We start from the raw sequence: 72,089 nt of genomic DNA on the forward strand, positions 1-72,089 counted from the left end.
TTATTTGTAGATGATCATATGAGCTGAATAAGTTTGTTTGTTTCACATTATTCCATAATGTAACCAATGCAGTTTCTCTCTCAAAGCATTGCATGGATACTATCAAGATTTTTTTTTTTTTTTTTTTTTGGGGGGTCTCGATGAAGAACTGTAGCTTTTGATTCTTTGGAGGTGGTGATTCACTAAATAATTCTATAGACTTGACACAAACTTTTTACTTTTATTTTTACTAGCTTTATTAGTAGAAAGGCAACAAGTTTGGTACATACACAAGTTTTTTATCCTAGATTTTTTTCCTAATTGTTCATGGATCAGCATGTTACATTATTAACAAACCTATGTTTTTTTTAGATGGTTAAGATAAAGGAGACTTCAAATCCAAACCCTAAACCATCCAAAAATAGCTCAAGTGTTAGAGCTATTTGGACATCAAGACAAACAACAATCTTTTGTGAAGCCTGTGTGGATGAGGTATTTAAGGGTAATTGACCTAGTACTTGCTTTAATAAAAAGGGTTGGAATAACATTATAGAAGCTTTTGAGATAAGTTTAAGCATAAGTGGGATGGATTGAAGAAAGAATGGATACTTTGGAATAAGTTAATAGGAAGTGAAACTGGATTGAGATGGGATGCAGCCAAAGGAACAATATCTGCAACTGATGAGTGGTGGGAGAGGAAGCTAATGGTATGTTTGACATAACCCACTATATTACTGTTGTATTAGTATATAAAAAAAATGCTAATTTGAGTTATTAACGAAAATAGTTGAACTTGTAGGAGGTACCTGACGCTGCAAAATTTCGAGAGAAGGGTTTGGAGAATGTAGAGTTATTAGACATCATGTTTAAGGATATTGTAGCCACTGGAGAATTAGCATGGGCCCCCACTTCAGGTGTGCTACCTGATGATATTGAGACACGTAAGGAGGGGTTAGGTGAAATGTCTACTGACTCATCTTCTCCAGATAATAATGATGATGATGATCCTACGAAGTTGAGACTCCCAACCCTACACAGCCACTTAACCCTATACAACCAACACAAGACAAAGGAAAGAAGCTAGCTTTGCCATCATTCACAGAGGGCAAAGGGAAGAAAGGAGGAGCAGCATTGAAGATGACTCAACAACTTAGTCGTATGTGTGATGTTGTGGAGTCAAGGAACTTAGTTATTTCAGTTGAGCCGGGTATTACTATTCATAATGTCATGGAACGTGTATGCACTTTGGATGGCATTGAGAAGGGATCTGAACTCTACTTCATGACAGCACGTATTTTTCAAAAACGAGAGAAAAGAGAGATGTTTGTCATGATGGGAGAACCACATTTACAGCTTCAGTTTCTACAAGATGAAGCAAGATTGTTAGGGGGGCACTACTTTAGCAATTAACTAGAATTTGGAAAAGTTTATAATAAGATAATTGCTTGAAATTGTGTTCTTAGGTTTTTCATAGTTTATTGTTTTTTCCTTTGAATAATGTGTTTGTTACGGTGGTTTGAACTTGTTTAGATGTTTTAACAATGTTTTTAATAATTATATGAATTTATTCATTTGAGCAACTTCTTTTTAGTAATTTTTCAAAGTGTTTGTTATCATTTTTTAGGTGTCATTCATATGGATTACAATGATTATATTGATAATAGTGATGATGATCATTCTTATGATGTGGAAGATGATGATGAATTATATGATCTTGTTGTTGCTGGATGTCATGTAGCAGTGACATATTATATAAAATACATTGATAAACAATCTTGTAGAGATTCTAATCAAACTGGTTATAAGTGGTTGATGGATTGTTTGACTGGTAATGAAGCAAAATTTCATGAGATGTTTAGAATGAAGCCTCATGTTTTCCTTCAATTGTGCAATGATTTGCAACATAGATATAGACTTCGGCACACAAGGCACATTAGGCTTGAAGAGTCAGTAGGTATATGTTTGATGATACTTGGACAAGGAACATGTAACAGATTGGTTCAAGAAAGATTCCAACATTTTGGTGAGACTATTCATAGACATTTTCATAGGGTTCTTAAACGTCTTAACATAATGTCAATGGATATCATTAAACCTTCTGACTGTACATTTAGTGAAGTTCCAAGATATATACAACAAAATCCATTATACATGCCACATTTTCAGGTATTATTTCATTCATTCTAATTTGCTTCTAATTTTTGTTGTGATTATTTCTTTAATAACTTTGTATTGTATTTTAGGACTGTATTGGTGCCATTGATGGTACACATATCCAAGTTGTTATTGGAGGGGACAAGAAAACTCCATATTATAATAGAAAATGTGTGACAAGTTTTAATGTGATGGCGGCATGTGACTTTGATTTACTCTTCACATATGTTATGGCTGGATGGGAAGGTGCTGCACATGATACACGCATTTTCTTAGATTCTATCCATCGACAATTTGTCAATTTTCCAAAACCACACTAGGTATATACTATATTTATATATTAAATATGTATAAGGATGTTATTTATGCACATCTCATATGTTTTAATTTTGTTAGAAAAATATTATTTAGTTGATGCTGGATACCCCTTGAGGAATGGAATTTGCCACCTCATAAGGGACAAAGATACCATCTTGTAGATTTTCGACGAGCTGGTAGAGGAAATCACCTAAAAGAGAGGTTTAACTATGTTCACTCATCACTTAGAAGTGTGATTGAGCGAACTTTTGGAGTGTGGAAGAATAGATGGAAAATTTTGAAGCAAATGCCATCCTATGACATTAAGGACCAAAGAAACATTATAGTTGCTACTTGTGTCTTGCATAATTATATTAGAAAACATGATAGGGAGGATAAGGGATTTAAATGGGATAAGCATAACTTGGACAAACCAGAGAGCAATAGTAGTGAAGAAGGTAGTAGCAGTCAGGCAAACATTGAAAATATGCATGATAAGGAGATGAAGGTTATTCGTGATAGGATTGCTCGGTCCATTTGTGGGTTGTAGCCAATGTATTTTCATTATTTCTATTTTGGACAAATTCTTATGTTTCTATGGTGCAACACCTTATTCATCTGGATAAGACTTAATGCTTTATTGTATCAGCTTTGTAGTTATTCTGTGTTTCAGCTCTGTTCTAGCTTTGTATTTGGACTTTGTTGTCTTCCATTTTCAATTGAATGAATGCAGACTGTTTCAATCCAAAAAAAAAAATCATTAAGTTTTGTTATCTCATTTGATGCATCATGATTAATTTGAGGTAGCTGATGGTACTAGAATAAAATTTTGGTTGGATGTTTGGTGTGGCTGCAGTTTCTAATTATGCCTTCTTCTTCTTTTTATTTTATTTTATTTTTTATATTTCCTGCTAGAAGAGTTCCCAATTATAGTATCTGATTATACAGAGTGTTTGAATGTCTAGTCCATTTCTCTCTTAATCGAATGAACCCATGTATCTTTGGGATTCTAGCTGTTCTGTTTACTTTGGCTGCATTTGTATATCACGTGTTGCCAGTTTGGTGTTGACAATCTATATCAAGCTATAGGATGCAGAAATTGGAGAATGCAATCAATAATGATTACAATGGTATCTAAAAAGTGGGCAGTGGTATCATGGGGGATTTGGAATGCACGAAATAGAGTATACTCTGAGAGAGTTCAAGCTTACCCCAAATCCATTTTGGAGGGGGCAATTGGATTCTTGCAGGAATATTACAATCTCACCAACGCACAAAGAAGCAATGGATAAGCTTCTTAGCTTTGCAGATGAAAGTAATAGAGGACCCACACAGCAACACTCTTTCAGCTTTGGAATTGTCTAGATATTTTTTTTAGGCATGTATTTGGAAGTTGTTTAGAAGTCTTCTTTTTCCCCTGTTTCGGTGTGTTTGAATAGGGTTCATACACTCTCTTGTACGTGGTTTTTCTCTATTCAATAAATATTTCTATCTTTTATCTCAAAAAAAAAAAAAAAAACTCTTTAACTCTTAGGCTTTTCTACTAGGGGATCTTTTACTAAACTTCCAATTGAGTCTTTGTAATTAGTACAGTTTACAGAGTCTTGGTAGTTTGCTGGATTTTTCATTCTTATGATATGCTCCCATTAACTCAGCTGCACAACTTATTAATATTTTACCAAGCAGCTAAGTTATTTGGTATTGTTTTAATATAATTTTTTGGTGTGAAAGTAGCTATTAAAGTCCTCAAGCCTGAGCGTGTAAATTCAGATATGCAGAGAGAGTTTAGGGAGGCGGTCTTTATAATGACAAAATAACCTTAACAAAATAATTAAGTCATTTTTTGAAATTTACACTTAAAACAGCCATTTTTAAAACAGCATATCCAACCACTTAATGTAACTTTAAAAATAAAAAACACATATTTTCATATTTTTACCAAACACTTATCTATGGTTTTTAAAATGATGTTTTCAAAACGCACGTTTTAAAAACGCTCATTTTTAAAACGCACCTTTGTGAACAGCCTATCCAAACGGACCCTTAAGCTATCCATCACCGCGTTCCAAAAACACGACTTTTTGTCGTTTTCAAAAAACGCAGAGCCAAACGCATGGCTTTATCCTTTACGGCTTTTTAATCCAAAAACGTGGGGCCAAACGTACAAGATGGTCTTTTGCGTTTAGATGGAAAGTTTATCTATTCTATCCATGCACGGCAATTCTGGTCAACTTAACTTATTGACTTTTAATACAATGCATTTATCCTTGGGTGTAGCTTGTGTCCAGTGAAAGTTTCCACTCGACATGTTAAATGGTGGACACGTGTCCGAATCTGGACGTGTCTAGTCCATGTGATGTGTTCATGAACCAAATCAATTCATGTAAATTACATGGCAGGACACTTGAACGTTTTCGTAGGTGTAATTTTTGTATTGATTGAGTACTCTACTGAGTACATGTGTTTGTGTGGTAATGTGCTATGGTGGATGATATGACAAACATGTTTGATCTTGATTTTTGTATAATTTTCAATTGTGAATTTAGCATACTTTGAAGACCATTTTTAGTGGATCTATATATCTGTATGCTTTAAAAACCATGAAATTTTACTATATAAAAATTATAGAGAAGAATCATGATATATTTTTACTGCATCTCTGTGGTAAAATTTTCAAAGAATTTGGGAGAATTTTGATCCAGCTAAATTTTAGTTGATATATCTCCTTAAATGAAAAATTTTCCTTTTCATAAATTGAGAATTCAAGTGTGTTAATTTTATTATTTTGTAATTATGAGAATTATTGGATTATATGACACTATTCGTTTAAGATTTACATTATAGACTAAATAAGTGTATACAGTATTGTACATATTTGCATAAAATGTACAATGTTGTACACATTTTCATAAAAGCGTACAATGTTATACACATTTGTTTACTCATTGAGGTATTTAATAAAATTTCTGATAATTTTAAATTCTATAAAATTGACCATAACATATTATCAGTGAACATTGACCACCATAAAAGCATTATTTTAAAGGTCGTAACAGGTTACACAGCAGAGAGCACAATTGCACAAGAGCATAATTCATCAAGTGTGACTAGAAACCAAGTTTTCCCTAGTTCTTGAGAAGTTGTTGTGTTTGTACACCATAGGGTTTTGTAACCAAGCAACTTCAAGATCTTCATGTGTTGAAGAGCAGAAGAACTTTGCAGTCAACCTTCTTCTCTAGTTGGTGATTGAAGTCACGGACTGGGATCCACGCAGTTGGTTAGTCACGTACTGGGAGCTATGCATTCAAGTGAGAGATTGTCACTACAAAACAAGTCCAATTGGGTATTAGGATAAGGGTTCAACTGTAGGTTGGTATAAGATACTAGGATTCCTTTACTTGTAACCGCTTGTTTTGATAATTGTGGATTCTCGGGAGTGGTGACCTTAAAATCACCCGGTGGGGATTTTGCAGTGTTGGTTTTTCCCATTCATAAACAAATCACCATGTCTATTTATTTTCCCCTGCATACTTTAGTTAATTGGTGATTTGTTTGTGATACCACGCATTTGCATGTTAATTTGATTAATTAATAAACTTGGCTAATTAATCGATTAATTCGTCACAATGGGTCAATACATTCTTGGCCTATCAGAATGGACCAATAGTTAATAACTTTTAGCCCCTACCTAAAACTCTTAGGTTACTCTAGAACCCAAATTCATCAATGGCTTGTTATCCGATAGAATTACAAAAATAACAAAAAACTTCTACGAAATCCTACTTATACCTTCTCTTGGACAGCTATTTGATTTGAAGAAAAACAACCAAAGCAACTCTATACAAACACCAAGACAGCTATAGAAACTATCTGCAACTATCTAATCTAATCCTATGTGGCAAGCTCTACAAACTTCACCTGTTACTAGATGCTGTCTATTCAGACATATTTTCACTTAATGAAGATTATTGTTTATTATTTAACAATGCCTATGGGCATATCCTCACCCTGAACAAATTCCTGCTCTTTTACTATAGATTAGTGTACCCTGCATTGCTTCAATTTTATTTGTTTGCTTCAAATTGGTTATTTGACCTATATTTTGTTTCATATAAATTTGCTATTGTAATTAGGTCAAAGCCCATGAATGCCAAAATTTGCAGAAGGCTTCCCAGTGTTTGGGTAGCAACAACTTTGCTTTGATGTCCTCATTTCCCGCCACTTCCTGCATCTTGTTTCACTGATGTTATTTGGGGTAATGTTCTAGATTCATCTAAATAACAATAGTAATAGATTTATTTTCTGTCTGTTCCAAAATTTTTAGGTTCCATCACATTTAAAAAAAAAAAAAAATTTCCCCCTTTTGATATTCTCGTTTTTAGGTTGAAACTAAGATTGCATATTTGAAGGCATGATGTGTACAGCAGCATACATTGAAAGATTGTGCTCATGAGGTTTTCTAATCTATGAAACTCTTAGGTTACTCCATTATTTTTTTAGTAACTCTGTACAAACACCAAGGCAGCTATAGTAACTATTTGCAACTATCTAATCCAATACATTACAATTAAAACCCTAAGTGGGTTTGAAAGAACACAGAGGCAGATGCTAACAGATGTTTAATTTGAACAACCTATGTAAACAGATTAAATGGTTAGGACTGCCCATAGATTAATCATAAAAATAAACTAATCAAGAAATTCAAAAACCTAAAACCAAAACCCTAAGTAGGAGTGGAAAAATTTAAGAAGCAATTTGAATCTATATATCTACCAAAATTGAAAACCCAAAGAGTGAGAGAGAAAAACCTGAATTGCCAGTGTTCCAAAGAGAGAGAGAGAGAGAGAGAGAGAGAAAAGCTTCGAGCAAACTCATCCGTGCAAATGGGTGGAAGTGGAGAGTTGTCTCTTGGGTCAATCTGCCACAGATCTCAATGGTATTGTGGAGCCTCTCTCCCAAGTGCATTGTGTAGTCGTTGTTCTCATGTTTGTGAAACAATGGAGAAGAAAGTCATTATCGGGTTTTTTGTTATGAAGAGAAACATAGGTTTTTTATGACAGAGAAGTGGAACGGGGAAGGAGAAAGGGAATGGGAGAAATAGAAACTTATAATTTAGTTTTTTGTATTATTGGGTTTTATGTATTACCGGGTTTTAAAAAAAAAACTCAGAATTTTTTTTTTGTTTTTGTTTTTGTTTTTGTTGTAAATAATGCTGATGTGGAAAAGTGTGAGAGTTTCAAAAGCTTCAGTTTTTTATATATATAGATAGATAATAGGAAAGCAAAGAGAAAATCCAATTAAATTTCAAATTGGAATTCAATTAGAGTCTAATTTTGCGTCATATGTTTCATCTCATTTAAATTTTAGAATTTTGTACCAAGTGAGTTAATTTAGTGTAAAAATTAAATTTCAATTTAAGTTTAATTTTGCGCCACGTGTTCAATCTAATCTAAATTTTTAAATTTTTGTGCCAAATTAGTTAATTTAGTGTAGAAAACGAGGAGTTCAATATAATAAACCATAAAAAACATAAACATATAACTAAAAAAAATTCAAATTTATAAGTCATCTATCTATATTATATATATATATATATATATATATATATATATATATTAATAGGTAAAGTTTAGAGAAAACTTAATTAGAATTTGAAATTATAATCCAATTTTGAGTCATTTGTCTAAATTTATGTAGGAACTACACCATAATTATCCACTTAAGCTTGTGCTATGTGTCTACTTAAGTTTTTTAATCTTTCTGTCAAGTGAGTTAATGAGTGCAAAATACTAAGAATCTAATATTAATAAATTGTAAATTTAAATATAAAAAGCAATCGCATATACTCAATAAAAATTATCACATGTTTCTCAATAAATAAATAAAATAAAAATCACCACATAACAAAAATCACCACACGTTCTATCTTATCAAAAATTAGAAAAAAAAAATGATCATAAGTAGTATTAAATTTAGGTAGGAATTTTAAAAGTGACTAATTACGTCTACTTAAAAAAAATTTACTAATTATCTATATTTTATGATAAAAATTGTGTTTAATTTTAAATGCATCTATATATATGCGTGAATGCATGTGTTACATACTTTAAAAAAAAATTATTTTGACTAATTATTTATATTTTTATATTAAAAATTTTGTTTAATCTTAAATGTATCCATGCGTTTGCATGGAGTTACATGCTAGTATGGATAATAATGAGTTTTGAATTTTACAACAATGTGGCCTTTTTTAAAAATAAATAGAAATTCTACTCTAGTCTAATTTAAATGTATATGTGTGTGAAGTTTCTTTCTAAAGACTCGAATCTCGGCCCTTACTGTTGCGGGGGTAAAATAGATAAAATGTTTATTTGGGCCTTGGGCCTGATTTGGTGGTGTAAGTCTGTCCGAGCAGAGCTTTTAAGACCCACAAGTCAGTGCACACTACGAGAGGTGGAGGAGTCGTCCGAGGAAGAGTACCTCTTCGGATGGGCCCAGTAAAGGTCACGGGACATACCAAGGGATTTAGAGACAAAATTCCGAAAGATCTATTGGGTAAAGGCGTGATCCACGCAGTGGTTAGAGGGAAGAACGTGTGAGAAATATCAGAGGAGAAAAAGCTACTACCACCGCATTAAAGACCCTGCACCTACTTCCCTAACCGCATTAATGGGGAAATAACCTCTGAGTAGTGAGGTTTAGCTTTCTAGCTGGTATTTGGAGGTTTAAAGAAGGTGTTGGATGGGACAAGTATCTAGGGAGGAGATTGGTGATACACGTGGAAGAAAGAAGGAAGAAGAAGATGGATACAAGGGAAGAAGAAAGAGATAAAAGGGGGGTGATGGCAGAAGGAAGGGGGGATCGAATACTTGAATTGTAATTGTAATATTGTTCTTAAAAGAAATAAAGGCAATACAAATTATCCTCGGCTTACGTTCGAGGAGAGATTCTTTACTGTTCTCATCTATTGAACACGCGGATAGCGGCAATCTAGCCTGTTTTTCCCTTGTCCAACATCCATAGTCTAGGTTTCAAGCCCACACTCTACAAATTTTTATTGTATAAGGCTCTTTGGGCCTGAGTCCACCTAGTGATTGGACAGGGTACAAATTGTGCACCTACAATTGGCATCGTTTGTGGGAAACCTAGTGCTAAAGGAATTAGGACGTTATGGCAGGCTTGGATTCACATCGTGCAGAGTCTCAGGGGTCCCAGCGTGAAGATCACTTTGAGCGTCTTGAGTCGTTAAAGGGATCTAGAGGGAAGTGTGCATATGGTACACCCCGGTGCAAGCTATTCGAGTGGTGGAAGTAGAGCCACCCGTGAGGATGACGCCAAGGCCATGTAGAAGGAGATTGACCACCTTAAGAAAAAATTACGCCGTGTCAGACAAAGGCGAGCCTCACCTCTTTCCGATCCTTCCTCTAGGGGCTCCCAGGGAAGCAGTTACAGTCCAAGGTCCAGGACTCCTTCTAGCGAAACCTTCTCTTACGAGAAGGATGAGCTTCTAGGTTATAGGCATAAAAAGTTTCCTTCCAGGGGCTTAGGAAATGATTCTATGAGCAGGGCGTTGCATCAGATCTCCAAGTCCTCTTTCTCATGTAAGATCGAGAAGGGAAAACTCCCACGACGGTTCACCCAGCCCACCTTCACCATCTATAATGGCGGGACGGACCTAGTTGAGCATGTGAGTCATTTTAATCAGAGGATGGCGGTACACTCTCAGAACGAGACCTTGATGTGCAAAGTCTTTCCCTCTAGCTTGGGACCTGTTGCTATGAGATGTTTTAATGGACTGAAGGCGGGTTCTGTTGATTCTTTCATGGAACTCACTAGGGCATTCGCGTCTCGATTCATTACATGCAGCAAAGTTTCTCGGCCTTTGGACTCATTGTTATCTATGCCCATGAGGGAGGGTGAGACCTTGAAAATGTATTCTGACAGATACCGGGAGATGTTTAATGAAATCGACGACAATTTTGACGAAGTGGCGATTAACACTTTCAAGGTGGGCCTCCCAACTGATCATGATTTAAGGAAATCTTTGACCAAGAAGCCCGTGTGGAGTGTACGTCGGCTTATGGATCGTATTGACGAGTATAAAAGGGTTGAGGAAGACCAACAACAAGGTAAGGGTAAGGCGAAGGCTATCCCTCAAGAGAGAAGGGATTTCAGGTCGGATAGGTACAGTAACAACAGGACGAGGAGAGATTTCTCTGGGCAATCTGGTTCAGCCACTCCTCAAGTAGTTAACACTGTATTCCGAGAACCAGTGCACCAATTGTTGGAGAAAGTCTGCAAGGAGCCCTATTTCAAGTGGCCTAGTAAGATGGTAGGGGACCCTGCGAAGCGAAATCAGAACCTTGTTTACCAATACCATCAGGATGTAGGCTATTCTACCAAGAACTACCAGACACTTTGGAATCATTTGGAACAGCTGGTCAGTGAAGGAAAGTTGAAGCAACATTTATATCAGCCCAGTGGGCAAGGAAGCAATTCGGGTTCCATTAACCAGAGGAATAATTCATCTCGGCCCCCCTTGGGAATGATTAATGTCATCCTTGCGACCCTAAGCAGGACCAGTTCCTATCCTACTAGGGTGATGTCCGTATCACATATTCTCACTGAGGAATCTGGCTCCAGGCCGAAAAGAATTAAAGGTGCTTTTCTGCCTATCTTGGGCTTCTCGGACGAAGATAAAGTTGGGACCATCCAACCGCATGATAACGCCCTGGTGGGTACTCTAAGGATAGGGAACTATGATGTAAAAAGGGTGATGGTCAATCAGGGTAGTGGTGCGGATATTATGTACCTTGATTTGTTTAGGGGGCTCAATTTGAAGCTCGAGGATCTTACGGCTTACGATTCACCACTGATAAGTTTCGAAGGGAAGGCCGTCATACCAAAGGGACAAATTTGTTTGCTGGTACACTCAGGTCCGAAAATAGTTGATGTGGATTTCATTGTGGTTAATGCTTATTTCCCATATACAGCTATCAGGTCCGGAAACAGTTGATGTGGATTTCATCGTTTGCATGTTCTGGGTGCCGTTTCCTCAACTTTACATGTCAAAGTAAAGTTCCCGTCGGGAGGACAAATAGAGGAGATTCTTGGGAGTCAACCAGTAGCAAGGCAATGCATATCGGCTGCAATACTGCGTCAGGCCAACCAGAATCCTTGGCCTCGGCTGCGGAAGACTTATAGCAATTAACGACTCCGGATGTCCTGGTGCGGTGACAGCAGAGGAGGCAACGTGTGAAGAGTTGGAAAATTTTCTTATTAATGATGACCCTGAAAGGTTCTTTTAGGTTAGGATACGACTACCACATCAAGAGAAGATGAAATTAGTGATGTTTTTGAAAAGCAATATTGATGTATTTGCATGGGATCCCTACAAGACTCCAGGGGTTGACCCAAGCTTCATTTTCCATTATTTGAATGTCAATCCTGTCGTTGTTCCCAAGAGGCAACCACCTCGGCGTTCTTCCAAAGAACATGCCGAGGCCGTCAAGGAAGAGGTGCTCAAGCTCAAAAGGGCTGGGGGTTATTAAAGAAGTTTTCTATCCAGAATGGTTGGCGTATATTGTTGTGGTAAAAAAGAAGAGCGAGAAGTGGAGAGTATGTGTGGACTTCACAAACCTGAACAAAGCTTGTCCCAAAGACTCATTTCCAATGCCTCGCATCGATCAGCTAGTGGATGCCACGGTTGGACATCCTCAGATGAGTTTTTTGGATGCCTTCCAAGGCTATCACCAAATACCTTTGGCGTTAGATGACCAGGAGAAAATCGCCTTCATTGCTCCTACGGGAAATTATCATTATAAAGTGATACCGTTCGGTTTGAAAAATGCAGGGGCTACTTACCAAAGGATGATGACCAGGATGTTCGAGTCGCAGCTTGGAAAGACTATTAAGGTATATGTGGATGATATGGTGGTGAAGAGCAAGACGGTGCCTATGCATGTGAAAGATTTGGATGACACCTTTCAAACGCTTAGGAAGTACAAGTTACGCCTTAATGCCTCCAAGTGCTCTTTTGGGGTGGGCTCTGGTAAGTTCTTAGGCTACATGGTGACTCATAGAGGAATAGAGGTAAATCCAGCACAGGTCAAGGCCATCTATAGCTTGCAACCACCACGGAATCCAAAGGAAGTTCAAAAGTTGACTAGGATGACTGCTGCTCTCAGCAAGTTTATCTCTCGGTCCGCTAATAGGTGCAGGCCCTTTTTCCAGTTTCTAAATAAGTGGAAAGGATTTGAATGGATCGAGGAATGTGCTTTGGCTTTTCATCAACTTAAAGAGTATCTTTCTCGGCCACCTATCATGTCTTGGCTAGAGATCGATGAAGTCTTGTTTGCATACATAGATGTAGCTATCCATGCAGTCAGTTTGGTTTTAATATAGGACGATAGTGAAGTGCAGAGACCGGTTTACTATGTTAGCAAATCTTTGAGTGAAGCTGAGGTGCGATATTTACCTTTGGAGAAGGCAATTCTAGCCGTAATTCATGCCACGCGGAAGCTTCCTCATTACTTCCAATCCCACACCGTCGTGGTTTTGACTCAATTGCCCCTTAAGTCGGTATTGCGAAGTGCTGACTACTCAGGGAGGATAGCTAAGTGGGGAACTATTCTAGGAGTTTTTGATATCAAATATTTGCCTCGCACCTCCGTGAAGGGTCAAGTCCTTGCCGATTTAGTGGTAGAGTTCGTTGAACCCTCATTAGAAGAAACTACAAAGGAGTTGCACATGGATGAAAAATCAGTTGGTATTATTGCAGGCAAAGAGCTTCCGGCTTGGAAAGCATACGTTGACGGTGCGGCGAACCAGAGAGTGTCAGGTATCAAACTTGTTTTGGTATCCCCTGAAGGGATAACCTTTAAAAAATCGTTGAGATTGGCGTTCTCAGCCACTAATAACGAGGTTAAGTACGAAGCTATCTTAGTGGGTATGGATATGGTCTAAAAAATGGGTGGAAGGTCAGTTTGTATGTCCTCGAATTCACAGTTAGTCGTGGGCCAAGTGATGGGGACCATAGAAGCTAGGGATCTGAGAATGCAAGACTACCTGACCAAGGTCAAATGTTTACAATCCAAGTTTGATTCTTTCATCCTGACACATGTTTCTAGAAGTGGAAACACACATGCAGACTCATTGGCCACCTTGGTGACGTCTTCGGCTCAGTGTTTGCCTAGGATTATCCTCGTCGAAGACTTGCTGAAACTAGCTTTAACAACCACAAGTGTCGTCCGCATCCATCTGATAAGGCTCGGACCTAGCTGGATAGACCCCGTAATTTCTTTTCTAAAAAGCGATGTTCTGCCCGAAGAGAAGTCTGAAGTAGATAAAATTTGTCGAAATACATCTCGATTCTAGTTGTCTAAGGATCAGAAGCTGTATAAATGCTCTTTTTCAGGATCATACCTGCCATGTGTACACCCTAAAGCGACAGAGGCACTTTTGCAAGAATTGCACGAGGGGATTTGTGGAAGTCATACTTGGGGGAGATCTTTAGCCCATAGAGCTCTGACTTGGGGATATTGGTGGCCCAATATGCAAAGAGAGGCTCAGGACTACGCGAGAAAATGTGACCAATGCCAGAGGTTTGCTCCCAACATTCATCAGCCTGGTGGCATCCTTAATCCTTTATCTAGTCCTTGGCCATTCACTTAGTGGGGACTGGATATAGTTGGGCCTTTTTCGAGGGTTGTGGGAAATAAAAGATGGCTACTCATGGGAACTGATTACTTCACCAAGTGGGTTGAAGCTGAGCCTTATATCAAATATTAGGGATGTAGACACCAAGAAATTTATCTGGAAGAACATTATCACTAGAGTTGGGGTACCTCACACACTTATTTCTGATAATGGTGTGTAATTTGATAGTAAAGCCTTCAGGAAGTATTGTAATGGCTTGGGCATCACAAATAGATACTCCAATCCAGCTTATCCTCAGGGAAATGGGCAAGCTGAGGCCGTTAACAAAGTTATAGTCAATGGACTTAAGAAGAGGCCGGATGATGCAAAGGGTAGATGGGTAGAAGAATTGCCACACGTTTTGTGGACATATCGGACTACACCGCGAAGATCTACAGGAGAAGCACCTTTCTCCATGACTTATAGGGCTGAGGCAGTGATACCTTTGGAATTTGGTTTTTTGACATTAAGGACGAGTTCTTTCAGCCCTAGAAATAACGATGGCTTGCTAGAGAAAAGCCTGGATCTGGTTAAGGAACGGCGAGAGGCCGCCATGGTACAACTGGCTTATTATCAACCGAAGCTCAAACGAGGATATGATGCTCATGTGAAACTAAGGCCACGTGCGCCTGGAGATCTGATCTTGAGGAAAGTCATGGGTACTTCCAAGAATCCAGCGTGGGGAAAGTTAGCACTAGCCTGAGAAGGGCCATACTGAATTACTTCTGTAGCGGGCATAGGATCATATCGCTTAGCTGATCTAAATGAAAAAATTGTACAACGCTATTGGAATGTAAATAACCTACGAAGGTATTACTATTAATGAAAGGCATTTTTTCCATTTGTTGCTTAATTATCATTATGTAACATTATATTTATTTATTTATTCTAAATGTCAAACAGAAACTTGGTCATGCATGGTCCTCGAACCACATACCCCGTGAAAATTGATATCTTGTTAGATGTTAAACAGAACCTTAGTTACGTCGGGTCCTCGGACCTTCTACTTTGGGAAAATTAACATTTCAATTTGCTATTCTAAATGTCAAACAGAAACTTGGTCATGCATGGTCCTCAGACCACATACCTCGTGGAAATTGATATCTTGTTAGATGTTAAATAGAACCTTAGTTACGTCGGGTCCTCAGACTTCTACTTCGGGGAAATTAACATTTCAATTCGCTATTCTAAATGTCAAACAGAAACTTGGTCATGTATGGTCCTCTAACCACATACCTCGTGGAAATTGATATCTTATTAGATGTTAAACAGAACCTTAGTTACGTCGAGTCCTCGGACCTTCTACTTCGGGGAAATTAACATTTCAATTCGCTATTCCAAATGTCAAACAGAAACTTGGTCATGTATGGTCCTCGGACCACATACCTCATGGAAATTGATATCTTGTTAGATGTTAAACAGAACCTTAGTTACGTTGGGTCCTCAGACCTTCTACTTTGGGGAAATTAACATTTCAATTCGTTATTCTAAATGTCAAACAGAAACTTGATCATGCATGATCCTCGAACCACATATCTCGTGGAAGTTGATATCTCGTTAGATGTTAAACAAAACCTTAGTTACGTCGGGTCTTCAGACCTTCTACTTTGAGGAAATTAACATTTCAATTCGCTATTATAAATTTCAAACAGAAACTTGGTCATGCATGGTCCTCGGACCACATACCTTGTGAAAATTGATATCTTGTTAGATGTTAAATAGAACCTTAGTTACGTCGGGTCCTTAGACCTTCTACTTTGGGAAAATTAACACTTCGTTCCATCATTCTAAGCACCTAATACAAACCATGCCTTGTGGTTACATGACTCGTGGAAATTGATGTACCGATAAACCATGGTAAGTTTGATGGTTTACTTTGTGCCCCTAACTAAATATTAAGTTAAGTCTCAGACCGTGTGTTGTTATACTTCATATATTACAGTTTCGATGCATGATTTATCTGCTGATGAATAAGATTGATAAAATGAATGTACTTTTATGGGGGGTTGTTAATGTTTGAGGTGTTGTAAAGACTTCATTGTGCATTAAGGTGAAGCGAATTAGTATTTTTCTACTGAAGATTGGAAACCAGTTGAATAGCAACCTTTCAAACTTCTCTTTGATCTTTGCTAATGGATACATTGGAAATAAAATTCTGAAATAAAAAGGTTAAAATAGAAGTCCTAATACAAAAAACTTATTACATAAGGAAAAGGGGTCCTAATTGGCCTAAGCCTTAAACCTTGGTGGGGGGGGGGGGGTCCTACTTGGATGTGCTGGCAGCCCCTTTTGCTTTGTTGTCCTCCTCTGTTTGTTTTAGCTCCGCTTCGAATGAGGTCTGGACTTGTTTCCCTTTGTCCTTTGCCACTGGTGGAGGAACATTGGGCTCGGCATCCTTGCTTGGAAGCTTCTCAGCTTCGTCGCTTTATTCCTTCTCTTTGTCAAAACCAACAGGTTCTTTAGGAGTTGGAATGGGTTCTTGAATGATAGACGGATGCGTTGAAGGCGCGGTCTCAAGGGTAGGCATGGCAGGAGGAAGCTCTTCGAACACTTGGATGTCCCGGAGAATCCAAATATTCTCAGGTTTCCTCAACTCCAAGGTCGAGGGAATTCCAGCCACGTTCAAAGCTTCTGCCCATACTTGTTGGCAGTACTCCCTACATAACTCTGCCAACTCCTCCATCAGTCGATCCTCTGTCGCCTCTACCCCTTCATTGTAAGCAGCCTTCTTGGCAACCTCCATAGTTTCCTTGAGATTGCGAGCTTCTTCCTTCACTTGGGTGAGCTCTTTATTTAAGGTAGAGTTTTCTTGCTGAGCATTAGACAGGTTCTTGTCCCTTTGACGCAGAAGTTTGCGTTGCCCCTCCACTTGAGTTTTGATCGTTTTAAGACTGGCCTCGACACCATTTTGTCTCCCTCTTCTCCTCTGCCAACTGCTTGGTTAGGTTCTTGTTCTCCACAAGGGCTTGGCCTAAGGCCTTCTCAGTCTCCAGTCTGACCTTAAGTTCAGCTGTAGCCTTCTTTCAAGTCTTCTACCCATTTCTCTATAGCAAAGACTTCTTGTATAGCCTGAATTGAAATGTCGAATAAATGTATTATTATTTATGATTAATTCAAATGTGTGCGAAAGAATTTGTGCTAAAATGTGATTATAGCAATAATATGGAGGTAATTGGAAGACACTCACCAAAGCCAGGTCCCTTTTGAGGGAGAGAAAGAGATGTGGCTGACTCATTTTGTCTAGAGCTTCCATATCCTTCGGTAGGAGAAGAGGTTGCTCCAAGGCGTTAACTAAGTGGTGAGCGTGTCCTTGCTGGAACGCCCTAATGCTGGATTGGCAGGAAATGAGGGCCCTATCTTGCTTCAATGCAGGAGACCAGTTGGCTTGTGTACGGCTTACCTCAGCCAGGTCACGGCTTTCCCCGCTCTCTACTGAGGAAGCACGCGACTTACCCTTGCCTACTTTCTGTTGCTGATGTTGCTGCTTAAGCTTCTTTTGCCTCTCTATATCTACCTCCTCAGCCTCGTTCTTCCTCTTCTTCTTAGGCTCCGGGATGGGGATCTTAGGATCAGTGGGTGGAGGGGGTAATGGCAGAATGGGAGGGGGTTGCGACCCAACTGCGCCCTTCTTGGGAGCCTGTGTGCCCCTCCTAGAGATCAACTTTCTAATAGTAGACATGTCATCTTCCTCGGAGCTAGAGTTGAGCTGTGCTATTATCAAACCCTTTATGCCAGAAGTTTCTGCAAGCACGTGTTCTTCGTCCGAGAGGATAACGAGGTGATCTTCTTGAGGTCTCTCAGCTTCTTCAAGACAAAACTGATCAATTTCCTCGTCAAGCGATTGTTGTGAAGATGTCGGTTCTTCTTGGATGTTTGTCGTCTGGGAATGTGTCGAGAGAGGAATTGTTGTAATGGGGCGAGAGTACAAGATGACGGAAGGGTCTTTTGAAAGTTCGTGTGCAAAAAGGAAGCCCGGTCTTGAAATATCTATCCTTTTACGTCTCTGGTCGCCTGCAGTGATTGCGTTGCCAATCTCTTGGAAATTGTTTGATAAAGGATCGTATCCCAGTATCAGATGGGCTGCCCTCACTTGCAGGTCTTTGCTTACAAACACTTTGGATCGAAGGACGCGATTGAGATTCGCGATGCTGCAAAGACTTAAACGAGGTCGTACGTGCTGTTTGTCTGCAAAAACATCCGAAGAGACAAGTGTAGTTAGGTCAGCAGCGAATATCGGGTAAAAAGGGAAAAACAAACAAGATAACCAGAAATGGTGAAGTTAATAGGACTAAGTCACAGGTTAGGGAATCTAAATCCTATAGAGTCACACTTGGGTCTCCCCATTTGACTGAGCAATGAGGACCGTCAGACCAGTTTCCTGAGGTGATAAGATAGTCATCTTTCCTACCTTTGTTGGATTTGGGAAGACAGGATATAAGTCTAACAATGCTAGATCTAGATTTAAGGTAGTACCCTACGTCTTTAAGTTTATGGCACTCGTACATGTAAACGACGTCATGCCATATGAGGTTCAGACCCATTTGTTCATTTAGAGCGTCGACACAACCTAAGATTCTAAACACATTTGGTGTGCATTGATCTGGGCATAACCTATGATTACGTAGGTACTCGCTGGTTACATTTCTCATGGGAAGGGTCATCCCACCCTCTAGGAATGCAATAATGGGGATGATAACTTCTCCTTCTGTTCTAGCGTTACCTATGGCTTCTATAGGGTAATATCTCAAGCCTACGTCTTGGAAAATATGATATTTGGCCCGAAAGCCCTCCATACCGGCGTCGGTATCTACTAAACACTTAAATCTACCCATTTGGTGGGGGTGTGAATGTATGTTTGGAGAGGGAAAGGGTGTAATCGGTGGCCGAGGACAATAGCCGAGGAGAAATGAAAAAATAAGATTGAGAACTTACGGGAAATGCCTAGACGATTCTTCACAAGCTTCTTGAGAGGAAAGAGAATGAGCGATTCTTAGATTTGATTGATTTTTGAAAGGTTAGAGTGAAGTTCGGTTTCCTAGGCGTTTTGGCGTGTAGGAGGTGGCCTCGAATAAGAAGTATCCCGCCCAAATTTTTGGAAAGGACCTAGGCCGTTAGATGCGAATCTCGCTGTTGAACGTGGGGAACAAGATGTAACTCGTAGTCATTAATATGGATGTTGCGGCTTTCGAAGCGTCAGGGGCGGTTTAAAAGGAGCAAACTGACCCTTACACATGTGGCAATTTGTGGACCATGTAGAGGTTTTGCCGTTGGATCAAAACTCCATTTCTCACCTCGGATGGGAAGAAAAATGAAGTTTTGAGGGGCTATTGTGGGGGTAAAATAGATAAAATGTTTATTTGGGTCTTGGGCCTGATTTGGTGGTGTAAGTCTGTCCAAGCAGAGCTTTTGAGGCCCACAAGCCAATGCACACTACAAGAGGTGGAGGAGTCGTCCGAGGAAGAGTACCTCTTCGAACGGGCCTAGTAAAGGTCATGGGACATACCAAGGGATTTAGAGACAGAATTTCAGAAGATCTATTGGGTAAAGGCGTGATCCACACAGTGGTTATAGGGAAGAACGTGTGAGAAATATCAGAGGAGAAAAAGGTACTACCACCGCATTAAAGACCCTGCACCTACCTCCCTAGCTGCATTAATGGGGAAATGACCTCTGAGCAGTGAGGTTCAGCTTTCCAGCTGGTATTTGGATGTTTAAAGAAGGTGCTGGATGGGACAAGTATCTAAGGAGGAGATTGGTGATACACGTGGAAGAAATAAGGAAGAAGAAGATGGATACAAGGGAAGAAGAAAGAGATAAAAGGGAGGTGATGGCAGAAGGAAGGGGGGGATCGAATACTTGAATTGTAATTGTAATATTGTTCTTAAAAGAAAGAAAGACAATATAGGTTGTCCTCGGCTTACGTCCGAGGAGAGATTCTTTACTGTTCTCATCTATTGAACACGCAGATAATAGCAATCTATCCTATTTTTCCCTTGTCCAACATCCACAGTCTAGGTTTCAAGCCCACACTTTACAAATTTTTATTGTATAAGGCTCTTTGGGCCTGAGTTCACCTAGTGATTGGACCGGGTACAAATTGTGCACCTACAACTATCATGTCCCAAACCCAATACCTGGATTTGTAACCATGACCAACATGCTAATATCAAGCTTGAACCTGATATTAACAAGAACAAACTAAACTTTTAATCAAAATCTTTCCTGTTTCTTTTCATTCTTATTCTTATTTCTTATAAGAATGAAAAGAAAGAGAAAAGCTTTTGTTTAAAAGTTTAGTTGATTCTTGTTAATATTAGATTCAAGCTTGATATTAGCATGTTGGTCATGCTCACAAATCTAGGTATGGGGTTTGGGTCGTGACACTTGCACAAATCCAACACTATTGAACACAAAAATTGTACAAAAATAATAAAAATATTCACAATAGTGATTTTATTTTAGCAAAAAAAAATTACCACCAAAAAACCATGTGTCATTGGAGAAGCTAAAGCAAAATATTTTGCAACTACAATAAGCTGGTATAAATAACAGTTGACTGTAACAAGTTGTTAAAAATAAAATAAAATATTTTATTAAGATTATCTCTCTTCTTTCAATTAAAAAACTCAAATTCTCTCTCTTCCTTTATTATTTTAATGAGTTGTTCATATTATTTTAAATGAAGTAGTAAAAAAATAGAACATTTAATGTTAGGTGTGTTATAAAGTGAGGTCATAAAATAAATAAAATAATTTTTTTAGGTGCTAAAAGCTTAATTTTTTTAGCACCACTACTGTGAATGCTCTAACTTCAAAAATAAAATAAAAATCCTAGCCAACCTAGTATTAAAAAAAAATTATTTTGCTTTTTTTTTTTTTTTTTATCTTTGTTGGTAGATGATTGCATCTTATAATATATTAAGAAAAAACGATTTTGTGGATATATAATTTATTAATACTATAAGGATGCCTATTTTGAGTTTTTTTTTTCCCTTATACTCCAGTCCCCTCTAGCTTGAAATTCTAAGTTCGTCCCTATATGAAGCTAGCCTAGCATCTCCAATAATTGTATCATTAATTTGTTAAAAACCAACGATTTTAAAAGGCTATCCATCACCACTAGAACGCATCTATTTGTCGGCAATTTTGGTCAACTTAGGTTGCGTTTGGCATTGACTTAAAAAATCAATTTTTTTTACTATTCACCTTATTTTTGGTACCATTCATAGGTCCTGATATACCATTTCAGCTACCTTTTAGCTTTATCTATAATACTTTTAGCAAAAAGTTTTTGGTTTCTAATAGGGATTGAATTAAATTTAGTTTGTCCAAATCGGTCGTCCATTACCAAACCACGTCCAGAAAGCTTCGCGAGGAGAAAGAAACCCAGCAGAAACAACGCGTGCATGAACAGTATCCGTCCATAGGTAATGAGACCATCCAATCTCAGGATAGTCGTCCATGACACAAGTGCATGGATAACCATACGACACTTAGTGAATTTTAAAAGAAATTTTCGAAAGGTTCCATATAATCAAACCATGATGCACTACTCCTAAAACTTGGAAAGGATTCCCTATAATCCGCTCCACGTACCCAATATTCTCCATTAACCACACACATCTCCCATGATGGTGGTGAATCCGAACAAGTAGACTCACTTCTAACTCTTTATAAAATGATCAAATCCCATTTACTTGAGGTAAGTTCTACGATTCACAGTTTCTCATCCTTGTGTTCTATAGAGAAAACTAACTTAACCGTCGGAGGGTCCTTGGCCGGGTTACATCGGTCACCATTGACAGTCTTTTCTTTCCTTTCAGGTTATAAAGCTATCACCATAGCCCGAAACACTCCAGCCTACTGATTTTCGTGCATCATCAGTTTCAGCTAAATAAGTTGTTTCCAAATAAACTTATAATTATCGACTTTGTATACAATGCATTTATCATGTTTTGTTTCTAGCTTGACTGATGCATGTGATATTTTCATGAACCAAATCAATTTGTATAAATTTACATGGTAGGACACTTGACGTGTTCGTAGGTGTAATTTTGTTATTCATTGTGTGCAGTTCTGAGTACATAAGTTTGTTTCCTGATTATAAAATCTTAATGATTATCCAATAGTTTGTGATCTTGATAAGTTGATAACACTAATTATCTGTATACTTTAAAAACCATAAAATTTGACTATTATAGGAATGAATATATTGTTGGAAAAATAGTATGGAGTGAATAAGAAATTGACTTCTAATGTGTCCACTCGAACATGATATTAAAGTGGTAAGAATCCTTTAATTCCCACATAGAAAATGATAGAGAACATGGGTTTACATGCTCATGGGTTGGACATTAAGTTGGGTTTTAGGCATGTGTGGATCGGGACCTCTTATCCAAATAATAATATTATTTTATTATTTTATTTTTTGAGTCAGTAAGTCTGTATACAACAATTATATTTGAAACAGTGTGTCTGTTCAGTAACGTATATATTCACAGTCCCACATTCATGAAAAAGAACTTTTGAGAAACTCTTCCTGAGAGAAAATATTTTGTACATTCATTTGAGTCAAAGAGAGGAAAGAGACATAGATTAGTTCGTAGAGTACGAACCTTGTGTGCTTCTTCTCCGTACTGTAGATCATTTTATCCTAGGAGGCAGACGTGTGTAAGTCTCAAAGCACCACAAATTGTGTGACAAACAAAATCCGCTTGAAGGAAATTGTGTCAAACCCAAAACTTTATCTATATCATTCATTCTTCACGCATTAAGCCTGTGAGTTTTTAATTATTTGCAGATTTCTTCTTATATATACAGTATCTATTTATTGCTTTTGCCTATCACATCTATTTGCATTATTGTTTAAATTTAAATATGTATGTTGTTTCTTTTTATTTAATCACAAAAGTAAATTGTTGAAATATATTCAACATATATTGTCTATGATATTATTTGGACCATTTGCTATAAAAGAAAAGATCAAGATTAAAGTAATTCTTCTGGTAAAGTTTTCAGATAATTTGAGAAAATTTTGACCCAGCTAAATTTACATGATTTTTTCTTTATGAACCAAAATGGGTCTTACGCCTATGATCATTGCCCCGACCAACTTGAACCCAAAGAACTCATCGTGTGGGGCAATGTTGGGTGCATTAAGGCTATTCACTAGATGAACTAATGGTGTGGGGCACCCCTTGGTGCGTTAAGGCAAGCCAAGTTGTGGCACAGCATTTTTACGAAGCACACGACTCAAACTAGGCAACTCCTGAACTCGCAAGTATGATCCAATCCAAGACTCCTATCGATACACCACGGCCCCAGGCAATTAAATTTACATGTTATGTTCTCCAACTAATAAACCTTTTATAGTTCATGTTAGGCTGTTTATATTGCCTTTTTCTCTTTTCAAAAATTGAGAATTCTAGTGTTCATTTTATAATTAAAAAAATATTAATTAAATTAATTATAATAATTCTATTAGAAAACTTGGAATAACTACCCAATAAGGCAACCAAAAACAAAAAAAAACCTAGGGTGCATTTGGCTACAAATTAAAAAGCTGGCTTATTTTACTATTCAGCTTATTTTTGCTACTATTCATAGACTTCACTGCACTTAACTAACTTTTACTTTTATTTATAATACTTTTGGCAAAAAGTTTTTAGTTTCAGCAAAATAAGTGAATCCCAAACAAACCCCTGTTGCACACTTTTAGGGTGTGTTTGTTTGGAAGTGAAATAAGGTGAATGTAAAACTTTAGAGAGAAAATGGGAAGGGAAACTTTTTTGGAGTATGTTTGGTTAGGTGAGGAAGAAGGAAAATAAATAGTGTTTTCTCTCCGAACTCATCAAAAAGTTTTCTCTCCAAAATGGGAAGAAAATTGGGAGGGGAAGCTCATGAAATGAGCTTCCAAAAATATCCCTTACGTTGGACTTCACCTCCAACATGTTGACCTTTTTTTTTCTTTGATTTTTTCTTTCTCTGTACTAACATGTTGGCTTTTTCCTTTTTTCTTTGATTTTGTCTGTACGTGTTAGCTTTCTTCTTCTTCTTCTTCTCCTTCTTCTTCTTTTTGGTGCTCATATGTTTATTTTCTTATTAATTTTGGTTGGTTTTTGTTTTTGTTCTTTTTTTTTTTTTTAGAAAACAATCTTGGGTTAATTTTTTATGCCATTTTTTTTATACTTTAATGAAGTGTCTATCTATACATTTTTTTTAAGTATAATGTGTTACTTTTTGTTTTATTTAATAGGGACATAATAGTAAATTTATACAAACATTATTTTCAACCAAATAAAAAAGTTTTCCATCCCTCCACTTTTCCACCCTCCCAACCAAACACAAATGAGGGAAACTGCCCATTTGGTTTGTAATTTGTCATCACTCAATTTTTATTACTCAACACTTAAAAATATCCTAATTTCCCAAACCCCACCCGTTTGGCACTCATCACTCAGTTATGTCGTTACTTTGTTTCCAAAAAAAAACCCAAAAGTCAAACATTGCGACTGAAACTTCAAAATTTGTGGGTTTAATTATGAAAATGCCATTGGAAACTGAGTTTTGAAAACTGAAAACATCTTAAATGTGTTTTCAGTTTTCATAACTCATCACTCAAAAATTAAAGAAATGAGTGATGGAAACAAGGGTTGGAAACCAAGCCAAACAAAACAAAACAAAATTTGTGGGACCCACATGTTTTGAGAACTCAATTATGGAAACTAAGTGATATGATCCAAAAACACCCTTATCCAAATAGGCTCTAAAATCTTTTCTATCCTCTCACTTTTTTATTCTTTCTTCATTTTCTATCCTTACACTTTTCTTCCCTCCCAACCAAATGGCCCTTAAGTTTAGAGTAACCTTAGTAACTAGAATAGAGATGTTTTTCCTTGTGCACGAGTCCCCACTCCCCACCAATGTAGATTTATGCTAGGACCACATAAATTACCAAAATATTGTGCCACAACTCGCCACATGGCGAGTTGTGATTGGCAAAGGTGTGTCAATGGGCAATGTGAGAACACACATTTACTAATCACAACTCGCTATATGACAAACTATAATTGGTATAAGTGTGTCGGTGGGCCATGTGAGAACACACGTGTGAAGAGAATTATGCCAGGATCATATACCTCCGTCACGCATGACGTAGAACTAAAGAAAGGAACCTTAAAAGTTAAAACCGTGGAATGCTCAATTCCGTGCCAAACTTTATCACGTTCTTTGGTTTTTTTTGGGAGGAACATGTTCTCTTTACATTTTGCCTCGTAAAAAAATTAAAATTAAATGAAATAAAATAAATCAGTATAAAAATTATAATAAAAAATAAAAATAAAAAGTCAGCAAAGGCAGCAAGGGCTTGATTTGGCTATATTTATGTTCAAACTAAGCAACAGCTCTTGCCCATTACCAAATTTCGTCACCATTGAAGCTGAAGACCTAAAAACCCACCAGCAAATAATAGCCAAACCTCACCGCACAACAAAGCTTCTTTAATCTTTACAGAAAAAAGCCATGTCCACCACGAAGTCCAAGACCAAACTCCACATCGTTGCTTATCCTTACCCAACCGCAGGCCACATCATCCCTCTCCTAGACCTCACCCACCTGTTACTCACCCACGGCCTAAACGTCACCGTTTTAGTCACCCCCAACAACGTCCATTTACTTGAACCATACCTCTCCACCCACCCATCTTCTCTCAAACACTTGGTTCTCCCGGCCCCAGATATCACTCCTCCTCCACATAAGAGACTTCTCGTTAACGTTCGCGCCTTGCGTGACCTTCACTATCCTATCCTACTCCAATGGTTCCAGTCTCACCCTTCACCACCTGTGGCTATCATATCTGATTTTTTCCTCGGCTGGACCCACCACCTTGCCTGTGAGCTTAAACTGCCACGTCTCTGCTTCTCGCCCTCCGGTGCTTTTGCGATGTCCGTAGCCTTTTCAATGTGCTGTGACCCACCCAAAAACAATGATCCCGATGAGGATATCAATTTCCTAATTTCATTACCCAAGGTCCCGAATTCCCCGACTTACCCTTGGTGGCAGATCCCTCCACAATATAGAAACGAATTTGAAGCTGACCCAGATTGGGAATTTTACAGAAACAGCATGCTGGCTAATTTCGTGAGTTGGGGGATTGTGTTTAACTCATTCGCCAATTTGGAAAGCGTGTACTTTGACCATTTGAAGAGAGAGGTTGGGCACAATCGAGTGTGGGCGGTAGGACCTGTATTGCCACTTGAAGGTGATTTGATTGGATTGGCTACTAGAGGTGGGGCCAGCTCAGTGCCATGTCACGAGCTTATGACGTGGCTGGATGCTCAGCTTGATCACTCTGTTGTTTACGTGTGCTTTGGAAGTCGTGTTGTGTTGACAAGTAAGCAATTAAATGTTCTTGTAACAGCATTAGAGTGTAGTGGGGTCCATTTTATTTTGTGCGCGAGGGTGCCTGATGATCAAGGTTCAACTCTCAATAGGTTCAAAGATTGTGTGGGTGATAGGGGATTAGTGATCAAGGGGGGGTGGGCCCCACAAGTGGCTATACTGAGGCATCGAGTTGTAGGTTCATTCTTGACTCATTGTGGGTGGAACTCAGTGTTAGAAGGGCTTATCTCGGGAGTTGTGATGTTGACATGGCCAATGGGTGCAGACCAGTTTACTAATGCCTTGTTGTTGGTCGACCAATTAGGTGTGGCAATTAGAGCTGGCGAGGGCACTGAAAATATTCCAAACTCTAATGAGTTGGCACGATTATTGGTAGTTTCACTTGACAAAATTAAGCCCCAAAATGTTCGAGCCAAAGAGTTGAGTGATGTGGCCTTGAGCGCGGTCAAGGGAGGAAGCTCCGACAAAGATTTGGATGAATTGATCAAACAATTAGCTGACATCAAAAAATTAGAGTGAGATCACTGATTAGTAGCATTTTTTAGTAGCATTTTTTATGGTTTTACTCACTCACACATATCTATTCAGGATTTTTGCCTTTTGGTTGCATTAATGATTGAGATCACTGATTACATATATGATGAAATATTAGTCACTGATTCGAATCTTATCATTTTCGCGCTAAAACTTACTTACAAAATAATAAGTACTCACTTCATTTGCTTTATTTTCTAGTATAACGTTCTACTTTTTGTTTAATTCTTGTTATGACACATGGCTAGTATTGAAGAGAAGACAAGGAAGCATAATTTTGTTGGAGCAAGCTCAAGATTTAAGCTCTCCTTTGTTTTCCTCTTTCGTTGAATAAAGTCTTTATTATATATATATATATATATATATATATATATATATATATGTATATGTATGTATATGTATATGTATATGTATGTATATGTATATGTATATGTATGTATATGTATATATGCACTCAATTATTAGACCCATCAAAGTCGGCTAATTGGTAGCTGAAACAAATTTGGATTTGTGCTTCTTGATGTGTGCGGCAAAGAAGTTGTCCTGTCCCATCTTTTAGAGAAGTTTCATGTTCTTATATTTTGAGTTCTTGTAATCGAGCTATCTAGGGCTTAAGCTAGGTGAGAAAGAAGCTATTTGGTTGGAAGGTTACCCTCGTTTTTCTTTCTCATGGTAGAAACTGAGATTTCTTGAAATAATTTTTTTTCCATCTTTTCCTAAAGAGGGGGACACCTCATTTTGTACCCGGCTAATAACGTTTAGTCCCCGGTCCCAATGATGAGCTTGACATGTCTACAAAAGGTAATTGAAGTTATTTTGATAGCTTGAAAGTAATTACAACTCAAAAGTGCTCAAATTGCTTTGAAAATAATGTTGAAAAATGACTTTTGCTCATTGTTTTGACTATAACTTTTGATACACAAAGCATTTTTTAGTGAGGTTTATTTCATTGGAAATCAGATATCTTCGACTTGAATTTGAACACAAATTTTGCCTAATTTGAACTTAAATTGAGTGAGTTATGACCGTTTGAAGTCAGGTCCTCAAATCTGTCAGAATTAAGGTTTCTGGGGATGCATGCGTACACATGAAACTTCATGCATACCATGCACCAACTTGTGTACGCAGAACCCATTCCAAAACCTCAGAACTTTAGTTTTTAGGGTCCTTTTTGATGGGGCCCAGCCCCTAAACCATTTGGAACGTCCAAAACCCTAAAAATAAGTTTGAAAACCCTAGTTTAAATTTATAAATACATCTTTATGCCTTCAAACTAAAAACCTAACTAGAGCGAGTTTATTTTTGCCTCTATCTTCTCTAAAAATCCTATTTCATCTTCTCTAAAATCACAAGCAGACCTAAGCACGTTTTTTAATCATCGAAAAACCTCTCTTTAGTTAGTTTTAAGGCAAAAAGATGTTCTTAATTGGATTTCTCAAAACCTTTTCAAAACTATTCTTTTTATTTTGAGTTGTGATTACCTATGAACTATTGAATCCTTTGATTTCCTTGATATCTCTTTGAATCTTGTTGTGTAGGCACTGAGGGGCCGGTTAAAATATCAATCAAGTTGTGTTCCATAAGCAAGGTGAGTCTCTCTTCATAGCTTTTTCCTTGATTTAGATTATTTTTGTGTTCTTGTTGTTCTTAATTTTATTTATGTGTTGCATTTTCTTATAAATATGATTTGATTTATTTGTGCTTGATTTGTTGTGTCTCGTCATGTTTTGATTAATGAGTTGAATGATTAGATATATTGATGAACATGTTTTGATGTGTTACTCTTGTTTGTTATTAGATCCAATACATGTATAGGAATAGTTTTTGGTTTTGTTTATCTTTGTTATCTTTGTTGTTAGTTTAAGTTGTTTGGTTATATATTAGAAGCATGCTAGGTTTGGTTTGAATATTATTTTCACGCATATCCAAGTTATGTGTTTAGGCTTTCTTTTCTCACAACCCTACACATATATAAGGATTATTTTTAGGGCTGTCATAAGTGAGTTGCACTTGTTGTTGTAAGCATATTGTGACCGGAGACAATTTGGCCTAGTTTATCTTTCTTTTGAAGAAGCTGTTGCGTTTGTACGCCGTACGGTTTTGTGACCAAGGAGCTTCTTGATCTTCATCGTCTGGATGAACTAAAAAACTTTGCAACCAATATCTTTCTCAAGTTGGTGTGTTAGTCACGTACTTTGATCCGTGCATCATTGGTTAGTCACGTACTGGAATTCGTGCATTAAAATGAGAGATTGTCACTACATTACAAGTCTAATTGTGTATTGGGGAAAGGGTTCAACTGTAGTTTGGTATAAGGTACTAAGATTTCTTTACTTGTAATTGCTTCTTTTGATAATAGTGGATTCTCGGGAGTGGTGACCTTAAATTCACTCAGTGTGGTTTTTGCCTTGGAGGTTTTCCCTATTTGTAAACAAATCACCATGTCAAATTTATTTTTCCACTGCATTTAACTTAGTTGGTGATTTGTTTGTGCTATCACGCGTATTGCATGTTAATTAACCTAATTAATTGGTTAATTTACCATAAAGGGTCAATACATTTTTGGCCTATCATATTGTAATATGCTTGCTAATTTGGATGAGATGAGATAGATGTATGTTAGGATGTGTGTATGCCATAATAGATGTATGTTAGGGTTTTGAGATGAATATGCCATGTCTTGTGTGTGAGTATAGAAGTGTTGAATATGCCATTGATATGGTTAGGAAGTAAGACACAATGAGTGGAAGCTAACCTTAGGGTTGGGTGGTCTTGGGTGCCAAACACCTTCCCGAGTCGTACCTAAACTCCGAACCCATACTTTGGTAGTAAGATCAAAGGTCCTTCTTTGAAAGGACGTTATAATCATGGGTCCTAGGCCATTGTAAAACTAGGTGGCAACTCCCCGCTGTGTCCACAAAGACAAAAAAAAAAAAAAAAAATAGTGTCATTAACCTAGTCCAAAAGGTTTATACCTACTTATACCTAACATTACTTTTTGCACATTCTTTCATGTGTTGCAGCAAATCAAGATTTTTCATTTATATAGATATATTATATATCTTGTGTCTTTCGTGAGAGAATCCTTGTATTGTTGTTATAATTTCCTATTTTATAATGAAGTTTCCTACTTGTCGTGGCTTTTGGACGTAGACATTTGTTGAAATACATAAATTTTTATGTTTTGTGTGTGTGTGTGTGTGTATTCATTAGTTCTATCTTTACTATTTTTTTTTTAAAAATTGTGAGTGCTATTTTGACAATAAATGGTACCAAATCAAGGTTAGGATTCAAATTTCTTAGTTATGATAAAGATGATAAGAAGTTTTGTAGTAACGCATTTGTTTTTCTTTTTGGTAAAAATGCAAATGAAGGATTTCTTAATCCAACTAGGAGTTTAAAAGCCTTACCTAGGAAGACAAAGAAGTTTGAAAAGATGAGCGATGAAGACTACAAAGAAATGGATGAGAAAGTAGTCAATTCAATTCATTTGAATGTCTCTGAATAAGAAAGAATTTGATGAACAAGTTGTGCAAGAAGAAGCAATTTTATTACTTGAAAAAAAATTTATAAAATACCAAAAGAAAGAAGAAGAAAACAATGTGCTTTTAAACTACTCTTAAAGTTCAAATATAATGACAATTCAGCAAAAGTAACCAGTAATTAAACATGCAAAACTCTATTCTTGATCTCCTAGTGAACATTAAAAAGTTCATATACACTCACATTTGTAACAATGGCGAGTATAAAAAAATCATCATTAAAATGGGCTTATTCAAATGTGGGCTTAATGTTATTACCTTGATCAATAATCTAGAAGCATGATTTTCTTTAAGGGCCATTAAGCCAACTATCAAGTTGGATTTCAAGCTCTGCATGAAAAATTAGGATAATTACTAATGCACAAACTCTAGTGTACACATAATACACACAAGTCACAATTTACAGAATAATAATAGGATCAGGACTTTTGTTACAATGCTCACATGGCAAGTGGTGACAAGTTGAGGTAAAGTCATGTCAAAAGTTATGATCCTAGAATTTTACTAGGAAATTGTAATTTATGTGTACAATAGAGTGTGCATAATAGACATCACTCAAAAATTATATGTTATGAACATTTTTATTCTAACATATGTGAACATTGAAAAAAGATAATTAAACAATTTGATTGAGATTTTTCTGTAAAAAAAAAATGAACATAAACTTACATATAAATATAACCTTGTATTTTACACAAAAGAAATAAATTGAATATAAATATATTTTTATGTTTGTTCCATGTGTAAACATTTTTATCTATCATATGTTAACATTTTGGAAAATAAAATTGAACAATTTAATTGAGATTTCAACGTGCATATTCATTTTTACTCTAACAAATTCAATTTCTTTTTCTTTTTCTTGCTTATTTACAAAGAGGATATAAAAAAATTACAAAGAAGCAAAAAAATATATGAAGTAGGATGCATATAAATATTTTTCTAAATCCATGTAAATAAAAAAAAATTAAAGAATTAGAATAATAATTTTTTTTCTATGTTCATTTTCTTTGTATAATAATGTTCAACATATGTTTTAGAGCCTTTGTATAAGACTTGACTTAAATAAAAATCATTAACTATCTTTTTTGTTGCCTCGTTAGGTTGAAAGTTCAAAATTTTGAGTTATCCTCCCTACTTACACCCCCTCTATTTTGATTCTTAGGAAAATAAAATCTCTCTCTCTCTCTCCACCTCATCTATTCTATTCCTAGTTTAAACACACATTTACCACCTTAGCTAAAAATCTTTATACTATCTCACCTTGCCCCTTCAATGGTCCCTCTTCCATTAAACCCAAAGCTATGGGAAGTCTAGCCTACATTGATTATGCCATATTATGCCCTTGGCTAGCTTCGCGGTGTGATACTCATAGCTAATAGTGATAAATAAAACAAAAGTAAAGACATTAACATGATGACTTTGGTCAAACTCAGCGACTATAAGGATATTGGAAGTAGCGCATTTGAGTAGCTAGCATACATCATATCGAAATTTTTGTATACAAAACTCCTTATCATTTCAACTTCAATCAATAGAAGTCTCGGTTTTGTGTTGATTTGGTGGAATTTTGTGCTTAACTCTTCAAGGGCAATCATTTTAAAGAACCAGAGAAAAGATTTGTCTCAATTTTATTTATCTTATCTTCTAGTAAAGAAAATTTTCATACCTAATGTTCTTAGAATTTTTTCTGCATTTTTGTCTTTGTATCATCACACATTTGGAGTGCACCTAATGGTCAGTACACTGTTCCCCCCAGACCAAAGTGCTTCAAATGTCAGGGTTTTGGACATATGAAACAAGAATGTCCAACATATCTCAAGACTATTGGGAAAAGCAAGGCTCTTGCTGCTACCTTAAGTGACATCGAGCCTGAAGATGACTTAGATGACAATGATGACAAAGGAATATTGAATGCCTTCACTGCCATAGTAAATCCTACTGAGGGAATTGTTGAAGAGGTGGATGAAGAAGAGGACTTGGTGGAGTCTAAGTTTGAGAAAATGGATGAGCCGGATGACATCCATACAACCTATGCAAAGTTGTACAAGGTCTCCGAAAAGCATGAGAAACTGTATAGGCTGGCCACCAAGAAGCTGAGTGAAGTGGAACTTGATTGAGAAGAGCTCTCCACAAAATTTGACAAAGCTAATCCGACCATTGGAGCACTACGGTTTGAGAACAACTTCTTGATGGAAAAGACCAAGAAGCTTGAAGCAGAACTGTCATAGGTCAGAGCTCAATTGGAGAGGACTTCTAGTGCAAAACTTGATGAGATGCTTAGCTTTTAGAAATCTACTATTGATAGAACCGATTTGGGGTATGATTTCTCTTCTCCTAATATTGCTTTTTCTAGTACTACTGTGTTTGTCTCACCTGCTAATAATGTTAATTCTAAGAACAATGAATGCAAAACTAAAAGAGCTAGTAAGAACATAGATAAGGGCAAATCTATTTTGGGTGCACCCCCTCATCTTAATAAGAAAGAGACTAGGAGCCTTAGGACTAAGAAGGGTAATAAGCAAAAGTCTCAACAGAAGAAGTAGCGTCTCTGTCATCATTGTACAGTTTTAAGGCATACTCGTCCAAATTGCTACAAGTGATTAGTCACTCAACAGAGCAATAATATGATCTCATTTGGAAACCAGAATCAGTTTCTATCCTCTTTTACTCCTCTTGGAGATCTTCTTATATCCCTCATATTCCTTTTGAACTTGAACGGTTTCAATTCTTCCCCATCACCGCCGGATTAAAGGTTTGCTCAACAGAAAAGGTTCTTCCAATATGTGGAAGGAAAAAGGCTCAAAGTGATTTAGTCACTTTTTTGCTTTCTTCCTCTTTTTGTTTATGTATTACTTGTGTGTTTTGCTTTCTTATTTTTAAGTCAGTCTAGTTTTATGCTATGCTTTGTTTAACATGTTTTTGTTTATTTGTTTGTTTTTAGTTTTTCTATATTTTGTTTTTTATAAAAAAAATTTTGAAAAATTACAATGTGTGTTTTGTGTACATTGGTACTTGTATACCTTGGATGGCCATTGAAACAATGAAACAAAATTTTCTAAACTTTGTATCTTTTGTAACTTAGATGAGCATCTCAATGCACAACTAAGCAAGTGAGCTTTGTGACTTGTGTTTGTAATTAGTACCATTAAGTAATCTCTTGTACTTAACACTCATATTACTCTTTTTGACGGGGATGACTAAAAAATCCTAAGAGAAAGGTATTGATGGGACTGACGAAATCAACTACTGACGAGTTCAGTAGGACAGACGAGACCACTCTCTGAGACGAGCCTAAGCAAGTATCCACGTCACCGACGAGGATATCAGGATCATTTAATGCCACCAATAATACCTCGGACAGTTACAGAACCAGCTGGACAAACCATTGAAGGTATATTAAAACCCCATTACTCAACAAGAAGCGTTACCAAGAAAGGCATTGATGGGACTGACGAACTGAACCTATCTAGACGAAGTCATCCAAACCATCGAAGTGGCGTTTACAGACGAGGTAATCAAATGCCACTGACGATTCCAGCTTCATCACAGACGAAAGGGAAAGAAACCACTTAATGCACTCTAAATAAATACCTCCGGCGGTTACAATGACAGTTGTATGGACCGTTAAGAGGCTATTAAAGTTCATATCAACAAGCCAGGAGGCGTTACTAAAAGAGGCATTAAAGTCACAATAACTGCCACAACGGCTAGAATTTAGAACAACATATATAAAGCCCACGCATTGCCAACAGAAGGTACGAACACAGTTACAAGATATCCCTAATCATTCTTATAGTCTATTATTATAAACTCCCTTGTACTAACTTTGGCATCAGAGATGTTGTGGCAGGCATCACACCGGTGACCATTCCGGAGAGTTTTTTCTTCCGTTGTGACACAAGCAGACCTCTGGTCTCATCTGAACGACCTCACTACAACTGACAAACCTGTGATTCATCAGTTTGGCACCGTCTGTGAGGACGACATTTTCGTACTAACGATTCGAAAGCGTAGTTTCTACCAACTTCAATATTCAAATGGAATCCAACCAGGATTCAGCGGCCTTAGCCCAACAAGTCAAATCTCTTGCGCCCACCATTGAAGAGCTCACTAGGCAGAATCAGGAGATGAGAAAATGGCTTCAGCATGAGGAGAACCGATCCAGAGCTGTCCAGAAGGATGAAGGAGACAGCCATGGAAGAAGCGACCAACGAAGGACCACTACTCCAGGCGAACAAAATTTTGATCTTCTTCAAGAGATGAGAAAAGAGATGGACGAACTGAGAAATGCTATTAAGGAGAAGACAGATCGAAGCCTGGATAGAATGGTCAGGGCAACAGATTCTCCTTTCACCGTGGCAGTCTTGGAACGACCAGTGCCGGTGAAGTTTCGCTTGCCTCGCCTAAGTTTTTGACGGGCTTAAGGACCCCCAAGATCACCTTAATACCTTCAAGATGACATTAGGCCTCCAACAGCCCCCTGATGAAATAATGTGTCGTTCCTTCCCTACCACACTTAAGGGAGTTGCAAGAGAGTGGTTCATAAAGTTGCCAACCTCATCCTTTGATAGCTTCGAACAGTTGAGTAGCGCCTTTCTGTGCCATTTCGTCGAAGGGCAACGTCCTAAGAGACCAGCGGACCACCTACTCACTGTTAAGCAACGGGAGAAAGAAACCTTGCGGTCATACGTGTAACGCTTTACCTGAGAAACCCTGGAAGTGGATGACGCTGATGACAAAGTACAGCTGATGACTTTTAAAGCAGGGCTGAAGTCTAGAGAGTTTGTGGTTTCGCTGGCAAAAAATCCACCTAAGACGATGGCAAAAATGCTTTTAAAGGCGCAAAAGTACATGAATGCTGAGGATACGCTAGCCGCCATTAAAGATATGGAGAAAACAGAAGAAAGGGGAAAGAGGGAGGACGAACGTAAAGGACGAAAGAGGGAGCGTCCAGATCGTTGGCTTACTGACGAAGTCAAAAGATAATCTCAAAAATGGCTAAGTAATAAGATTCCGCCTAGACGGATGTACATTACTGATGAAGCTAAAAGATAATCTCAAAAGTGGCTAAGTAATAAGATTCCGCCTAGACGGATGTACATTACTAACGAAGCCTCAAAAGTGGCTAAGTAATAAGATTTCGCCTAGACGGATGTACATTACTGACGAAACCAAAAGATAATCTCAAAAGTGGCTAAGTAATAAGATTTCGCCTAGACGGATGTACATTATTGACGAAGTCTCAAAAGTGGCTAAGTAATAAGATTCCGCCTAGACGGATGTACATTACTGACGAAGCCAAAAGATAATCTCAAAAATGGCTAAGTAATAAGATTCCGCCTAGGCGGATGTACATTACTGACGTAGCCAAAAGATTATTCAAAAAAAAAAACCTTTCATCTTCTATGGTCGTCATGGCACGTCATGACGACCATAGAATCCGGGGACATCTGATGGGACTGACGAAATCAACTACAGATGAGTTCAGTAGGACAGACGAGACCACTCTCTGAGACGAGCCTAAGCAAGTATCCACGTCACCGACGAGGATATCAGGATCATTCAGTGCCACCAATAATACCCCGGACAGTTACAGAACCAGCTGGACAAACCGTTGAAGGCATATTAAAACCCCATTACTCAGCAAGAAGCGTTACCAAGAAAGGCATTGATGAGACTGACGACCTGAACCTATCTAGACGAAGTCATCCAAACCAACGAAGTGGCATTTACAGACGAGGTAATCAAATGCCACTGACGATTCCAACTTCATCACAGACGAAGGGAAAGAAGCCACTTAATGCACTCTAAATAAATACCTCAGGCGGTTACAATGACAGTTGTATGGACCGTTAAGAGACCATTAAAGTTTATATCAACAAGCAAGGAGGCGTTACTAAAAGAGCCATTAAAGTCACAATAACTGCCACAACGGCTAAAATCTAGAACAACATATATAAAGCCCATGCATTGCCAACAGAAGGTACGAACACAGATATCCCTAATCATTCTTATAATCTATTATTATAAACTCCCTTGTATTAACTTTGGCATCAGAGGCGTTGTGGCAGGCACCACACCGGTGACCATTCCGGAGAGTTTCTTCTTCCGTTGTGACACAAGTAAACCTCTGGTCTCATCTGGACGACCTCACTACAACTGACGAACCCGTGATTCATCAGGTATAAATAACCAACTCACCACTAAAGCCCACCAATCATGAATAACATCTGTGTGCTTCGGCATAGCATAATTGTGATGTTTAAAGCTTAACATAATTGGGTATTTCTTCTCTCTCTTATATGCTCATACATGATATGCTCAAAAATAAAAATATGCAAAGAAAAATAAAAGCAAAAAGAATCAAAATGCTTTTAAATATGGTTGCAAGCGTGTTTCTAGGAGATGTGAGAGTTATATGATGTACCTCGAAGGTGATACTACCCATCAAACAGTTATGATTGTGTGTGAGTTAAATTTATTTTTCTCATATCTCAAATCATCATAATATGAGACACTTATGCACTCTTGCGATATTTTCACACACAACACGCATATTCTTTGCTACTTTTGATACATATGCAAGTACAATGTGATTCGGTCATCACAAGGAATACACGTGTTAATGTATACTCACTAAACTGTCTTGACTTGTTTTTGAAATATAAAATTGGTTAGACTTGTTGTGTGTGTGTGTGTGTGTGTGTGTATGTGTTTTGGATCATGAATGCTTTGTATTTTTTTTTTTTGTTAAGAGATGTTCTTTGAGAGCTTAACATGTTATTTGGATCTTTGGTTGAGTAGCTTACTTGATTGCATTCATTTCTGTGTGTTTTTTTTTTTCTCTCTTTGAAAAACTATTTTTTATCAAGCTCAACAGCTTCTCGACAGATCCTTGACAGATGTCTATCTATTGAGACCCTTGTACTTCTTTTCTTGATAGATCTTATCACATTTTCAATCCATCGAGCTCTCTGGAATTTGTCTCGATAGTTTCTCGACAGATTCTTGATCCATCGAGAAAGTTTCTGTTTTTATCAAGCTCAACAGCTTCTCGACAGATCCTTGACAGATGTCTATCTATCGAGACCCTTGGACTTCTTTTCTTGATAGATCTTATCGCATCTTCAATCCATCAAGCTATCTGGAATTTGTCTCGATAGTTTCTCGACAGATTCTCGATCCATCGAGAAAGTTTCTGTCTGGCCGATAGTATCTCAATAGCTTTTCGATCCATCAAGGTGATTTTTCAGTCGACAGATTCTCGACAGCACCTCGACAGATTCATATCTGTCGAGATTTAGTGCTCGACATATCCTTGATCCATCGAGCTACAATTTCTTTAAATATCTTTAGTACGAAATCAGATCTCACTTTTTCATATCTCTCTCGACAGAAAAGCTATCTCTCTCTCTCTCCAAACACTCTTTTCTCACTCTTTTCATCTTCCCCACTTGGATTTCGGCCTAGTTTGTGCATTTCTCCTCTGGTATGATCTCTTAATCCTTCATTCTTCATGCATTTCACACAGTTAGACCTAGGTTTTGAGTTTTCTTGAAATTTTTTGGGGTTTTTAAAAACTTTTGAGATTCTTGTGAAATTTTTAGGTTGGGTATTGCTTATTTGTTGCTATATGATCATTCATTGCATTCCATTTGCATTTTCACAATGTTTCATGAATTTAGATGTGTGCTTGAATGTTGAAAATTGTGTGCTACTAGGTTTGGATTGGGTTGAACTCATGATGCAATTTCTTTTAGCACGTCACATGTTCATGCATTTTTCATGTATACATACCCTTTCTTTTCTATCTATCTATCTGTCTGGGTTGTGATTGTGTTTTTTGTTTCTCTCTCTCTCTCTCTAGTGGATAGATTGCGCATGGCACCCAAGCACAAATCCACTCCGTCTAGGAACTCTCTGCATTCCGGGACATCTTCTTTAGATCCTACCCCCACTCACATTCGATTCTGTGATGGGAAGGCCCATCTGGACTTCTTGGAGAACTTCTTCAAACGTGGTTTTCATTCGAAATACCACGTGGTTCTATCGGACTTTTCCGATACTGCTCTACCCACTGTCATTCACAATCGGGGATGGGAATCTCTACGTGAGATACCCGTGAGATGTCCCACCGTGATCATACAAGAGTTTTACTCCAATATGCACGGTATCGATACCTCTATACCTCAGTTTGCTATGCATATTAGAGGTACACGTATCGTAGTCACTCCAGAGATTATTTCCGTGATACAACACATTCCATGGGTATCACATCCTGATTACCCCGCTTGTCCACATCTAAGGACTATGTCCAAGGACGAACTTCTGTCTCTCTTCTGTAAGACACCTTCTTCATGAGGTGAGCGCCAAAACACCTTATGCTCAGGCTTTTCAAAAGGTTCGAGATTCCTAAACATGGTGATGACATTCGTTCTCCATCCACTGTCTCAATATAACTCCATTACAGAGTCTCGTGCTCGCCTTTTGCTATCCCTCATTGAGGACCACTCTATAAACTTTCCTTCTCACTTCATTCTCTCTCTCATCGATGTCTATAGAGATACGACGACCTATGATAAGCTCATTTTCCCTTCAACTATCATGCGGATCATTCTTCATTTTCCTATCTCTATCCCTAATTCTCATCTCTTTACCGTCATGGGTGCCATTAGTGCGGCATCTGTTCGACGAAGCGAGGCCCAGCTTTGACCAAAGCGGCCACGGACCAAGACGATGACTCCTCCAGCCCCTTTCCTTCCATCCACCTCTGCTCCCTCTTCTTTGAGTGGTGGTGTGATGCTTGAGGCCATTATAGCAAATTTTGAGCGCATGGATACTTGCCTTGATACATTCATTATTGAGTTGTATCAGGTGAACACCCGTGTTAGTCGTATCGCACGACGACAAGCTCGATGGGTGGCTTTGCCACGTCTCCATCTCCTTCTTCTTTTCTAGAGGCTTCTGAGGATGAGGATGTTAATGATGGTTTCGGTGATGATGATGATGATGATAAGGATGAGGATGAGGATGAGGATGAGGATGAGGATGCTAGCTCTTCTAGTGATGAGGAGATGACGACTTCTCAGTGACTTATCCTTTGTCATTTGTGACAAAAAGGGGGAGTAGTTTTGGGATAAGAGTAGTCATGTATTTAGGGGGAGAGTTAGCATAGGACATTTTTTTTATAGGGGGAGTGTCTTTTGTTTTTTAGGGATGTAATGAGGATATATGTACTTTTCTTTTCTTTCTTTTTAGTTACATTATGCATTTGTACACCAGTCTTGTGACCATTTATTGATAACATACATTGTACTTTTATTTCTCATTTATATATATGACAATGTATGTTGTTATTCACTTATCTTTTCATGTGCTGTTTGTTTTCTTTCTTTATACACATGTTTCTTTATGTATGCAATACTTTATTTTTGCTTCACACTATGATGCCTTGATGAGTTTTGTTTAAAGTATTTCAGAAAGACAAGTTGTCAAAATCGATTATGCCATGAGCTCTCTTCTTGCAAAAATTTTCAAGAGTTTATGCTAGGATTAGATTTTATTGCACTCAACAGGTGATTATGAGTTTAGTGATTTATAACTTCTTTCATACTTTATTTGTTTGTTGTGGTTTTGTCACGGATTGCCAAAGGAGGAGATTGTTAGGACATATGTGGAACTTGTTAGAACATATGTTATTGTAAATTGGTTAATCCTTTGACAAAATGTACTTTACTTTTAATTGGGTAGATCTATGATGAGTTTAGTACTTCAAGGAACAAGAGTTCAAGTCTAGTATTGAAGTCATGCAAGTCTTTCTAAGAAACAAGTGAAGAAGTGTTGTTCATTAAAGCTCGACAGATATCTCAACAGATAATATCTATCGAGATTTAATGCTTGTGCTTGACAATTGCTCGACAGAAACAGTATCTATTGAGAATTGAAAATTTCAGATTTTCAGATTTGTTTTCACACATATCCAAGTGTATTTGTGTAGGGTTTCTTTTCTTACAACCTTAAACATATATAAGGATCATTATAAGGGCCATCAAAGGTGATGCAAGGTTATGCAACTCAATGCACATTGATTGTGCATGCAAATTGTGATCAGAGACAGAATTTGCCCTAGTTCGTCATATTCTTTGTAAAAGCTGCTTCATCTTTGCGCCAACGGTTTTGTAACTAAGGAGCTTCTTGATCTTCATCGTTTGGATGAACTAAAGAACTTTGCAGCCAACGTCTTCCTCAAGTTGGTGTGTTAGTCACGTACTTGGATCCGTGTATCGATTGATTAGTCACGTACTTAGAGTTGTGCATTGAAAGGAGAGATTGTCACTACATTACAAGTCCAATTGGGTATTGGGGTAAGGGTTCATTCGTAGGTTGGTATTAGGTACTAAGATTCCTTTTACTTGTAAACGCTTATTTTGCTAATAGTGGATTCTCGGGAGTGGTGACCTTAAATTCACCCGGTGGGGTTTTGCCACGGTGGTTTTTCCCATTCGTAAACAAATCACCTGTGTCAAATTATGTTCCACTGCATTTAGTTTTATTGATGATTTTTTTGTGCTACCACACTTATTGCATGTAATTGAATCTAATTAATTTCACTATGCTAATTAATGTGATTATGTTACCAAAGGGTCAATTCATTCTTGGTCTATCATTAATGATCATTCCTGGGAAGCATGGGTGCTCTAGGGCCACCGCACTCACACCCAACATGCAAAGATGCGTCGTGTGGCCATCGTCATGGCTACACATACATCCGTGGCGAGTCCTTTTTTTTCTTTTTTTTTTCCCGCCGATTCGGGTCGAAATAGGGCTCGAAAATGATAAAGCTCCTTCTCCAACACTTGTTTGTCATAATTTGTGAAATCATATGGATAGAAATTATTTACCAACAAACAAAGATCACTACTTCTGAAAGATTTTAATGCCTTTCGAGGTTCTAAAGCTGAGCTAAGCCTAAGTAACTCCATTGCATCTTCATTAAACTGATGATTTAGTTCCTGTAGTTGAGAATCTATTGCAGAATAAAAAATATTTACTCGATAATAATGCTCAATTGTAATGTTATCTTGTTGATTACGAGCTCGACCTCGCCTCGCAACATAACGAGCATTCATATTTGGGACATTAATGGAATGCTTCTCACAAAATGATATCAAAGTGGTGAGTAAGCCATCCCATCCATCATCTCTAAATTTTTGGATAAGTGCTTCAATAGATGAAACTAAATGCATGGCATTTAAAATGTCTTGAGATTGGCTTTGCAAAGCTTGACAAAGTTTATCAGTGATCTCCATAGTTTCCTTCTCAAGATGCACGATGAAGACAAATTCAAATGAAGTTAAACCATCATAAGCTAACTTTATTTCTGCCTGATGTTCTCCATCAATTGCATCATCAATTATATTTTGTAAAACTTCAAGAGTTGGAGTAAACATCCGGCTCAAAAACGGTTGAAGTGGATTTCATTGTGGTTGAAGTGGATTTCATTGTGAACTCCAATGTGTTTCTACAGGTTGTTGTAAAGTGCCAATTTGATTAAGTCCACTTTCAATCTCAAGCTCTTCAAGATCAATCAAACGTGCTATTTCATTAGCATTGGCAACTTTCAATTGCTCATTACGCTTGCATGAAGCATTAACAATTTTGATCTAAAAAAGCAATGTAAGAAAAAGCCCACTAATGGGGACAACTTGTTTTGGTGCTTTTACTAATGCCAATTGTAAACAATATGCAAAACAATAGATGTAGTAAGCATATGGGCAATCATTTAAAATCAAAGCTTGTTTCCATTCCACATACCTCGCATGTTGCTTGCTCCATCATATCCTTGCTCTCGAATATTTTTATATTTAAGCAATGTTGAGATAACAAAGAATATATCCCCTTCTTTAGAGTCAAATCCGCAGTGTCAACAACATGAGTAAGCCCAAAAAAATGTTCTTTCACAAAGCCTTCTGCATCAACATATCTAAAAACCATAGCCATTTGCTCTTTCATGAACTCATCACGAGCTTCATCAACCATTATGCAAAACTTTGCATTATCAATTTCTTCCCGAATGGTCTTCTTCACTTTGGCTAAGAAAACATGTAGAATATCCTTTTGAATCCTAGGTGATGTGTAGGTTGCATTTTTTGGAGCTTTTTCTATTATTTTAGAAACCTTCTCATTCCAAAAAGTCACAATACCCAATGATTCAAGAAAGTTCTCACAATTTAATGAACTAAAACTTTCATCTCGACCTCTAAAAGCTACATCTTGAAAGGCAAGATATCAGACAATAAAAATTGAGGCCTTTAGTTGCAACCAATTATTTGTAATTTGTTCAGTAATGAAATGATTAACTACCCTTCGTAAATGCTGTGATTGGTTCATAAAATCCTTACACATTTTCTCAGCAACTCTATGAGCTAAATTAGGATATTTTCCTATATGACCTTGAAAATAACAATCTTTGCCCCCAACTTTTTTCCAATTTCTAAATCCACCAACAATGAATGTATTTTGTCCCACAACCCCATTTGGTCTATGAAAGACAAAGCAGGGTAGACAATAAGCTGCATTTGTCGTAGGAGAATATTCAAACCATGTTTTATTATATTCAAACCAAGAAGCTTGAAAGCTACGATTGTGCTTTCCACTTATTTTGTTTTTCTTTAGAGGAAGTTGGTGCAGACCTTTTGTAATGTAAGCCCATCGAATTTCATCACGTTGATTAACATGATATTCCCATATTTGTTTGCGTGTTCCGGGATCATAATCCAAAGAATCAAGATCAATTCTTTGAAATTGTGTTTGAGAGATTGGAACATTGACATTTTCCGGAATTGGGGAATGCCTTTATTCTAGAATTGGAACATCCACATTTTCTAGAATTGAAAAAGCAACATTAGTTGATTTTATTCATAACTACAAATAAAATAAGAATCATATATATTAAATTTGTGTGACAATTTTCTTAAATTTGTGTGACAATTTTCTATATTATATGATTTTTTTTTCTTTTTGTCTTTGGTCTGCCTTTATTTATCTTTGTCTTTGTGTTTTCTCCATTTTTCTAACATTGACCCACTAATCCAATCCCACTACGACACTACCAACACTCTAAATTTATTCTACACAGCACTACTAACAAAAACTTTTCTTAACTTTTTTTTTTTTGTCTGTCACTTGTCCCTATTATGCCCAACTACCAGTCAACAAAGCATAAAGTTTGGGCTTTGTTGACTGGTAGTTGTGCCACAAACAAACAGTCAAACAAATACTCTCTAATCCTTATTTGAGTAATCTCTATTCTCTACAAACTCTACTCTCTCTCTCTCTATCTCTCTTATCTATATAATACAAGAGACAGAGAGAGAGTCACAAAGTCAAAAAGCCCCAAAAAAAAAACCACAGGCCGCAGCACAAATTCCATTCACAAAACGAGTGTGACAAAATCAAGTTCCTTACACTCGATATGTTAGTTTGCTAAATAATTTTGAAAACGTGCTAACTAACAAAATTGTTTGAATTTTAGTGTTATTTTGGAAAAAAAAAATCCTCAATTCCATGCCAAACTTTATCATTACATTTTGCCTCGTATCAAAAAATAAAAATCAAAATAAAAAAAGTCAGCAAAGGCAACAAGGGCTTGATTTGGCTATATTTATGTTCAAACTAAGCAACAGCTATTGCCCATTCCCAAATTTCATCACCATCGAAGTTGAAGACTTACAACCCATCAGCAACTAATAGCCAAACCTCACCGCTAAACAAAGCTTCTTTAATCTTTACAGAAAAAAGCCATGTCCACCACCAAGTCCAAGACCAACCTCCACATCGTTGCTTATCCTTACCCAACCGCAGGCCACATCATCCCCCTCCTAGACCACACCCACCTGTTACTCACCCGCGGCCTAAACGTCACCGTTTTGGTCACCCCCAGCAACGTCCACTTACTTGAACCATACCTCTCCACCCACCCATCTTCTCTCAAACACTTGGTTCTCCCGGCCCCAGATATCACTCCACATACGAGACTCGTCGCTGACGTGCGCGCCTTGCGTGACCTTCACTATCCTATCCTACTCCAATGGTTCCAGTCTCAACCCTCACCACCTGTGGCTATCATATCTGATTTTTTCCTCGGCTGGACCCACAACCTTGCCTGTGAGCTTAAAGTGCCACGTCTCTGCTTCTCGCCCTCCGGTGCTTTTGGTATGTCTGTAGCTTTTTCTATGAGCCGTGACCCACCCAAAAACAATGATCCCGGTGAGGATATCAATTTCCTAATTTCATTACCTAAGGTCCCGAATTCCCCGACGTACCCTTGGTGGCAGATCCCTCCACATTTTAGAATTAGAAACGATCTTGAAGCTGACCCAGATTGGGAATTTCACAGAAACAGCATGCTGGCTAATTTCGAGAGTTGGGGAATTGTGTTTAACTCGTTCGCCAGTTTGGAGAGTGTGTACTTCGACCATTTGAAGAGAGAGGTTGGGCACAATCAAGTGTGGGCGGTAGGACCTGTATTGCCACTTGAATGTGATTTGATTGGATCGGCTACTAGAGGTGGGGCCAGCTCTGTGCCATGTCACGAGCTTATGACGTGGCTGGATGCTCAGCTTGACAACTCTGTTGTTTACATGTGCTTTGGAAGTCGTGCTGTGTTGACAAGCAAGCAATTAAACGTTCTCACCACAGCATTGGAGTGTAGTGGGGTCCATTTTATTCTGTGCGCGGGAATGCCTAATGATCAAGGTTCAATTCTTGATGGGTTCAGAGATCGTGTGGGTGGTAGGGGATTAGTGATCAAGGGGTGGGCTCCACAGGTGGCTATACTAAGGCATCGAGTTGTAGGTTCATTCTTGACTCATTGTGGGTGGAACTCGGTGTTGGAAGGGCTTATCTCGGGAGTTGTGATGTTGACATGGCCAATGGGTGCAGAGTAGTTTACTAATGCCTTGTTGTTGGTTGACCAATTAGGCGTGGCAATTAGAGCTGGCGAGGGCACTGAAAATATTCCCGACTCTAATGAGTTGGCTCGATTATTGGTAGTCTCACTCGACAAAATTAAGCCCCAAAATGTTCGAGCCAGAGAGTTGAGTGATGCGGCCTTGAGCGCGGTCAAGGGAGGAAGCTCCGACAAAGATTTGGATGAATTGATCAAAGAATTAGCTGACATCAAAAAATTAGAGTGAATATAAATTATGTAATCATAGTAGAATTTTTTATGGTTTTACCTTGACCATAAAAAATGCTACTATGATTACAAGATTTTTGCCTTTGGGTTTCATTAATGATTACGATCATTGATCACATATATGATGAAATATTAGTGATTAATTCGAATCTTATCATTTTTTTAGTGCTAAAGCTTACTTACAAAATAATGAGTACATGGCTAGTATTGAAGAGAAGAAGAAAGGGAAGCATAATTTTGTCGGAGCAAGCTCAAGATTTGAGCTCCCCTCTGTTTTCCTCTTTCGTTCAATAAAGTCTTTATTCAGATTAAAAAAAAAATGCACTCAATTATTAGAATTGATAGCTGAAACAAATTTGGATTTGTACTCATTGATTGTGCGGCAAAGAAGTTATCATGGCACATCTTTTATAGAAGTTTCATGTTCTTATATTTTCAGATCTTGTAAGCCAGGTGAGAAAGAAGCTATTAGGTTGGAAGGCTACCCTTAATTTTCTTTCTCATGGTTAGGGGTGTCCACAGGTCGGGCTGGGTCGAGGTTATGCCCGACCCGAATTTTTCTGGTGGGTGAAAAACAAAACTGAAACTGACCCATAATAATGGTCGGATTGTCCAGTTCAAGTCCGTCAAGTTTTGGGTTTGTGCCAGTCGGTTTCGGAGTTCGCTGCTGGTGCCGATATTTTACCGAATCAGTCGAGATCTGGCTGATATTTGGTCGAATCCGTCAAACCTGGGCTAGATCTCGACGAGATCTTGCCAGATCTGGTGGATTTCAAGTAGCTCTTTGTTGGAAAAGCAAAAAAATCGCTAGTATTTGTAAATTTTTGTCGGAAAACCTTTGAATGTCGCCGGATTTTGTTGATTTTATGGTCGGGTTGGGTGGATCGGGTTTTTGGGGAGGAAACCCGCCAATCGACCCAAAGGTATCTGGTTCTGTGGGTGGTGACTCGCCGCCAACCGTCGGATTGGTCTGTTTGGGTGGTGGCGGTTCGGTTTCGAGTAGGTCCGGCGGGTTGATCGGGTTTTCGAGTTGAGTGGACACCCTTTACTCATGGTAGATAGTGAGATTTCTTGAAATAAAAGTTTTTCCATCATTTTCTAAAAATGGAGACAAAAAATAGTGTCATCAACACTGTCCAAAAGCTTATGATGACTTATACCTAACATAACTTTTTGCACCTTCTTTCATGTGTTGTTGCAGACCAAAAACAAAGGAAGAAGAAAAAAAAAAAAAAAAGCTTGTTTCAGTACACTCGATTCTCAAAAAAAAAAAAAAAAAGGGATAAGCCCATATACTTGTGCCTAATACAAGATATCTGGTCCTCAAGCCCAACCCGAGTTTGGGCCTTCCAGAGATACCAAGTACTACTAGTACTAAGGTAGCGTTTGGATACTAATGAAAGTATCAGCGTCTGTGTTTTAGCGTTTCTTTTTTTTTTCTTTTCTTTTTTTGAGAAGCATGTTTCAGCTTTCCAGTGGGTCGCGTGCACTGTTCACGGGATCTACAAACATCTTTTTTCAACAAAACTTTCATTAAAAATAAGTCCCACGGCACTATTTATACATTTAAAAAATATTTTGCTATTATGTTTTCAGTTTTCAGCAAAATAAGTGGTATCCAAACACACCCTAAACCCTTCTGAAAATTATTTTTGGACCGCATCAGAATGAAAACAAAATGAAATTTCATTGATTTTAATAAAAGTATTCCACCATACAATATGTTTATGTCTAGATCTAAATTTTAACTTGTTTTCTTTCTAAAAAAAAATAAATAAATAAATAACTTGTTTTTAGGTTGTTTTCAGGTTACAGCCTTGCTTTAATGATAAAACTACAAGGCCCATTGACGCTTATTAAGTTCTTCCTTTCGGGTTTTTTTTTTTTTTTTTTTTTATATACTTTATATAGGTATGTATCTTGTGTCTTTCGTGAGAGAATCCTTGTATTGCTATTATAAATTTCCTATTTTATAATGAAGTTTTCTACTTGTCAGTCGCTTTTGGACATAGACATTTTGTTGAAATACATAAATTCTTATGATCTCTGTATATATTCATTAATTTTTTCTTTACTTTTTTTTTAAAAAAAAAAATTTGTGAGTGCTATTTGCATAATAATTGGTATCAAACAAAGGTTAGGATTCAAATTTCTTAGTTATGATAAAGATGACAAGAAGTTTTGTACTAAGGAAATTTTTTCTTTTTGGTAAATGCAAATGAAAGATTTCTTAATAGACAAAATTTAGCTATAAAATTGGTTGTAACTTAAGGTTACAATTTTACTCAATATCTTTTTATTGGAGGTGAATTTTGACAAATCCACCATTAGATTACATTCTCTTCTCATGTCCTCCATGATTGCAAAATATCTAGAAAATTAAAAATTAATAACTATGTCATTAATAAATTGTTTAAATAGCAAGTTTTTGTAATTTAAAATTAAGCGTAAATTCACTTTTAGTCCCTACATTTTGACCCGATTTCTATTTTGGTTCTTACATTTTAATTTTACCATTTTTAGTCCCTAAACCAATTAACGCGTGTTATTTTCATCCTCTTTGTCGATCAACCGACGGAAATAGCTGAGGTGGCAGTCGGAGGAATTAAAATATTATTAAAAAAATGCCACGTCACCCATGACACATCAGCATATAAATTTAAAAAATTAATTTATGAATTTTAATTAAATAAAAAAATAAAAACAAAATTAAAAACCAAAATTTACATGAATTAAGATCTAACAGTTCCTTGAACAAGAACACCAACCCAAAAATTTTTAAACCCAAAAAATTAACATAAGATCCAAACCTGAACACTGTTCTCAAACCGCCCCACACTTTCATCTCAAACTCAAACTCTATTCTCTTATCTCAAACTCAAACTCAAATACTGATACACTCACAGATCAAATCCGAGTAAAGAAATGTAAAGTAGAATCAAATCGAAGAAAAAGAAGCTGGAAACGGAAGAAATCAAACCCAAAAAAATACCCAAACCCATAACAAATACCCAAACCCAAAAAATGAAACCAGAAAAAAAAAAAATCAAATCCGAATTACGGGGGCTTGTTGCGGTGGCAACAGCTGGATAGACTCTCGTGTCGCGTTGCGTCGGCATGATGATGATGATGGCATTGCGTCAATGTCTGGGCTCACTATCTCGTGTCGCGTTGGCATTTGGACTCTGGGCTCACTGTCTCGAGTCGCGTTGGCGTCTGGGCTCAATACAACCTAGCAATGGCAGCGTGTAGGGTTTTAGGGCTGAGCGACATCGAGAGACGAGAAGAGGAAAGGAGCTCGTTGATGGCCTTGAAGTCCTTGCAGCGGCCGAAGTAATCGATGAAGAACGACACGGTTTCGTCGGAGTGAGTGAAGTTAGGGTTCGAGAGAAGCCATTGGTAGAAGCCGAGGACTGTACAACCGACTTCGGGGGAGAGATTGAGAGTGGAGAGGACTAGAGAAGGCGTTGGGTTGACATGAGAAAACTTGAGGTGGAGGCGTTCGGAGATCAGAAGCGGGTCGGAGTTCGGGTTGTTAAGGAGCTCCGAGGAAATAGAGAGAGAAACGGGATCATCAGAAAAAGGAGAAAGGGAAGGAGAAGAAGAGAAGGATTGGAAATGGGAGGAGAGGAAAGTGAGTTTGGGATTTTGGTCGTTGTGTAAGCATCTTCGGAGAAACAGCCGGGTTATTGACATTTTTTCTTCAGTTTAGTTCAGTTTAAGTGAGTGAACTGGTTAGGTTTTTCTGGGTTTGTGTGTTTGTTTGATTCAATGAGCTGAGTTGGCCAGGTTGGTTGATTTTGTTGTTGATTGTTTGAAATAAACTGGGTTTTGTTTGAGTTTTTGGGTTTCTAGGTTTTTGAGTGTTTGAGATTTCTGGGTTTTCTTTGATTTTATGATTTTGGCTATGAATCTTTAGGGAAGAACGAGAAAAACTGATGGGTTTTCAGCATGGGTCTTTCAGCATTGGTCTTTGTTCTCTTCTCAAATTTTATTGCATTATTGATTTCATTTTAAGTGGGAAAGGAAGTTGATTCAATGGGTTTAATTTTGAATTCATGTTCTTGGGTTTGATTTTCTGGGTTTGGGTTCTTGTGTTCTTTGTTTTTTTAAATTTGAGTTTGTGTTTTTAAATTTTCTTTTTTTATTTAGTTAAAATTGAAAAATTATTTATAAAAAAAAAAAAAAAAAAGATGCTGACGTGGCATTTTTTATAATATTTTAATTCCTCCGGCTGCCACCTCAGCTATTTTCATTGGTTGACCGAAAGAAAGGGTGAAAATAACACTCGTTAATTGGTTTAGGGACTAAAAGTAGTCAAATTAAAATGTAGGGACCAAAATAGAAATCGGGTCAAAATGTAGGGACTAAAAGTGCATTTATACCTTAAAATTATGCATAAAATATAATCTTATAGATCATATAGTAAATAATATTTTATTGGCACAAAACTTGACATGTGTATTAAAAGCATAAAGAACATGCAATTTAGTAATGTTAATGATATTAAGTAAGGTTGTAGCATTAGGCTACAAGCCTACAACTAATTTTGTAGCTAAACTTTGTCATTTCTTAATCCAACGAGAAGTTTAAAAGGCCTTACCTGGGAAGGCAAAGAAACTTGAAAAGATGAGTGATGAAGACTACAAAGAAATGGATGAAGACTACAAGGAGTTGTGCATGAAGAAGCAATTTTATTACTTGCAAATAAGGCTCAAATCTATTGGAGTATCTCAACATGTCTATTAGGTTAAATACTAAATTATAAAATTTAGGATAAACCTTGAGGAGGACGATAAAGTTATACTTTTATTAGTATCACTCCTAGCATATTTTATTATTATCCGGTGGCTATGTTGATGTATAAAAATGAGACTTTAGAACTCAAAGAGGTGACTTACGCTCTGTTTGTTTCGCTGGAAAACTATCTATATAGATAGTTTTCCACATTTTTCAGTATTTGGTAGCACAAAAAAAAATTTAGTCAACGGAAAACTATCTTTAGTCAATGGAAAACCCTAATAAAAATAAGGCTTGTTTTCTATTGAATGTTTTCCTTTTTTTTTTTTCGGAAAACAATCTCTCTCTCAGGCATCACATCTCTCCCATAAATATTATCTTTTTCTTTACTCTCTCTAGCCACGGGAAACAACTTATTCTGGCGCCTACTCTATATCACAGTCTCACGGTAAGCTTTCAATTTTCTCCTTCTCTTTGCTTTTTCTCTCCTTTCTTATTCTCACTGTCTCTCCCACTCTGGTCTCTCCTCTTTTCACAGATCTCTCTCTATCTATCTCTCACGGTCAGCAACTCTTCCTTGCACTGGTAATATTTCATTCTTCTCTACAAAAACCCCAATTTTATAGTTTGCTTTGGCATTTGTTGTGGGGTGTGGGTAGTTTGAGTTGAAAACTTATGGGCAAACTTTTGCTTTGATCTAGTAGATACGCTTATGGGCAAACTTTCTGCACACCAAATTCATGATTGGTTTATGGGTTATTATTTGTAATTAAAATTTATAGAGAACCTGCGAATGCTACTCTCGCGGAAACGAACTTGTCAACTCTTTGCGAGAATTTTGATTTCATGTGTTTTAGTATACTTGATTTGTTTGATGGATTCCTATTTTTTGTTAAAATAAATATATTTGTTTTGAAATATAGAAAATAAATATATTAATTTAAATTCCAATGGTTTCCCGTGTTGTAAATGCACTCCATAGATATTCAAACGGGACACATGGGTCTGCCAAAATTTCTTTAACCATAGCCTTAGAGAAGGATTTTTTGACAATATTTTATCAATAAGGAGCCATTTAGATGATTCTTTGGATGAGGGAAACACCTCTAAATTAACTTTACCTTTTAACCAACTAAAATTTTCTGCTTGGTCTGTAGCATTTTGAGATTGCTTTTTATTTTTTATCGCTGTGAATTATGCAGATTGTGAAGTGCTTTATTAGTAATATAAGAATCCTCTCTCAATGTCTGGGGAATTAAAATTATTAAAGAGTTGTTTTTTGTTGTTGTTGTTGTCCTTCTTGTATTGAGAAAGTTCCTCATTTGCCAATTGGAAATTGAGCATCTCAGGTAGAACATTTATAATTGTATTATCTGTGAATTAAGTTTTACTACACACTTTATAACATATTTATTTATTGGAGCGGTAAATGATGAACTCAATAAGCAAAAGTTGTCCAACATTACTATCACATGATTGTAGATGTTCTGTTTCCCAGCAGTTGGAAATTAGGTTGTGATTTTCAATTATAATCAATTGATTCTCAGTGTCTACTCATGCTGCTGTGGTGAATGCTGTGGTTCTGCCTTACTTTGTATATACTAAAATAAAATGTTTAAAAATTAAAAATTAACAATTAATATTATTTTTAGATCTGATTTTTTTTAATTAAAATTATTTTTAGCTCTGATTTTTTTTTTTTTTTACTCTACTAACATAATACACAAGAAAAGACTTGATTGTCACCTTAGAAAGTAGCTAGAGCTTATATTGCATTGCCACCAGAGCCTTATAACATTGGCTTTGTGATTTTATTTGAACTTGACTTCAATTAACAAAGGTATGCATGATGAAGCTATTCTGACCCAGAAAATCACAGTTGGAAGTTGGAAATTTACTCTGGTACTTGCCTCTTATGCAAAATTTTTCCTCAACTCTCAATTTTATCTGGCAGTTATGAGTGTAGTGATAGGGAAACATAAGCAAGAAGTTCCAATTAAATTAGAACAAATTAACAAGTTCCAATTAAATTAGAAAACTATCTATATAGAAAGTTATCTGCTACAAAGGTGTAGGATGGTAAAACTTAAGCACTTCTTGGCAATATGTGTATTTCTATTCACTTGGTATTGATGCTTAGAGTTCCAGAGCCACAAAAATTGCAGTGGTATAGTTACAATGAGATAGTTTTCTAAAAAAATGAGATAGTTTTCCAAAAAATATTTGTGAATATCAAACACTAGAAAACATTCTCAAACTCATTTTCAAGGTCGTTACCAAACACTGGAAAATAAGATAGTTTTCCAAAAAATATTTTATGGAAAATGACAAGTTTTCCAGAAAACATTAATGCTGAAACAAATAGAGCGTTAGAGACTAAAGGGGAGGGGGGCTAACTTCATTGTTCAAATCTGCCGTTGTAAATAGAAATACATTTAAAAACTACCAAAAAAAATTAAGAGAATTCAATGTGCTTTTAAATTACTCCTAAAGTTCAAATATAATGACAATTCAGCAAAAGTAAATGGTAAACAAACATGCAAAACTCTTTTATTGATCTCCTATTGAACATTACAAAATTATATATACTCACATTTCTAACTGATGTAGGACATAATCTATTGTTTAATTTTTGTATTTTTATGTAAAATTCATTATTTTAGGTTTATGACATTTATTTCCTTATTTTTAGGTGCTTTTAATGCTTTTTAGGTCAAATTTGGTTTTTGTTATGGTTAGATATTAATTAATACTTATTTTAGAATATATTTTCTTATTTGTCAAGTTTTACAGAGCCCTTAAATAGGCCCCTTAATCTGTAAACGTTTTTGAAGAGTTTTCAAATGAATAAAAATATAGACTTTTGTCTATTGTTTCTCTAGTAGATTCCAAAACCATTTTTTCTTGTTGATTCAATGACCCTCATGGATTCAAAGTTTATTACTAGAAACTAACATTTTGGTTTCTGTTCCATCAAAGAGAGTGTCGTGTGTGCTTTCTTTAGGCTTCCACGATATCACTAGTAATGGCGAGTATATAAAAAAAAATCACTATTAAATGAGTTTAACCATAGGTGGGTTTAATGTAAGTACTCTGATCAGGAACTTGGAAGCGTGATTTTCTTTAAGGCTCATTAAGTCAACTATCAAGTGGGATTTCAAGCTCTGCATGAAAAATTAGGATAATTATGGTGCACACACTCTAGTGTATACAACATACACACAAGTCACAATTTACAAAGTAATAATAGGACCAGAACTTTTGACGTAACTTTTGCATCAATACTCACATGGCAAGTTATGATAAGTTGTGGCAAAATCATGTCAAAAGTTGTGGTCTTAACATTTTTTTAATTTACTAGGCTTGTGTACTATGTGTACACTAAAGTGTGTGTAATAGACCACTAAAAAATTATATGTTATGAACCAAGAAAATAAAATAATAGTTTAATTAATTCGAGACTAGGCTCACCACATGCGCTTCATGCATGTGATGAGGATTATTTTTTTTAGAGTCAAAATTTTCTAGAAAAATAAAAGAGAAAGAAGAAACTAAAAATCATATGGAACAATCAAAGTCTTATGAGCAATAAAAAGATTTTTTTTTTTTTAATCACTAAAAGAATTACCTTGAAGGAAATGACTACTCCTTCACACATTTGAGACCCATGAACTGTCGTTTTAATTGGTATAATCTGAAAATTTATTTCACAAAATGTATTTGGAGATCAAATGATCAAAATTACAATTTTGCACTTGTGAAATGATATGATAATGATATGCAATACAACGCGAGTTAGGTCAAATGAAAGTTGCAAAATGGAGTGTCTACATCTTGTTAAGTTAAATTAATTTAATTTTAATTTAAAAGGACATGCTTGTTAAGTTATTCCTAGAAAAACTAATTTTGCAAAAATAAAAGTGAAATTCTTACATATAAACTCTTATTAAAAATTATCTTATTTCTACATTAAAATACGTTTTAGATATATTTCACTTGTGGAATAATCTCTTCAATATCAGTACTTCTTTTTTCGAATTATAATCAATTAATTACTATAAGGTACTATTCTTCACTGGTAATGTAAGTGCAGCCAACTTGCTCACCATCGAGTCAAATTCAATAACCGAACTCCCACCTTGTTCAATGGCCTCTTATTAAATATGCAAAGTTCTTTTCTATACCCTTTATTCAATTGCTTACTCATAGTCTAGTTATACATTCTCTTAGTGTTTCAGATTGTATTGGAATGGAGGTTATTCCACCATAGTTTTATTATATACTTGACTGATATAACGTACTTTTCTTAATAAAATCTTTTTTTCTTTAAAAGAAAAGAAAAGGTATTATCACACTTACGCTAAACTCTTGCAAGAAAACGCTACCTACATTATTCATACTTTATAATATGACACTTTTTGCTCTTAGTTCAACTGGTAAAGTCTCTGATAGTTGAATTAAGAAACGATGTTCAGTTCTCGCCTATGCTAAAAACTGATTAATGTCTTCATTTCATGGTAAGCATGTCCATGATAAACATGTTTAAACTCGACACTACATAGTGGGGTAAGTTTTGTGGGACAATCCTTGGGTCCGTGAGACGGGAATAAAAAGGATCCAGTTTATCCAAACAAGCTGTAAGATTGGTGAATGGTGACTAGAGCTGGATTACAAGATTACTTACCAAGAGCTACTTGGACATTAGCAAACCACTTGGAAGGATCCCTTCTTTTGTTTCTAAGGTGAAGGTTGTTAAATGCTCCCAAAAGTTTAAGATTATAATTTAATTACATGTGAGGTCAAACTTTCTTTTAATAGATGAGACCCAACATGTAAGATTTTAAAAAGGAGGTAAAGTGGAGGAGAAAGTGATCAAACTTGGAATATCCTACTAAGGATGGCCATGGACCGGATTTGGGTTGGGTATACCCAACCTCGACCCAAAAATGTTACCCGTGGATACCCAAATTCCAATACCCAATTGGAGCCCATACCCAATTCTTGCCTAGATTTTTTACCTATGGATAGCTAGACCCAACCCAAACCTAATTTTTTGGTTTTACAACCAAAATAAATAAATAAGAGAAAAACCTGATTTTCCATCCAAAATACTCAATATACTCAATAAATTTTAACTTATTTATATTAGGATATTTTTAAATACATAATACAAGGAATTTAGAAAATCTAATAAAGGTAGCCCTAAGGGGTTGGTTTAGTGGTTCCTAAGACCTCATGATATCCATGAGATCCTAAGGCCACCCTCATGGGATTCCTGTTTATAATAATGGGAGAACTACATACACCCAAGGAAATAGTTAGATATTCGAAAAGGTCTGGACACCTTCATTTATAAAATAAAAAAAATAAAAAAAGTAATCAAGCGGTGGCAACTTTTATTTTTCTGTATGTAAAAAAAAACCAATAATCCTCTTAACTCTATCAAAGGCATCAAGCTAAATGTCATGCTCCATCTTACAAGCTAGTGTACATGTATCAACCTCCCTTAATTAGCATAGGACTGGGGACCACAACTCAACCACCACTCACTCCACCTTCCTTATTTCTCTTCCTCCTAAATTAGAGATTCTAAAAAAATAAAAAAGATTCATCAAAAATATTGTAAGGACGCAAGTTAGTCCACGGCCCAAGAATGACCCAGACAGTAGCCCAATAAGCCCACTACAATAGATTTGTTAGAGAATGGGTTGGATATTGATCACTTAACAAGTTAAATTTAACCATAATGAGATAAGACGCCAATGAAATGACGAAGACCACAAATTTTGAAGAAAAAAGGATCCTCGATCATGCCTGAGGAATGTCTGTTTTATATATGTGTATTTCTTTTTCCCTTGAACAAATATGTCAGCTCTTGGTTACAAAGTTCTCTCTCTCTCTCTCTTTCTAAATCTCCCTCATAAGGATCTTCATTTTTCTTTTATATTTCACATAGATTATCTTAGTCCTACACTTGGAGGGCTGAGATTGCATTCCCAGGACTTCCGTCTCATTCGGAACATACTAGTAAGCATCTACCGCGCAATCTGAACTGTGCCATCACTGTTCAAGGTCATTTCCTCATTAATGTGGCCAGAGGATTAGTTGTCTTGCATTTAATGCGGAGGGGATGGCTTCTACACCCTTCTCTCTTCATCCTCCTCGTAACCTATGCCAAGTCTGCTTTATTTCCTCTGTGAAATTTTAACTTCATGCGCCTCCCATGGTTAATGCTCGTCCCCAAGGTTAGCTGGTGCTCATCCCCGTGGTTAACCAATGCTCGTCCCCAAGGTCTGAGGTGTATCCTCAGAAATAATCTTAGAAGTCCATTTAAATGGGATTAAGGATCCTCGTCCTCACAAATATTATAATTTATAATTGAGATTTTCAATTACATGTTTCAATTAAAATGATATAGAAAAAATTAGACAATTCAATTGTTGCGTAAAATGTTTTGTTGGTAACATTACTTTTTTTTTCCTAACCAAGTTAGCATCTTTTCTTGAATCAAATATGTACGTGTTTTGTTTGACACAACAACTAGTTCCATTAAAACTTTAAATGGAAAGGAAATTCAAAAATAATATTGACTTAAATTAAAAAGTTGAGAATAGTCTTCGTTAACAAAATTAATAGTTTAAGAATCAAATTAACTAGTCGCTAACCCATGCAATGCATGGTATTATTTAACATAAATGTGTAAATTTTATATTGATTTTAATGTCAAAGTAAAAAAATAAAATTATTATTCTCTCAATAACTCAAATGATATTTCATTCCTAAATAACATCAATTTACCTCGATAGAGAAGCAGAAACTCTAGAAGTTGAAGCCCACCAAGCTCTCTTGTAGTCTTGTGCTGTTTTTGTACCTCCTTATAGTGTTTTTCTCATTCTTTGTCGATTAGCCACTAATTAGGTGAAATTTTTAAACTAACAAAGAATTGGTTGGAGTTTGTTATGGCCATTGGCTAAATCAAACATTTCAACTAGATGTTAGAACCAACAAAAACATAAATTGAAAGGAAATAAAGAGACCCAAATATTAAAACAAAAGACAATCAAGATAATTCAGTCATTCTAAAAACATACAATTTAATATAATGTCTTATAGAAATAATTAGTATTAGTTTAAAACATCCAATATAGTACGAATAATAACTGATTCAATGATTATTCATAAAAGCAAACACTAATAAGTTGATTATATATATGGTGACAATATTGGAATTTAGTATCACCTCCTTGATTTGTCAAAACATTATTAGAATTTGAAATTAATATAAGGAGAGGATAATGAAAAGATATTGAAAACTTAATTAAGATTAATTCAATCTTTCAAACACACCTATTGAATTCTACAAAATGGAATAAAATATTTTAAATTCAAATGCTAAACATGTTCACTTTTAATCACAAAAGATTGATTTCATAAACAGAAGTAGTGACTCACCACCAAATTTAGGAAGTTCATCTTCTTGCTTCATGCTTCTTGTTTTTAAATTTTAAATTATAAAGTTCTACAATAAAAAGATTAGGTGCGAAATTTGTATTGGATAAAATACAATAAATCAACGTACTAAACCTGATGTTTAGGTTTTGCTAGATAAAACCCAACTATTGAATATGAGTAGTCACAATGCTGCTCTTTAACTTAGTTTGCTCTCTCTCTTTGCTGATTGGCGCCAATCTAAAAACCAAAAAAAAAAAAACCCCATATATAGGAACACTCCTGCATATGCAATTCTCATCAAAAAAGAAAAGAAAAGAAAAGAAAAGCAATCTATATATCAATTCCAAGAAATACTAAACAAATAATTCCAAGAAACAAAGAGGGAGTGGAAAATCAACATTCACCGAGGAGTGGGACGCAAAGATACTAATGAGGTTTAATATTTGTGTTGGTGCTGTAAAGGGAGGTTTGTATGCGAGAAAGAAAAAAAAAAAATCAGGGTTTATGTTTGTGTTAGTGCCATACAGGGTTCTTATGCAAGAAATGAAGAAACCCTAAAGGTTTTTTTAAAAATAAAACTTTATAAAAAAAATATTAATGAGGTGTAAATTTGTTGAACATATATATTATGAAACATAAGCCAAAAGGACTAACATGTGCCATCAGTACATTGCAATTGGAAGAAGGGCGGAGACTGTACCACTGTCTTTAGCTACGAACATGCCCAGCCTAATTATTACTTTTTCCGCTTCATGCTCAATGAAAGTCTTCTACTTATCATGAAACGGTGTGAGACTGTATTAAATGGTTTGCAAAACATATATCTAATAGAGTTTTACTTAAACTAAACTATTGTAACACTTGATAAGATAATTACACGTTGAAGAGAAATAATAAATATATAAAATATAAAACCTAAAATAAAAAGAAAAATAAAATAGTGATGACGTGGAAAATTATGGGAGCTTCAGAAGTTTCGGTTTTAAACATGCTAAGATGTTTATGTTAATTAATGTAAATCAGCATAAAATTAATATCAGCATCTAACACCCTACTATTGCATGAATTATTATTAAAATTGACCTAATATTTTTACTTTAACCCCAAGCAATCATCCCGAATTTACAAATTAAAACAACCCAAATTAAAAAAATTAAAAAAAAAATTGAAAGCAAAATTCACAATAACACACACTTAAATATATAGACACAAAGAAACTCTGAATTCAATAATTACAAACAATATTAATTTCTAAACATTAAAAAAATATGAAATTAGAGTTAAAATAAAGATACTCACATGAAAATTGAATTAACTTTGACAATAAGGGAGAGGCAGCGAAGTCATGGAGATTTCACATCACCATAAATATTCATTGTTTTTACATCACCCTTTTTATATTTAATCAATTTTCTGTCTCCATTATTTGTGGAGTGATGTTCATTATCATGGTTTTTGATAGTCAAATCTTGGTCTCATGGCTACCTGTGGGATTTACACATATTGGAAAACAGATCTTTCAAAAAGTGAATAAAGTTTTTGTTAAAATTAATCTGTTAGTTTTCATGGAAGATATACAATTAATTCTGAAGACCATAATAAGCATATAAATTAGATCAAAGTTAACAAAAATAACTTAAACAAAAGGCAACCCGCACACAAAACATATTCAATTTGATAAAAAAAAATAAAGAAGGGAATTTCATGAAAAAAACAAAAAGGAGAAGGCAAATACATACATGCAAGTTTCACAGGTAAGGTAAGTATTAGAAGGAAAGAATACATCAAGAAACTGTATGGTAGGAAAAGGGAAAAATATACCAAATTGTATATATACCAAGGAAGTCAATACCGTACCGGAGGCTGTACCGGTTTGGCCACCGGTACGATATATTTCGGATACCGGTCAATACCGGTGTACCGTTTCGGGTTTACCGCTATTTTATATATATATATATATATATATATATATATATATATATATATATATTATACACACTAAAATCTCTAGAACCATGGTTATAAACATATAATATTTCACTTATATTATAGTAAATATAAAAGTTTATCATAAAATATTACCTCAATTCAGAAAAAATTATTCATAGTTTTAAACTTTAGTATTAATTAAAAGGAAAAAAAAAACACAATATAAAAAATAGAAAGCTTAGTTGTTCATTGCATACTAAAAAAACAAATAGTACTAATAAGTTAATGTAAATAAGTTATTATTATGTCCTTACAAAAATTCAAAAATTACAAAACTAAAAATAAAAAAAAAAAAAAAAGTTTTTTTCTATACCGGCCGGTACGCCCGGTATTGGCCGGTATTGCCCGAAATTGGCCAGTACGCTACCGGTACGGCCGGTATTTTTTCCGGTACAAAATAGAAGTGTACCGGTACCGGTGCACTGACCGGTACGGTACGTACCGGCCGGTACGGCCGGTACCGGTACGGTATCGACCACCCTGATATATACCCCCACTTTTATATTACATAATTTTAAGTTATGAAGAAATTGATAACTTGATATGAACAGAAAGAAAAAAAAGTTTACATAATTAAAAAGTTTCTGTTAATTACATATTAGTTTTTTTTTATACTTTATCCCAAAAAAAAGTTAATGTTATTAGACTGTTATTAGAATTTTCTTTAGTTTACGTTAAAGTTAATAAATATTAGCTATTTTTTTGTTATTTATTCCAAAAAAATTTGAGAAGAAAAAATAATACTTTTAAATTTGTTACTTTATTATTAGGAAATAGATTATGTAGGAAAAATGTTTATCCCAAAAAAACAAAAAAAAACTAACGTAAGCTAGTAAAATTGTTACTTTATATATATATATATATATAAAGTTCATTAGAACACTTACTGTTACTTTATCTAAAGAAGTAGATAAAGATCAAAATCTTTTTTTTTTTTTTTAATCTAAAAACTTAAGTGAATGAATTTATTGAAAAATCTAAAAATCTAAAAAAAAATCTGTAATTTGGTGAAGCCATTTGACGCAATCACAGCCTATAAGCCCAACTTTTATTATATAGTATACTAATCGTTAACCCGTACGATGCATGGAAAAATTATTGACTCTGAAAAAAAAAATCCAACAATGAGTAAATAGACATTCTAAAAAAAATAATAAAAATAATTGGAATTCATCCAAACAAATAATTAATCAACCCAAAATATAGCTTTTAATAAGAAAAAAAAAAATCACATGAACCTAAATAAAAAGCATATAAGATGAAGAATTACGATCAACCTACTAAGACGTAAATACCAAAAACCCTAAAACTTAAAACTTCAAAAGTTATAGAATCTCCAAATTCTACTTCAAAATCAAACCAAATTCAACAAATTTATATATAACATACCAAATAAAAATGTATCGTTCCTTAGGCTAGAAAACATAGGTTGCATCTTTGATTTTTCTCCAAAAATAGATATACTTTATCTGCTGTATACAATAAAAAAAAAAAATAATTAGTAGAAATTTCAACCCAAAAACCAAACTCACGATTATCACGTGAGTCTCTTTTTTTTAACGTTAGTCTCTTTTTTTTTTTTTTTTTTTTTTTGAGTCCTTTCATAATTTTTGTATTTATATAGATTATCAACGTTTGAATTTAAATTTAACTTGGACTTGTTAGAAAGATAGAGTTTCACTCCTTGTTAAGTTTTAATTAAACAAAAATAATTTTATTTAAAAAAGAAAATGATAATGATGAGTTTGAATTTAAGTTAGACTTATTAAAAAGATAGAGTTTCACTCCGAATTAAGTTTGAACTAAAAATAATAATTTTATTTAAATATTGTGCTAACATAGAAAATTTTGAGAGCCTCACAAGTTTCGGTTATATAGACACACACACACACACACATATATATATATATATAGATAGATAGATAGATAGATAAATTTGTGCACAAATATTTTGAAGACCAAATCAATAATTTAATACAAAAGGGGTACATTCTCAAAGTATTTAGTAAAGTTCAATTTAGTTACTCAACTATATTAACTTCATCAATTTAATTTTTCAACTTTCAAAATCAAGTAAATATTATCCTCAAGTCCTATTTTCATTAAATTTATAATAAAAATAGTAGTTGAAATTAACTTGATTTTGAAACTTTCACACTTTTATAATAATCTTTAACGTGTTCTTCAATTTCCACCTCAATTAATTTTGTTTCAATTTTAAATTAATTTAATTAAAATTTAATGAGAGATGAGATTAAATTATGAAATTAACTTTATTTAAAAAAATAATTGAACTAGCAAATTGATATTACCAATTTTGATAAGAGAAATTACATAAAAATTCTCAAAGTATATACTTATTTTAGATTAGGTCCCATTTTTTTAAGTCATAAATTAAATATTTAAAAAATATATATAAAGTCTCTATCAATGTTTGTTATTTATTTTCATTATTTTAGACAGCAACAAAACAAAGACAATGAGACATCATTGATTAAATTCAGCAATCCATTTAAGACTTATTGGAATAAATTTTGTAGCGATTTGAATAAATAGAGTAAAGAGACAAAATTTTGTTTAAAGAGAGGAAAAAATTGCTTAAAAAATTATAAGAAAATGATTGTTAAAAAATTGAAAATAGTTTCTTTAGTGAAACACAAAGTTTTTTTTTTTTTTTTTAATGATTTCTCTTCTTTGTTTCTCTTTATTTTATTATTGCTCAAACTAAAATAAAAAATAAAGATAGATAATAATTTCAAATTAAAAAAAAAAATTATAACCCTTTTTTTTGAGAGAGTAAAAAAAAATTTATAAGCTTGTTATACCTAAAACACCTAATTTAAAACAATAGTGTCCAATCCCCCCCCCCCCCCAAATACAATCGACCTTTTGGCTTTTACAAACTTAGAGCACTTGCAGCAGTGGAGCTAAATAGCTATATAGCTATTTTAGCTCCACCAAAACACCAAAAAGAAGCATGCAGCAGTGGAGCTAAATCTATTTTTTTTTAGCTCCATTGCTACAGTGCACATCTATAGATAGATGTGCACTGTTCATGAGAGCTAAAAAAAAATTAATTTTTTATTTTGCGTTCACATTACCTTTTTATTTTTTATCTTTCTGCATTTCACTCTCCCGTCTCTCTCTTTTTACTGCCTCTCCATCTCTTCTTTCTTCCTCCACAGACCCTTCTTTCTTCCTCCACAGACCCATCGCCGATCTACACAAGCCCAGCCGCCACAGATCCCTCTCTCCCCACTTTTCCTCTCTCACTTCTCAACCCGCCTCAAATCGAAGCACTCTGTTTCGCTTTGCACACATTCCGTTTCGATCGAGAAGGACCAAGCCACGCCGTTGGCGGCGAAATCGGGCGATCCAAGCTCCATTGTCGACCAAAGCTTCATCTTCGATCCAAGCTCCACTAGCTCCGTCTTCATGGGTTTCTTTGGGTTTCATTGGGTTTCTTGTGGGTTTCTCTGGGTTGGATTTCGTGGTTGTGGCTGGATTTCTTGGCTTGCTAGTTGTTGATGGGTGGTTGTGGGCGGTTGTTGCTGTGGTGGTGGATCGGTTTGTGGTGTTTTTATTGTAGTGAGGTGGATTATTTTATTGTGGTAGATATATCATTTTATTGTGATGTTTATATTATTTTATTGTGTTGAAAGCTAAAGTAGATTCACTGTTGTAGCATGTGTATAAGTAAAATAGATAAAGTAACTTTTGGTAAAACTAAATTGTTAAATTTTTACCTCCACTGCTGTAGATGCTCTTAGGAGCTAAGTAATTTTCTTTTTAAAAAAAGAAAAAAAAAATAAAAGGAGTAATTTCATAGGTCTTTTAACGTAATTTCCAAGTTGATAACAAATAGGATGTTGTTACCGACTCCAAGTTTTTCAGTACCCACAATAAATTTGTAACCCAGACCGAGTGGCGAGGCTCAGCAACTCCGTCTCCAATGGCGGCGACTGAGTCCCCAAACAAGCGCCGCAAAACCCTATCCCCCACCTCAACCTCAACCTCGAAATCGAAAATCGAAGACGTCGACGACGAACCCAATAATCATCACCACCAAGAAGAGCAAGAACAATGGACGGCCAATTCAGCTTCACCGTGTATGATCTGCTTATCCGACGGTGGAGAATCGATCAGAGGCAAAATCGATTGCTGCGACCATTACTTCTGCTTCCTCTGCATCATGGAGTGGTCCAAGGTCGAGTCCCGCTGCCCCATATGCAAGCGCAGGTTCAGTACCATTCATAGGCTCTTCAAGGACGCTGTCCAACGCGTTGTCAAGGTCCCAGTTCGTGACCAGGTCTGCCCACTTTTCTCTTTCTTTTTGTTTATGCCTTTTGATTTTTGAAACCCATTCATTGTTTGTGCAAACTACACAAAACCCAATTGTGTACTCACACTAAGTCACACAAAAGACAGTTTTTTTTTTCTTTCAATTATTACAATCTCCTAATAGGAACTGTTTCACCTTGTTATTGTTTAATGTAAGATTCCAAAACGAAAAAATAAGCTTGGATAAAGCACATTGGTCCCTGAACTTTAGGCTTTTACCCGTGATCGCTTTTAGTCCAGAAAAACTTTTAAGATATCAATTTTAGTGCCTACAAGTGATTGATTTTAGTGCTTGATGTGTCAGTTTTTTAGTTTGGCCAATTCATATAAGGGACTAAAACTGATCACTCTAAACTACTTTATCAAAAATCATAGTTTTACGGTAATTTTTCCCACAAATTTACTTTCCACATTGCTAGTTAACATAATAGCTACCTTATCACAATCACAAGCTCGTAACAAATGAAAGGATTAGGTAGACTTCAAAATCGATAGAATATAATTGGATCTATCCCTTTACTAAATTAATATAACTACCATTATCTATTGCAACAATCACCGCATCCATAGAATTGTGACTTGAAATTTTGTAATTCAGCTCTCAACTTCCTCCACTAAATGCTTTATATGCTCTAACTTATGATAGTAATGGCTTTCCACATATTAATATCTTTCCTCGGTCGAAATTTCAATCTTGACTTCTCTCAAAAGTTTTTACATGATACATATTCCTTCCTCAACTTAGATTTTGATTTCACTAAAAATGTCTGAAATTTCAAATTATTTTTTGGCTTCGTAATTAAAAGAACTGTTGCGTTCTTGAGTGTCTCTTTGCTAACCAACATTATTATCTCCAAGGTATATTATGAAGGAAGCAGTGAGGTTAAAAGCATTCGAGCTTGATCCTCCTAAATCTTGTTCTCCATACTCAACAATTGAGTATTCTGTTTATTAAAAGCATTCAGATGATACATAATATTGGTACCTTCATCCATCTACAGATGATACAAGGCTTTCTTGAATCATCATAATATTATCATACTTACTCAAACATATATTATTCATTGTTTTCATCCAAGCTTTTTTGAATCATAATCAGATAGAAAGGCTAGCTCCTTTAGCCCTCCAAACTGCATCCTTATCAGTCCTTGTTACCCCAAGATATCTTTAATAGTGTTTCACTCTTAAGGAACAAAATTATCTTCTCCATGAAAGGGTTCATTCTTGAACGTTGTGCTTGTTATATTTAAGGTCTTCTTCCAACCCTACTTCTAATCCTAATCAACCTAGCTTTGCTATCAAGTTGTAAAAAAGAATAAGATATTACGCACTAAACACAAAATTTAGTGTGCGTTTGGCATAGATTATTTTTGCCAACTTATTTTACTATTTAGCTTTTTTTGCTACTGTTCATGGGTCCCACTACACTTTTTGATACTATTCATCCCACTTTACTATTTCAGCTAACTTTTACCTTTATCTACAGTACTTTCAGCAAAAATGTTTCAGATTCAACTAAATAAGTTGTTGCCAAATAGACACCTAAATGGTTTCGTTAGTAAAAATCACAAACTTACGACTCTTAAACCTAAAACCCCAATACCCCAATGGCACACTAACACACCATACAAAACTGTGTCTTTTAACAATCACATACAAAACAAAGGCTATCTACCATTTTATTTATTGGAACTATCAAATCTCCCTAATCAACTTGGGATTTTCACTCTTAATAGGAATAATTGCATCTCATCGCTTTTATTAATTTGTAGTGAGATAACAAAACCAACAACGTAACTTTTACATTACAACCTCATAGGTGAAATTCAGCAGTTTTTAATCTACTGCAAAGATTGTGATTATGTTGGTTTGACATTACTATTAATCTCTATATTGATTATGCCAAAAGACAATTTAAAAAACTAAGAAAAGTAAAGAAGATGTGCTCTAATTGATTGTAATTGGGACTTTAAAAAAAATAAAAAATAAAACTTACCCCATGTCCCTAGGGTATGTTTGTGGAAGAGAAATCCTAATGAAGTGGACTTGAGAAATCAACACAGAATACTCTCTCTCTCTCTCTCTCTCTCTCTCTCTCTCTCTCTCAGTGTGTCTACGCATGTGCATGTGCATTTTGTGTTAAGATTCTCACAACCCAATTAGTTCAGGTTTGTCTTCATCATATACACTTGAACCATCTAGGGTTAGCATTTGTCCAACCTCAGTTATTGGTTCTTTTTTTACTTTATTTTATTTTATTTAGAGAATTAGCAAAAATTCTATTAATTTTGGTTGAGATGGCAGAAGCTTTGACACCTATTTGTTGTGTGTGTAATTAAATAATAATGGGATTATGCAAAATAGAAATAAAAAATAGAAAAGACAATTACAAAGGGAACACAAAGATTTACGAGATTCGGCCTTAGGCCTACATCCATGGGTGGCGTCAAGGAGAAAGTTTCACTAACAAAATAAGGATATTACAAAGGTAGCGTCAAGAAATTCTGTCTTACATCACAAAGGCACTCCCACAAAACTGAAGCCCCAAATACACCCTAAAGCTCTCTTACCAAAAACATGTGATAAAAGAAACTTGGAATTTCTCTAAGAATCAATGCCACAGCTTAGCTCTATGTTGCGGCACTACTTAATTGACATAGCCAAAACAACCTTTTATTAGATGATGCAATAGTCTGCTGGCTCTTAGAGTTTTAGAGTAAAACCAAAAGTCGGCTAGGGTATACTGATTAAGAGAAAATCAAAAACAAGGGTTCTAATAGGACTCGGTCAATTAATTGACCAAAGAAAAGCCACCTACATAGCAATTTTGATTTCAGAACGCATGTGTATTCTTAAATAGAAAAATGTAAGAACAGCACATCACAAAAATTACCAAATAACTATATCAAATGTATTAATTGTATCATACTTCTAAAACTTCATATTGTTGTGTGCTTATTGGAATCTAATTGGGCCGTACCTATAATCTCAAGCCAAAAATAACTATTAAAGACTATCACATATGAGCCCATTGCTTTCTTTGATCTTGAGTGAGGGTGTGCTGACTTATTGTTGTGTGTGGCAAAATTGGAGGATTAGCTCCTTTGTTTTTTTTTTTTTTGCCAATTTTTACTTGGATATAAAACTTATCTGCACTCGAATCTAATAGACCAACTTATGCATCTTTTGCAGGTTTTCACTCCTTATGGAAACTCAACATCTGGGCCTCCTGATCCTTATTCACAAATTCAATGTAATGTGTGCCATCAAACGACAGATGATAGTCTTCTCTTACTTTGTGATCTTTGTGATTCAGCTTCTCATACATACTGTGTTGGCCTGGGTTTCACTGTACCTGAGGGAGATTGGTTTTGTCATGACTGCACTGTCTGTAGAAATGAACATATTGTTAGGGAAATGGATGATGATAGTGACAATGAAACTGTATTGCCAACAGCTGAGGAACACGTTACCATCTTTGATATGGTACAAGACTCAAATAGCCGTACAGTCAACAGAACAGCTACAATAATCTTTTCAAATACAAATCAGCTGTCACCTTCTGTCGCCCCTGATAGTGGAAACAATGTTGCACAGGGAGCAAACGGGCCTGCGACAAGAAAATTTCAGAATGTTGCTGATAGAGCAACTCAATCAGGTCCAAGAACATTGCAACGTCGTCGAAATGTCCACAGTCGTGTACGGGCACTTCGTCAAAATTGGAATGCCTTTCGTAATGGGTCATTGAGCTTTTCCTCCAGTTCACTTAAATCTGGCAATGGAAGTTGTCAAAAACAGAAGACTAGTGCAGTATTGCATGACAGATCAGGTCAACAACATTTGTCGTCTTCGACAAGTAGTCAGCAATTGACAACTGAGGATGGTTCTGCTCAAAGTTCTGGGGACAACAGAGGCTCAGATGATATTGACAAAGCATGGAAAATGATGATTAGGGCAAAGTCAATGGAACTTGCTCGTGAAAGGACAAGGTCTATTGATCAGGTCACAAAACTTCCTTCTAGCACCGGAAGAGCCTCAAAAGATGCTACTAGTATAAGTTCAAGTTTCCAATTATTTAAACAACCACAATTTGGAGCTAAGGATCTAGGAAGAACTACAAAGGAGAAGGAAAATAAATATTGTTCTATTGAAAAAGAAAAAGGAAAGTGTCAATTTCCCAAGTTGGAAAAGCAAAAGCAGAGTAGTGTTACTACTAATGAGACTGTAGAATCTAGTGAGGGTCTCAAAACTACTCATCGACCAGGATCTTTTAAGTCTTCTTTCTCTAGGTATGAATGGTCTAGTATTAAAGGTGATGTTTGTTGTCAAAATGGATCAAGACTGTTACAGAAAAATATTAATGGAGCCTCATCAAATGTCCCTGATGAGCAAAATGGATCTTCTTCTTTGATGGATGTGGTTGGATCGATGTCAGGGGCTTCTGATCCATTTTATGCCAAACTAGAGCTCAGTACATCTTCTCCTGGTAAGGCAGATGTTCCTAAGGAAAGAGTTAGATTAGGAAAGGATTGTACCCAAAGCAATGATAGAAAAGACAATGATGCCAAATGTGAGATCCAATCTCTTGTCAAGCTGAACATGAAGATTCTAAGTAGAGACAAGAAATTAGGTATGATTATCTTTGAATATATTCTTCTATCTATATATATTTAATTATTTACTGTATATGTTATATTTTATTAATGGGTAGAGTCAGTAGGTGATTGAGGTTACTTAGAGTAATTTAAGTCTGTTGTATCTTATCTGAGGACACTGCTAGGTACTAAATGCACGGTGTGGGTTTCATTTTAATGCATCCAGATATTTTATAACTGATGAAGTGTGGTCCTTGCCAAACTGAGTCAAGATTCTTCTTGAAGCATATTGCCATCTCTTTGGCATGGAATGTGCTGAATTTGGCATGCTTTATCATAATTAAACAACTGACCTACCCCTTCAGCATTGACCCCCTGGCCAATGTAGTGCCCCCAACCTTAAGTATGAAAGAAATTGGGGGGTAATCAAACAACTGAATAAATAAAATTTTACTTTTTAGCTTGTTGGAAATTGTTTTGTTACCTTTCCAGATTCTGCTTGTAAATTTTAAAAACCATTATGGCCTTTCTGTACTTGCCTGTTTGTATGATGTCAGTTTCATCGGATTGGAACCGCTTTTTTGTTATTAGAAAAAGGACATGTGAATCGAATACAATGAAATTGTTTGCTTTTGCAGGAGTTGATGCATTCAAAGAAATTGCAAGGCTTGCCACACATACCATCTTGGCTGCATGCGGTTTAGAGCACCGTAAGTCTGGGGTTCACTTCTTCCCAAGATCAGTGTGCAGCCACATGGAACATATGCAGCAGCTCCACAAGTCCACTTTAATGCCTAATTCTTGCCGAGAATGCTTTTGTACATTTGTAAAAGATGTTGTAGAATCCATTATGTTTGAGAAAGTAGGTTGTGTAAAATCTAGTTGAAATGTCTGCTGCTGAGATGTTCAAAACCTTTTTTTAAAAATATTTTTATTATTATTTATTTTTAAAGGCGCTTCTCAAGTTGTTAATAGAGCTCCTTCCCACTCATGTAATAGGAACATTGAATTATTTATTTAAAATTCTAAAATAAATTGGAGCAGGTATATGAATTGAACTCGACAGCTTTCGTAACCACATGTTTTTAAATCTTGTTCTTGAATTGGTCTTTTTTTTGTCTCTTTTGTTCGTTTTGTTTATCAATTATTTAGCATATGGGGGCCAAGATTATCTTCTCGAAGAAGCACATGCACAACAGACTGCTTTCCAAACATTTCTCTTATAGTTTTACATGGACATGTATAGGATCTGATAAGAATTGTAACTTCTCTTATAGTTTTACATCAATACAATTTTCTAGCTTTCACTTCATAAAAGAATTGAGGCTTTGAAATACTACATTGAAATGCCAGCAATTGCATGGAATTTCTTGTTTTAGAATAGCTTGCAACTGGTGACAAACTGAAGAAGTTTCAAATTAATCACAATGAATTTTACATAAAGCAGCTAAACGTGGTTCCAAAGGAATCTGAAAATTTACATTATGTAGATATGACTGTGTTTGACATCTCTATTGAAAGTTCAACATAATATAAATAAAATATAATTAATTAATGTTATATATAAATAAACTTTTTTTTTTTTTTTTTTTGTCTTTCCCGGTAAAGTCTACGAACCCATCTTTCATTCCATCTTTCATCACAGACTCATGGGAGAAGAAGTCAGTAACTCCAAGAACCATTGACAAAATCAAAGCACCCGCAAAAAACAAGATTAGTTAGGACTACTTGAAATTCGTTTATTTTACTGAAATTAAAATTTTAAAAAAAAAATACTGTGAATAAAAGTAAAAATTAACTAAAATAGTATAATAAAACTCATGAATAGTACCAAAAAGTGCAATAAGACCATGAATAGTAACAAAAATAAGCTGAATAATAGCAAAAATAAATTAAATAGTAAAATAAGTTGGTAAAATCAATCATGCCAAACGGACTAGTCTAGCGTTAAATTTCGTGACTCTATTGAAAACAAAATGTACACACTGCTCTTCTTTCCTTTTCTCCTTTTACAGCTCTTTTTCCTCACCACCAAAACATACTATTTCTCCAGAACTCCAGATAGTCCACATGGAGAAGATATGGGAAAACAACAATATACTTGAAACAAAAGAAAGTAATTGATGTAGTCTATCTCATTTTCTTCACTAGGCTAATTACCGACGTAAATGAAACCTCTGTGACTAAGAATATCTACAGCTCAGGCTACTTACTAACTATAGAATATTTCTTAGAGGAAGTAATATTGTGGAACTTACAAATCCCCATCACCCACTATACCTAAAGAGCTTTATTCTTCTTGGAAGATTTGTATGTTACATTAACAGGTAGTCAATCTGCCTCAAAACTGACATGAAGTCCCAAGCCTCTGTCTCTGTATCTGCCCAGTGGAGCTGGACCTGTGGTTTGCAAAGGCAGGGTAAAGAAGTTCCTTGAACTTCTCAAGAAAAAGAATCCACTCCTCTTTGCTCATATCAGCAAGCTTCACAAAGCTTGTTGTGTAGGGCAGCTGCTCATTTGCACTTCTTCTGATTCCAGACACAGTACCCATTCCACTTTGGAGTCGATGGCTTCTTCCACCAACCAAGTCAGTTTTTTTCGGAGACTTGGAAGACTTCGGAGTAATTTGAAACAAATCCTGGTTTGGCCAGTCAGTGACATCTACTTCAATCTCTCCAAAATTCTCATCTAGCTTAGAGTGCGGGTAATGACCACTTGCACCTTTGGACCCTGAACAGAATAAACCTTTGTTCAAGAAATCCATTGCCATTTGTGGGAAAAGGTCACCCTCTAGATCCTCACTATCTATATCAAACATGTAATCTTCTCCACCTTTGGCCTCAAAGACTGACATATCACTGTTTGCTATCATCCTCTTTGCCTCAATGCATACAACCTCAAGCTCACTTGGCTGCTCCTCCTGCCGGCTGAACTCCCTGCTCATCATCTCACCAATCTCAGAAAGACAGAGTCCAAAAGATGCTGCTTCCTTAAGGAATATTGTGCAGAGAACCAGGACCCGCAGGCAAGCCTCCCGAATCATGGGCAGCTCTTTCCATAGCATGTCAGAATCACGAACTGGATCAAGATTCTTAATATACTCTAGCTCGTCCTCAGAGAAAGGAATAGATGCTTGAGGCCAATGAATCCACTCAAAATATGGGTCCTC

The 72,089-nt window shown here is 36.0% G+C and overlaps 6 protein-coding genes across 6 annotated transcripts in view; 3 read left to right on the plus strand and 3 right to left on the minus strand.

The window, feature by feature from the left end:
* Positions 1-25,539: 25,539 nt before the first annotated feature.
* Positions 25,540-27,190, plus strand: LOC142632114 (flavonol 3-O-glucosyltransferase UGT89B1-like). Its single transcript, XM_075806531.1, has one exon. It carries the CDS (start codon positions 25,647-25,649, stop codon positions 27,042-27,044), a length of 1,398 nt encoding a protein of 465 aa, XP_075662646.1. The 5' UTR covers positions 25,540-25,646; the 3' UTR covers positions 27,045-27,190.
* A 12,009-nt stretch (positions 27,191-39,199) lies between these two features.
* On the minus strand, positions 39,200-42,054 carry LOC142632748 (uncharacterized). Its single transcript, XM_075807096.1, has 2 exons — positions 41,506-42,054; positions 39,200-39,448 (listed from the first exon to the last, which is right to left on the minus strand). Exons 1-2 carry the CDS (start codon positions 42,052-42,054, stop codon positions 39,200-39,202), a joined length of 798 nt encoding a protein of 265 aa, XP_075663211.1.
* A 48-nt stretch (positions 42,055-42,102) lies between these two features.
* Positions 42,103-42,643, minus strand: LOC142632749 (uncharacterized). Its single transcript, XM_075807097.1, has 2 exons — positions 42,419-42,643; positions 42,103-42,267 (listed from the first exon to the last, which is right to left on the minus strand). Exons 1-2 carry the CDS (start codon positions 42,641-42,643, stop codon positions 42,103-42,105), a joined length of 390 nt encoding a protein of 129 aa, XP_075663212.1.
* Positions 42,644-44,177: 1,534 nt separating this feature from the next.
* Positions 44,178-45,965, plus strand: LOC142632115 (UDP-glycosyltransferase 89B2-like). Its single transcript, XM_075806533.1, has one exon. It carries the CDS (start codon positions 44,407-44,409, stop codon positions 45,550-45,552), a length of 1,146 nt encoding a protein of 381 aa, XP_075662648.1. The 5' UTR covers positions 44,178-44,406; the 3' UTR covers positions 45,553-45,965.
* Positions 45,966-63,842: 17,877 nt separating this feature from the next.
* LOC142630193 (uncharacterized) lies at positions 63,843-69,980 on the plus strand. The gene is made up of 3 exons (XM_075804156.1): positions 63,843-64,293; positions 67,518-68,955; positions 69,559-69,980. The coding sequence occupies exons 1-3, from the start codon at positions 63,937-63,939 to the stop codon at positions 69,804-69,806; spliced, it is 2,043 nt and encodes a 680-aa protein (XP_075660271.1). The 5' UTR covers positions 63,843-63,936; the 3' UTR covers positions 69,807-69,980.
* Positions 69,981-70,812: 832 nt separating this feature from the next.
* Positions 70,813-72,089, minus strand: part of LOC142631646 (phosphatidylinositol 4-kinase gamma 7-like) — a 3,967-nt gene continuing 2,690 nt past the window's right edge. The window contains exon 2 of the mRNA XM_075805860.1: positions 70,813-72,089. This exon is cut by the window's right edge and continues 1,311 nt beyond it. Within this exon, the coding sequence (XP_075661975.1) occupies positions 71,262-72,089 (828 nt within the window). The 3' untranslated portion in view covers positions 70,813-71,261.

The sequence above is a fragment of the Castanea sativa genome, chromosome 4 (assembly GCF_040712315.1).
Source record: "Castanea sativa cultivar Marrone di Chiusa Pesio chromosome 4, ASM4071231v1".
In the NCBI taxonomy this organism is placed as follows: Eukaryota; Viridiplantae; Streptophyta; class Magnoliopsida; order Fagales; family Fagaceae; genus Castanea; species Castanea sativa.

What these genes read in the sequence shown, in the direction of transcription:
- LOC142632114 (XM_075806531.1), top strand. Translation starts at nt 25,647, where the DNA reads ATGTCCACCACGAAGTCCAAGACCAAACTCCACATCGTTGCTTATCCT.
- LOC142632748 (XM_075807096.1), bottom strand. Translation starts at nt 42,054, where the DNA reads ATGTTTACTCCAACTCTTGAAGTTTTACAAAATATAATTGATGATGCA. An exon ending in GTAGTGATCTTTGTTTGTTG is followed by an intron (nt 39,449 to 41,505) that starts GTAAATAATTTC and finishes GAATGTATCAAG; the next exon opens with GCAAGTATCCATGCGCTCAA.
- LOC142632749 (XM_075807097.1), bottom strand. Translation starts at nt 42,643, where the DNA reads ATGGTTGATGAAGCTCGTGATGAGTTCATGAAAGAGCAAATGGCTATG. An exon ending in TGGAGCAAGCAACATGCGAG is followed by an intron (nt 42,268 to 42,418) that starts GTATGTGGAATG and finishes TTGCTTTTTTAG; the next exon opens with ATCAAAATTGTTAATGCTTC.
- LOC142632115 (XM_075806533.1), top strand. Translation starts at nt 44,407, where the DNA reads ATGTCCACCACCAAGTCCAAGACCAACCTCCACATCGTTGCTTATCCT.
- LOC142630193 (XM_075804156.1), top strand. Translation starts at nt 63,937, where the DNA reads ATGGCGGCGACTGAGTCCCCAAACAAGCGCCGCAAAACCCTATCCCCC. An exon ending in AGGTCCCAGTTCGTGACCAG is followed by an intron (nt 64,294 to 67,517) that starts GTCTGCCCACTT and finishes CATCTTTTGCAG; the next exon opens with GTTTTCACTCCTTATGGAAA. An exon ending in AAGTAGAGACAAGAAATTAG is followed by an intron (nt 68,956 to 69,558) that starts GTATGATTATCT and finishes TTGCTTTTGCAG; the next exon opens with GAGTTGATGCATTCAAAGAA.